Source organism: Phascolarctos cinereus, unplaced genomic scaffold (assembly GCF_003287225.1).
Source record: "Phascolarctos cinereus isolate Bilbo 61053 unplaced genomic scaffold, phaCin_HiC Scaffold_5;HRSCAF=322, whole genome shotgun sequence".
In the NCBI taxonomy this organism is placed as follows: Eukaryota; Metazoa; Chordata; class Mammalia; order Diprotodontia; family Phascolarctidae; genus Phascolarctos; species Phascolarctos cinereus.
Window position 1 is genome coordinate 292,004,681 of NW_027555958.1, and position 72,089 is coordinate 292,076,769.

At 40.3% G+C, this 72,089-nt stretch overlaps 2 protein-coding genes across 6 annotated transcripts in view; one reads left to right on the top strand and one right to left on the bottom strand.

The window, feature by feature from the left end:
• Positions 1–434: 434 nt before the first annotated feature.
• On the bottom strand, positions 435–26,142 carry MYL4 (myosin light chain 4). Of its 2 annotated transcripts, none has more exons than XM_020997589.2 (8): positions 25,983–26,142; positions 17,391–17,562; positions 12,550–12,577; positions 3,648–3,797; positions 2,310–2,483; positions 1,526–1,603; positions 1,072–1,115; positions 435–606 (listed from the first exon to the last, which is right to left on the bottom strand). In XM_020997589.2, the coding sequence occupies exons 1-7, from the start codon at positions 26,006–26,008 to the stop codon at positions 1,087–1,089; spliced, it is 657 nt and encodes a 218-aa protein (XP_020853248.1). In that variant the 5' UTR covers positions 26,009–26,142; the 3' UTR covers positions 435–606; positions 1,072–1,086. The 2 variants fall into 2 exon arrangements, with proteins under 2 accessions (XP_020853248.1, XP_020853246.1); XM_020997587.2 differs by having other exon boundaries at positions 17,391–17,583.
• Positions 26,143–65,932: 39,790 nt separating this feature from the next.
• CDC27 (cell division cycle 27) overlaps positions 65,933–72,089 on the top strand; it is a 105,799-nt gene continuing 99,642 nt past the window's right edge. For 2 of the 4 annotated variants that reach the window (XM_020997532.2, XM_020997533.2), the window contains exon 1: positions 65,939–66,229. In XM_020997532.2, coding sequence (XP_020853191.1) covers positions 66,203–66,229 — 27 coding nt within the window. In that variant the 5' untranslated portion in view covers positions 65,939–66,202. Of the gene's footprint in view, positions 66,230–72,089 lie in introns of all 4 variants that reach the window. The other 2 variants (XM_020997535.2, XM_020997534.2) reach the window with 2 other exon arrangements.

Below are 72,089 nucleotides of genomic sequence, written 5' to 3' on the forward strand. Positions count from 1 at the left end.
ATGATCTTTTGTTTCATGGGAATGGGAACCCAAACATCCCATACCAGGGACAGGGACCACTTGGGAGAGTCCTGAGTCTAGACTCAGTCCTTGCCACCACCACCACCACCACCCCCATACACCCAATCATTTACTTCCTGTCAATTAGACTTGACCTAAGGAGGGATGAAGCAACAATGAGTCAATAGAATATTACTGTGAATAAGAACAGAATTCTGATTCCCATAAATATTTCTGATCCCTAAAACCCTTCCCTTCTAAATTTCTGAACCCACCACTATCCTTTGAGCTATCAGCCAGGCCTCTCCCCTCACCTGGCCAGGTCCCCAGCTACAAACCCTATTGTTCTAATTGATAAACATGAAGGGGAGACCTGAAGTGAGAGACTTCATTCAGGGATGGGAGGAATATCACAGAAAACAGACTCCAAGCTGTTATGTACGATAGTGCCTGGTTGTTTATTTACAGAGGTGTCTGGGAAGCTGAGGAGCTTCTCATAACTGTAACAGGGTGACAGGCCTGGGTCCCTCTGACTCCAGTTCCACAGCTCTTCTGAGGATTCACTCACTCCTGATGCAGCGTCGGCAATAAAAGGCCACCTTGTACCTGAAAAGGCAATCACAGAGGAAAGTGAGTGACTGCCTTATCAAGTTCCCAAGCATTACACCTTAGAGCTGGGAGGACGCTAGAGAGGGAGGGTCAAGGGTAAGGAAAAACCAAGGGTAGATACAAGGGCTTCCCCAGTCCATTGGCCCTGCTTTCGCTTTGCTATCGACATAGCCAGAAAAGACCAAGCCTGGAGGAATGTGTGTGAATTGAGAGGGGCTAAGATTGTCAACCATGTGTAGATGGTGAGCAGCAGAATGAGTAGGGGCAAAGGAAAGAGGAAAGGAGTCTAGAAAGGGGAGCCATGAAGGAGGAGTGAGGAATATGGGGAGGTACAGTAAGAGTAGAAGGGCACCATGCCAGTGGGGCATTATGGCTACAAGAGGCTTCCTGGACCCCCAGTGCTCCTGAAACCTTGGGAATGGCCCTGTCCCCAGTAGGGACTATGGGGGAGTTCATACTCACCCTGAAGGCCCCAATTCATCCAGACATGATATGTTTGACAAAGGCTGAAAGAAAAGGTGGGAGTTAGGACCCTGACCAAGTTCCTCTTGCCCCTACCCCCTTTCTTGCCCCTCCCAGATCCTTGACTCTAAACTTTTCCTCTGTCTGCTCCTTTCTCCATCCTAACCCTCTTCTCCTGCCTGGGAAGGAATATCTCATGCACCCAGGGATTTCTTCCTCACCTCATGGACTCTACTAGCTAGATGACCTCCCACCCAATTACCAGAACTACATCACCAAACCTATCCCTTTCCTCCAAATGATACCAAGAGAAGAGACGAGGCCACCTTGCCCCCATTGGGTCTCGGTTTCAATTTTCCAGTAGCATAGATAGAAGGGCCTAGGAATGATGGGTCTGGGGAGGGGGGGGAAGGGATTGAGAGGAGCTAAATTGCTCCTGTCCTACTCCCCCGACCTTCATAGTTAATGCAGCCATTTGCATCCTCCTGTCCAGCCATCAGCTGTTCCACTTCTGATTCGGTCATCTTCTCACCTGGAGCAAGACGGCATTGATGGCAGAGGGTAGATAGTAACCCACCTCCCCCTACTTCCCACTATTCAGTAGCTTCCCTAGTCCACAGATCTATAGCCTAACATAACAGCAGAGCTTCCCCAAATCTCTCATAAGGATTTTGAAAGAAAAGTACTGAGAGCAGAGTCAAAGACTGGACATTTCCTAATCCTGCGGCTCCAGCCCACCTTGCCTTAGATACAACCAACGGATGAATAGGATTTAAAGGATGAGAGCCCCAGAAATCAGAGAGCCTCTCTCTCAGCTTACACCAGTAACTATCACCTTCTTTTCATCCCTACAGGCTCACAGACTTAAATATGGTCAGAGGACATTATAGACCGTAAAAGCCCAACCTTTCATTTTACAGGTGGAGAAACATTAGCTGGTGACTGGCTCCTGGTCATAGAATGGATTAGTAGCAGATTAAGGGACTAGAAACCTGGTGTCCTGACTCCCAATCCACTGTTCTACTATACCTCCTCTCCCTGCCCCCCTCTTTCTCCCCTCAATGCTTAAAGACCTTATATTGAAGAAAAGACTATGGGGAGGGGTCAGGCCATGGAGCTGAGCTCCAACTTTGACTTAGACCTTCCCCCTTTGCCGCAACCCTTCTTCCTCTTCTCCCCTTGCTGTCTCCTCATCCCATCCCACCACAACTGTCTTTCCTTTCCTCCAGTGCCCATACCCAGTGTGGCAAGGACGTGGCGCAGCTCAGCACCCATGACAGTGCCATTACTCTCCTTGTCAAAGACTCGAAGTCCCTCCACAAAGTCTTCATAGGTCCCCTGGTCCTTGTTGCGGGAGATATGCTGCAGCATGGGCAGGAACGTCTCAAAGTCCAGCATTTTGGAGTTCATCTCTTCAGGGACAGAGATAAGGGGTGGAGAGAGGGGAGATGTTAAGACCTGGCAGCCCACTGCAGAGGGAGACTTTATCCTCATTCCACCTAAGAGCCAATCCTAGACAAATGACAGGGCCACACCTACTTCTAGGATCAAGGCATAGACACAGTAACCCTACAGAATAGACTAAAGGTAAGTAAGAAAAATGGGAATGGGAATTACTGACAAATGGGAATATGGAAGAGGGATTCAATCTAGATTCCAATAGGGCCCTGTGCTCCCATTCCCATAACAATGAGCACTCCCAGGCTCACTAGAGATGGCTACTAGAGGTGACATCATACATGGATAAACTACCAGTCCCCCAGCCCCCTGCTCCCTGCTCCCTATAGTTCCTCATTCTTTATTCAGCTCCCATGAATGAAGAGCCAATTGGTTCTAAAGCCAGAACCAAGGAGGAAGGCAATGAGAGGGAGCAAAAAAGGGAAATGGAGGAGGGTCTGGAAAAAGCCACCCTGACTCTCAGGGTAAAGGTGGCAATGAAGTCAGCTTTACCCTGACTTTGTTGGATACTGGCATTCCAAGATGAGTGTCTGCCTCCTTCTAGTACCTGAGAACAAAGTAAAAATTGTCTTGGAGAGGAAATAAGGTATGCAGGAATGGTTAATTATTTAACAAACATACACTATGTTCACAGTCCTTCACTAAGCCTCTATTTCAAAGAGGTCACAGAGAATAAACTCTGACTTCAAGAAACTTTTAACTGGAGAGCCAAACCCATAAAAATGATTTGAGAAGAATTCAAGCAAATTATTAAGTGGGATATCATAGGGCCTATATTAGAGAAGTATTTATGCCTTAGGGAGACGCACAGATCTTTAGACTTGGGGAATATCCAGTAATATGCTTAGCACAGTGCTTGGCACATAAAAGTGCTTAATAATTGTTTATTGACTAATTGACTAACAGAAGGACAAAAATGAGATAGGTCAGGGAAGGCTTTTTAAAGAAGATGAGTGATGATGGAGGAAAGGGAGATGTAAGAAAGCAGAGAAAGAGGACAGCTGAGATGGGGAGATTGGTTTGTACAAGGAAGCAGCAACTCGAGTCCTGGTGTGGCCCTGGATGTTGGAAGGCAGAAAGAGAGCTGGGGTTTTGATACTCTTGGCCCTGCCCCTGACCTTCAGGCTTGGGCTTGCCCAGCACCCGGAGGACCTCAGCATTGGTGGGGTTCTGGCCCAGGGCACGTAGCACATCCCCGCATTGTCCATATGTAATCTTCATCTCTCCAGTTGGTGTCCGATCAAACAGCGAGAAAGCCTCCTTGAACTCTGCAGAAGAGAGATTATGGCTAGAACCACTCTTGTTCCAAATAGAGGATCATAGATCTCGTAGATTCTTGGAGTTGGAAAGGACCCCAAAGAACTCCTAATCCAACTCCCTAATTTTACAGATAAGGAAACTGAGACCCAGGTAAGGTAAATGATTGGTTCTAGGCCCCCTAGGGAATTGTGAGAGTTGGGATTTGAGCACATTGGACAGGCGAACCAGTGTTCTTTCCACTGTACCACAATAGTCAGGGACTAGGTACCAGACTACGGGCAAATAGGTGATGCAATGGATAGAGTGCTGGTCTGGAGTCAGTGAGATGCGAGTTCAAATCTTGCCTCAGACAATTAGTAGCTCTGTGACCCTTAGCAAGTCACTTAACCTTCTTTCCCTCAGTTTCCTCCTCTGTAAAATGAGCTAGAGAAGGAAATGGCAAACCACTTCAGTATCTGTGCCAAGAAAACTCCAGATGGAGTCACAGTCAAACACAACTGAACAACAAGAAGAAGAAGCTAGGGGCAACTAGGTGGCGCAGTAAATAGAGCTCTGTCCTTGGAGGCAGGAGGACCTGAGTTCAAATCTGACCTCAGACACTTGACATTTACTAGCTGTGTGACCCTGGGCAAGTCACTTAACTCCAATTACCTCACCAAAAAGCAAAAAAAAAAAAAAAAAGAAGCTAGTCAGCGGGCAATCTTACAATTCCTATACATCTCTCACCTGAGTTTGATTATATATGATTCAAAATTAGGAAATTTTGCACCTGGGGTAAAGAGGCAGGGCAGGGGAATGGAGTGGATGGACTCACCTAGGGTGCAGCCGCTGAGGGACAGAAAAGATGAAAAGATGTCTTTGAACACCACAATATTTCTACGCTACTAAAGGACTGGCTGCTCCTGGGGAAGTTGGGGGACGGGGACAAGGGGTATAACCACTTTGAAAAATGACTGAGCTGACGCTACTAAGGGTACAACCAGGCAGGGAAAAGCTTATTTCTCCCCAACTAGGAGGGGAAAAAAGTGCTGCAGAAAGTTGCTGTCAGAATCCTTTAAATTTTATCACTCTCGAACAAAGTCCTAGTCACCCTGCCCTAGTTACAGCTCTAGACTATAGTCATGGCTGTTCTCAAAACTTTGAGTATCCAGGAAGGATCAGTAGTATGATCCTAGGACAAAGTCCTCAAGGTCACAGAGAAGGTGCTTGGATGTCTAAGGAACAAGAATGGGGTCAAATCAATGCAATGTTGGGTCCGTTGCAAAATGCTGATCTACCTCATTACTTTAAATTCCAATTCAAAATTTGTGCTAATCCCCATGAACTGAATAGCTGAAATATACAGTATGCAGGAAGGACTCACTAAATTTATTAATATTGTAAAAACCCAGTATGCAGGGAGAATATTCAAAACCACTGGAGAACAAACTGTTTTTTAAATTCTATCAAGTACTTCAGAAGCACTCACTGATTTACAAGAATTGACAAATTATAGGTATTAAAGCAGATCCCTCAGAGTCATGTACCTGACATTTTACCATCTCTTCCTAGGTATTACTATTTGAAATGAATGTGCATGCTGTCCTTTGGAAGTAATGACATTGCTTTTTTTTTTTTCAGACTGTTCTCTGACTCAGACTCTTCTCTGGTCCAACCTGATCATCCTCCAATCCCTCCTCCTTAGTTCAGTTAGTGAGATGTAACTGAATAAACTAATAGATAGACCAATATGGAGAGGTAGCATGACATGGCAGCCTTAGACTCAGCAAGATGTGAGTTCAAGACCTGCCTCTGACACATAATAGATGCGTGACCCTGAGCAAATCTTTCCATGGTAGGCAACTCTCAGCGACCTTAAATTGCAGAGAAGTTTCCTTATAGAAGAAGTTTCTCACCTACAACCCTACAACTGATGAAATCATAGCTCTAGTTTTAAAAATAAACATACATACACACACACATTGGTATACTTACCCATATTTATTGAGACCATTACTAAAAAAATTTTGGACCCAGATGGTAGAACCCTCCAAGGCTACCTTATCAGTGAGAGACAGGTGAGAGCTAGGGGTGTATTCGGGTACTGGTACAGTGGAAAGGATATTAGAAAACCTGAGTTCAAATTTACTACCCATATGATCCTGCTTCTCCCTGGGCCTCAGTGTCCTTCCTTGGTTTCAGAAAACCAACTGCACAAGTATAAGCTAGAGGAAGGTATGGCTAGACAGAAGTTTGTCTAAAAAAGATCTAGAGGGGGTTAGTCAACTGCAGTCAAAATGAGTCAACAGTGTTCAAAATGGCAGCCTCAAAAGATAATGAAATCTTAAGCTTCGTTAGAAGTTTAGGGTCCAGGAAGAGAATGGTTGTCTTGGGTGTTATTGGCTTTGCCTAGGTCTTAGACCCTAAGTAACTGATTCGACTATACTGGCTAATATTTTAAAGAATATGAGTAGCTTTTAGTCATGGAGACACAGAACAGGGATAAGCTAAATATACAAAGGCTTGCTTTTTGGTAGAATTTTATATAAAACATTTTTAAGATAGGAAGATAGCTCTTCAGATGTGACGAACTGTTTATTCCCAGCTGTTGCTATTGACCTGAGTGTATCCCCATTGGAACCTAGAAAATTATACCAGTATATCCTTGCTGAAAGTTTGCTTAAATTTCTTTGCCTATAGTTGGTTTATATGGGGGAAGGAGAAAAAGCATTTCAGGGGAGCTTGTGTTGGGTTTCCCTGGCAGCTTCTGGAAGGACCTGCACATTAAGATGTCTAAGCAAAATAAATAAATAAATAAATAAATAAATAAATAAATAAATAAATAAATAAATAAATTTTAAAAATTAAAAAAAAAAAAGATGTCTAAGCAATCTCCTTGTTGGCCACTAAGTAGAAATAGCTGCTGATTCAGTAGACTTTAAAAAGGGAGCAACCCTGCCTTCAACTGACAGTGTGGGAAGCCTAATTCCTGGGTTTCTCACAAAATGTGGGGAAGGTAAAGCTCTTCTCCAACTTAGGCAAAAATGCAAAACTGTGAACTCATGGCCAAAAAACATATATGTTTGCCAGGACAGACAGAAGGTATATACCCAGAGGGAATTATTTGGACAGGGCAGAGCCAAGATGAAAGGGCAAACCCCCAAATACTTCATATTTTGGTATTTTAAGTATCACTCTTCTGGAAGAATATAACAGTAGTTTTAAGTTATTATTTCCATTTGTTTAAGCCTTTGTTCAGGTGCATTTGTGAGTTTCTAGTATTGGACATTTCTTTTGTACAGAGGAAATAAATAGTTGTTCTATACTTGATTTTACATTGTATAATGAGTAATTTTGAATTCCACATTTTGGGTTGATACCCTAGTCATAAGCCAGCCTAAGATCTAAGTAATATTTTCCCCAGGGATGAAGAGTGTAAAGAGAAAAAGAGCTTGACTCCTTTCTTTGGAGGTCAAGTTCCCCCAACATCAAACCTGGATCCTGTGTGCTTAGAGTCAAGCATGAAATGAGTCTCTCTCTGGGAGAGAGAAAGGGTGAGCACTCCCAGCCCCACTGGACCCAGTACCAATTGTTATTGTTACTCTCGAGGGATTATCTGAGATTTGAGGGTCTAATTCTAATCAAATCCAAGTCCTCAATCCCTTTTTTGGAGCCCTACACATCTTCAGGGATCATCTGTTTTCTAATTTTTTTCCCTAAACTTGCTCGTCCTATCATTAGGTGAGTTTGTACCTCCAGTTGAATGACACTTTGTTTTGCAGGGGTCAACAAGGAAAATTTTGGGTGCCCTGTGTGTTGCAGGGACCAAAAAAAAGTTTTCACCAAGGACGATTTAGTTTGTTGACTGAGAGTAAGAGGGTAACTTCCAGTCAACCCTTAATCCTCTTTAGAAGAACCCCTAAATGTGTTCTGGGAGCTCATTTGGGTCTAGAATTTCTCTGTAAGAGATGAAGCTTGATTTTTCGTTTCCTTTTTTCTATTTCTCATTCTTGTTAGTTATTCAATTTTCAATTAAAAAAATATTGTGTTGGGATCTTATAAGTAATAAATAAGCACTAACCTATGATAAGCTTTGTAAAATTGAATTTGTGCATCTAGTATTGAGAGGTACTTGGCTGAGCCTACAGCGTCAGGCACTTACTCCATGGTATTTGTCCCTTCCTGTCCTGAACACAGACATTTTGGGTTTGGGATCAGGTTCAGTCCTGGGCAGCCTGCCTCTGATGAGGGGTTCCCTTTTCTTTCCACTCACTGGTTCATTAATAAATTCCCAGGGATAGGTAATTATAGTAAAAGTTATAGCTCAGAAGTCTAGGGTTTCCCCAAATAGGGGGAAGCAAAAAAGCCATTCCATGTATAAATACAAATTGGGTATGGAACAGCATAATCAATTGCCACACAGCAAGAAATACTTAGCATGGAAGAATTGTAGCTTGCATTAACAGAAACACCAGGATTTAGTAACCTAACTTATACCTCTTACCACACTCGTCTAGGAGGCTAATATTTAAGCCTCATAAGGACATAGAACAGTTTTGCAAGAACACTAGTCAAGCAATCTATATTTCACCTCAGCATTGCACTGTCCAACCACTCCCAAGAGCTGTCTGCTTGTTAAACAGACCATGCTTAGACTAGTCCTCCTGTCAGTGGCCATTACTCCATCATGCAGAAGCTCCTCCTGTCAAACACTGCCACTCTGGGGATATCTCTGCCACTGAACTCAAAGGTCTCCAGGATTTTCAGACATCTAGAACACCCAAGATATCAGAAAGGATATATGAAAGAGACAGAGGCTGCCAGAGAACAACACATAAGTTCACCTAGTTGTGGCCCCTGGCGCTAGCTGCCTATGTCTGAAACAGTCTTCCTCCTTACCTTAACTTAGTGTAATTCCCAGTGCCCGCTGAGGTCCAGCCTCTTAAAGAGGTTTTTCTTAATTCTTCCAGATATTAGTACTTTACCTGCCACACACGAAGTTATTTATTTTGTATACATGTCACCTTTACTCATGTTTATATATTGTTTTTGTGAAGCAGACTATAAGGTATCACTGAGCAGAATTTCTTCATTTTTATCTTTGTGGTCTGGCACCTAACAGTACCTAACATACTTAGGTGACTCTGCAATTTAAAAAAAAAGTATTTTGTGATTGAATTCTATTTCTAAGATTCTGTGATTCATCTGGAAGATAGGAGGGATGAGGCTTAAGGGTAAGATTTATGATTTCATTGGTATAGGGAACACCTGGAGGATGAAATGCTCTGCTTAGAGAGTTGCCCAGTACACTGAGAAGTTAAGTGACTTGCCCAGGGTTACACAGCCAATATATATCAGAGGCAAAACTTGAACTCAGGGCTTTCTGGCTCTATAACCTGCTGTGTCCACTATGCTGCCTCTCTAAAGCAGGGATTCTTAATCTTTTTTGTGACATAAAAATTTCTTTGGCAGTCTGGTGGAACCTATGGACCCCTTCTCATAAGTGCTTCTATGTGCATTAAGCAAGATACGTGATGGCAGCCAAGTGGCACAGAGGTTAGAGCATCAGGAAAACCTAAGTTCAAATCCAGCCTCAGACACTAACTAGCTGTGTGACCCTTGGCAAGTCACTTAACCCCATTTGCTTCAGTTTCCTCATCTGTAAAGTGAGCTGGAGAAGGAAATGGCAAACCACTCTACTATCTTTGTCAAGAAAACCCCAAAGGTGGTCACAGAGTCAGAAATGACTGAAAAAAGACTAAAAAACAACAAAGAAGATATATAGGCTCACAAAGGAAATCAATTATGTAAATATACAGTTATCAAAGCATTTTTTTCATGGACCTAAGGTTAAGAACCTCTGCCTTAAGCAATCCCTTGAAAAATTCTTCTAATTCTAAAATCCCATGACTCTATGCACATGTGACACCCCTCAACTCTGGTGGACCCCCTACACAATTATTAATGAAATTCTGTTGAGGAAATTTAGAAAGGAGAGGGGGAAATCAACTATGTCCTACTAATGAACCCGTTTCTCCCTACATTCCCTCCTGGCTTAATGGGCAGACTGGTAAGTGCCCAGATTGATTGTGAGTCAGCCTGTGTGGCTGTGCTATGAAAAATTCAGCCTAGTCCTGGGGTTTATTTAAAGAAGCGTGACAAACACCCATGAGCCAAGTACTAATCCCTCCTGGGTACTCTGCATTAGTCAGACTTTGATAGGAGTGCTCTGCTCCATCCACTTTTGGTCCCCATACTTTAAAAGGTTCAGGGAACAGGGATAGGCCCAGAGAGGGAAAGCGTCTCAGATGAGGAAAGGCTATTAAAAAGATCACATCGCTTAGCTTAGAGAAGAGGTTAAGAGGTCATTTAGTAACTCTCTTCTTCCATTTGAAGGGTTTTCAGAGGAGGATTTTAAGAATGTCAGAGCTAAAAGGGAACCCAGGGATCATCTAGCCCTACTTTCTTATTTTACAGGTAAAGAAATGGAGGCCCAGACTGGTTGAGTGACTGGCTCACAGTCACACAGCCAAATGGGTGGCAAAGCTTGGGATTAGGATCCATCTGTTGACTCCCAGGCTACAGTTCTCTCTACAAAGCCACATGCAGACAGTTCTTTGTGTCCAAAGAAGATGAAACGAATGGCAGTGAGTCAAAATTGAGTCAGAAGGGATTCCAGCTGGATACAAGAAAGACATTTTCATGGTCAGTGATAATCCACTGTCATGGGCTAGTGAGTCATAAACCCTGAGGAGAATCAAACAGGGGTAGCTTGCTATAGTAGAAAGAACACTAGAGCCAGAGACAGAAGACCTGGGTTTGAATCCCATTTTGCTCCTTGTTAGCTGCACTGCTGTAGTTATCGCTGTTGAGTCATTTCAATCGTGTCTGACTTTCTGAGCCTCTATCTGGGGTTTTCTTGGCAAAGATACAGGAGTGGTTTGCTCTATCCTTCTCTAGCTCATTTTACAGATGAGGAAACTGAGGCAAACAGGGTTAAGTGACTTGTCCAGGGTCACACAACTAGTGTCTGAGGCCAAATTTACTCATGAAGATGATTCCAAGCCCAGTACTCTATCCACTGCACCACCTAGCTGCCCCTGTTAACTGAGTGGCCTTGAGTAAATCACTTAACCTCTCTGGGGTTCAGTTCCCTCATTTGCAAAATGAAACACAGCCTTAGGCTTTGATCTCTAAGGTTCCCCTCCATGTCTGAATCCTCTGAATCCTTTGCAGTGGCCAGTTCAAAGTTCTGAACATTTTAAAGATGTAGCATCCTACCACAGTCTCTGTAACCTTCTCTCACATACAGGTGAATTTTTAAAAAAATTTAGGTTTTAGCTTTAGAATTTCCCAGTACCCCATGGAGAAACGTTGGGATATCACAAAATCAGAGCTAGAATCACTCCTTTAAAAATGGGCATAAGAACCTTCTATTGTATATTTTGAATAGTTCAATCTATTGTATTGAATCAAACATCAGCCCCTGACTCCAAAGCCAATGTTTGTTTGTTTTTCTTCCTTTTTCTTTTTTCTAAAGGTAATCGGAGTTAAGTGCCTTGCCTAGAGTCATACTGCTAGTAAGTATCTGAGGTCACATTTGAACTCAGGTGCTCCTAACTCCAGGTCCAGTGCTCTATCCATTGTACCATCTAGCTGCCCCTTTTTGTTTGTTTTTCCATTTTACCTTGATGCTTCTCTTACCTACCTGAAAGCCAGAACCCTCTTCGTTTTCCTCACCTTTCCTCCCTGGCTTCCTTCAAGGCCTTAGATGAAACTCTACCTTCTACAAGAAGCCTTTTCCAATCCCCCTTAATGCTACTGCCTTCCTTCTGTTGAATATCCTCAATTTATTCTCTATGTCTTGTTTGCACATAGTTCACCTGTTTGCACATTGTCTCCCCCATTAGCAAGTCCCTTGAGGGCAGAGACTGTCTCTTGTCCTTCTTTATATCCACAGCACTTGGCCCAGTGCCTGGCACAGAGGAACCACTTAATAGATGTGTATTAACGGACTTGTTGACAAACTGGACCATATGGTCCCTCAAGGTTCTTTCCAGCTACAAGAGTATAAGATCCTCTGTCTTTAAGTCATTTATGTAGCCGAAGGGGGTCCCTGAAATCACAGATAACCATGACAGAGGCCCCCCCTTATCTCTGAACCAATGTGTTGGCACCAGGAGATGGGTGATATCATTCTTCACAGTTTTAAAGTTGCATTGTCTCCTGGTCCCTAGAGACTTCACTGTGGAAGGGGGCCCTGAAGTTGGGATGTACTGAAGCCCAAAAAGGAAAGAAAGAGAATATAAGACAAGTGAGTCATTTACATGGCATGATGGGAGGGTTAAGGAGAGTTCAGTATTAAATTTGCTAACCTAGTACAAGCCCATCCTGGAAGACTTTGTAGTGGGAGTTTGGGGAAGGTGGTAATGATATCAGAATTGCCTTGGGCAGGATGAGGTGAGGGTAAAGGCAAACGAAAAACAAACAAACAAACAAAAAGGCTCCTCTACTCCAAGAATCAGATGGGCAAAACTTTCTCCCAGGACACTGAACCCCTGACAAGACACAGCTCATCAGCTTGGCTGGAAGAAGATCACAGCACTGGCCATGGCCATTTCTTAAGGTTTCAAAATAACTTGGCTAGAGGAATGAGCAACTGTCAGAGGTTCTGGAGGCTCTTGGAAGATCCAGACAGGCCCTCCCTAGGGAGGTGTTAGTTCTCATCGAGTAAGGGGACAGAGGCCACCGCAATAGCAAGGAAGGAGGGGTAGTACTCACCTTCTATCTGGTCAGCGGTGAAATCAATCTGTGAGGAGGGAGAGAACAGAGTGGTGAAGGCTACTGACGGGAAGGAAACTCCAATTATTGTATTATAAAAGGTATAATGGATGTGAACCTGGACCTGTCTAGATGCTGGCTAGCTGAGAAGCAAGCTTATAGTATATTCCGTGGAAAAGAATGGAATGGGAGAGGAAAGGAAAATGGAGGGGCAGGGAGGGGACCAGTGAAGGGGAGGGGTATAGATAAGGGAGAAGGAGGAGTCAAGAATGAGGGAGAGATTACAAACCTCAGTGATTGGAAGGATGGTAGCATTCTCACACAAATAAATAAGTTCATAAGAAGGGTGGATTTGAGGATAAAGAAAATTAATCCTGTTTTGGACATTCTGAACTTGAGAATATCTCTTTCATCCACTTCTCTCCACTCACTTAGCCACCACCTGATTTTTGAACCCCATCACTCTTGTCTAGACTTCTCCAATAACCTAATTGGTTTCCCTGCCTCAAGGCTCTCCCTATTTCAATGTATAATTCACTGCCAAAGTGATTTTACTAAAACAGAAGTCTGACCATGTCATTCTACTACTCGATAAACTCCAGTGGCTCTCTGTCAGCTTAAGAATTAAACATAAGATCCTCAGTTTGGCATTTAAAGCTTCATAACCCGACTCCAACTTACCTTTCTGGCTTTAGTATACATTATTGCCATTCATACACACTATAGTCCAGCCAAACCGGCTTCCTTACTGTCTGTCATACCACATATTTCATCTCCCAACTCAACGTCTTTGCAAAGGCTGTTCCCTACTCCTGAAACACACTGTCTTATCACCTCTACATCTTAGAATCCCTAGTTTCCTTCAAGACCCACCTCAAGCCCCTCATCCTATATTAGGTCTTTTCTGACTTCCCCCAGTCTCCTAGCACCTCTCTGAAAGAAAGAAAGAAAGAAAGAAAGAAAGAAAGAAAGAAAGAAAGAAAGAAAGAAAGAAAGAAAGAAAGAAAGAAAGAAAGAAAAAGAAGAAGAAGAAGAAGAAAAAGAAAGAAAGAAAGAAAGAAAGAAAGAAAGAAAGAAAGAAAGAAAGAAAGAAGGAAGAAGGAAAGAAAGAAAGAAAGAAAGAAAGAAGAAAGAAGGAAGAAGAAAGAAAGAAAGAAAGAAAGAAAGAAAGAAAGAAAGAAAGAAAGAAAGAAAGAAAGAAAGAAAGAAAGAGAAAGAAAGAAAAAAGGAAAGAAGAAGGAAAGAAAGAAAAAAGGAATTACTTTGTGTTTATTTTGCTTATACCTATATAAGTACACAGGCAGCTAGGTGGCTTAGTGGATAGAGCACTGGATCTGGAGTCAGGAAGACCCAAGTTCAAATCCAGCCTTAGATATTTATTAGTTCTGTGACCCTGGGCACTTAACTTCTGTTTGCTTTAATTTACTAGAGAAGGAAATGGCAAACCACTCCATTATCTTTGCCAAGAAAACCCCATGTATAGTATTGGTGTGCTATGGTCCACAGGGTCATGAAGAGTCAGATGCAACTGAAAAACAAATATAGGTACACATTTGACTCCTCTACTGTAATTTAAGCTCCTTGAGGTCAGAGACTGCTTCATTTTTGTTATTGTATCCCCAGTATTTATTATTTATATTTATATATATATATTATAATATATTTATTTATTATTTATACCTAGCACAAGGCTTGACACAATGAAGGTGCTTAATAAATGCTTATTAATTAAGGACTGAATAGAGATAGGGACTGGACAGAACCTGGACCTATGATTTTATTGGTAAAGAAAACTCCCATGTGAGAATACTCCATCTACCAACGAAAGTCAACATCTTCTCTGCAAGTATGAATCTCAGAGAGTTGACTATAGATAGCACTAAGAGATTAATGACTTGTCTAAGGTAATGCAGCCAGTGTGTGTCAGAAGTAGGACTTGAACCCAGATCCTCTTGGCTTCAAGGCCGGTTCTCTATTTACACTATGCTGACCTCTATTGATTGACTTGACTAATTATTATCCCTTTTTTAGATAATCCTCATAAAAGTTCATCGGATAATATGATTAGGTATTGAGATGGAAGGGACCTTAGAGATCTTTATAGTCCAACCCTTTCATACTATAAATGAAGGTACTTATTATGTAGAGGTAAAGTGACTTGTCCAAAGTCGCACACATAGATAGTAAGTGGCAGAGCTGGGTTTCCTGATCACCTGACTCCAAGTCCAGATCTTTTTTCCATTATACCACACAGGAGGAATAGAGGATGGCTTAGAGGCAGGGAGGAGGTTGGTGCTTAGTGTAATTAGTGTTAATTATAGATTCTTTGCTTCTCCCTTCCCACGCTCCCTAAGCTTAGCTTAGGGCCCCTGACTTCAAATCTGTCAGAATTCAGACAGATTGTTGGGCTGACATTTTACCATTTCACAATATGTGAAAGAAGAGGTTTGCTATACCTAAGAACAATGTTTGCAGGGGGCACATCTAAAACAAACCAGTTTCTTAGCACCTTTAAAAAATGCCAGCAGCATGGAGTATAGGAAGGAGGATCACAAGATGATGTGCAGAGGACCAAGACAATGTGGAGAGCATTAGGTAGGCAAAGCATTCCATAACCATCTCTGAACCTGGGGTCTGTGAACTTATTTTTAAAATCTTTTGATAATTATACTTTAATATAATTGGTTTCCTTTGTAACTCATATATTTTATGCATTTAAAAACATTATTCTGACAGGGCATCCATAGGCTTCACCAGACTGCCGAAAGTCTTTTGCAACATGGAATATTTTGTGGAATGGGATGGGAGAGGAGCGGACAGGGAAAGAGAGGGAAGAAGAGGGTAGGGTAGGGGAGAGATGAATTCAGTGGGGAGGGGGAAGTGTAAGGGAGAGGGAGGAGTCAAGGAAGAAGGCTGAGAGATTTCAAACCTCAGTGACACATGAGGTTTGACATTTAAAAACAAAACAAAAAAATGGTTAAGAGCACCTGGTACAGAGGAAAGGTCCAGAGAGAGGTAGCGGGCAGTTCGCTGGTTTCACTGACTCATATGCTGAAACAGTTGCCAGGGTCAAAGGAGGCACCACTGCATGGCTAGCGAGCCTAGCTTGGCAGTGGCTGTCCAAATGGAGTGGTGCTTAATCCCAACATGATAAAGATAATAGCAAAGGGCTGTCATGATGAGTGGATTTGTACCTGCCAGGCTCTGCCCATAAAGGGAGAGAGACACACAGCATGCAAAAGACCCCTTTAGGACTGAGTCCAGACTAATCCTGGCTCTACCTACCTTCCTTCCATCCCTGTCTGTCCCCAGCTCTGTCCTGAGGGCTGGGCTCCCCTGTCTCCTGCCCCACCCCTTGCAGCCCCAACCCAGTTATAAATAGCTCTCCCTACCAGTGACTGCACGACCTCCCTCATTTTGGTGTGGAGGCTTAAAATCATTCCATTCCCCAGAGGAGCCTCTTGGCCACCTCTACCCTCACTCCTCACTCCTTTTTCTAGCTTCCCCTCCCAAACTAATTCCTTCCACAGCCTGGCCTGTGAGCTTGGAATACTCAGCTAAGCAGCCAGGTTGGTGGAGGCCACACCTATTCTGAGGAAAGGAACATTCCCCTGTGGGGGCTGAAGGCAAGAGAAACAAAAGGTAAAGAGATTCCCCTTTTCTAGTTCAACCCTAGGAGCAGCCATACCCTGCCATACGCTCACTCTTGTGGGGTCTGGATGGAAGTTCCTCAAATGAAGAAAGAAGAGAAGAAACAAGGTAGAAAAATTTTAGCTTGATATGGGGGCAGTACCATCAACAGGCTGAGCATAGCCAAAGTACTGATGTTAGCCTCAGCTACAACTGTCCTAGCATTGACATTGGAAGGCATTAGAAATGTAAAAAGAAAATGTAACAGAAAATAGGGAGAGATTGCTTAAATGCTATTCCCCCTTTAAGACCCAACTCTCCCTACTCCACTAAGTCTTCCCTGACCGCTTGTAAGGATCTCTCCTCTCCTCTGAGCCCCTCTAGCTCTTATTACCTAAGAGACATGGTATAGTTGAGAGAGCACCAGATGTAGAGTCTGAAGACCTGGGTTCAAATCCTGACTCTATAACTTGCTAGCCTGCATGACCTTAGGTGAGTAATTGCCCTCTCTGATGCTCAATTTTCTCAGCCATAAAACAAATACGTCTGTAAAGACAGACCTTCCATACCTAAATCCCATGAACTATTATTCACTTGGCACTTATCATATACTGGTTTGTAGGATAAGTTATCTTTTTATGTCTATGTATGTCTATTCCCCCCAACTAAATCAGTAGCTTCTCAAAAGCAGGAACTATCTTTAAAAAAAAAAAGTCTTTGTATCTCCCAAAATCCCTAACACAGTGCTTTGAACATAACAAGCACTCAATAAATGCTTCTTGAGTAACTGATTAAAGCCTAGGGTCATTGTACAGTGATACTTCTTTCCCTTCCTTAGCTTCCAGCTCCTCTATATCAATGGTTCTTAACCTAGGGTCTAGTGAACGTCTTCTTGTGGTTTTTACATTTTTTGGATAACTGTATTTTAATATAATTGATTTCCTTCATAATCTAATGTATTTTACTTTATGCACTTAAAAACATTCTTCTAAGAAGGAATCCTAGGCTTCAGCAGACTGCCAGAGAGGTCCAAGACATAAAGAAGATTAAACACACAATGTGTCTATTCCCTACGGCAGGTGTACTATAGTATTCTGTCCCAGTAAGGGGTTAATTAAGCCCAGAAACGTTCTTCCCCAACATGTACAGCCTACCCTCCCACCGTGGGAAAAGGTCCTTGATCCCCCTACTCTCAATTAGATGCATCTCACCTTCACACTCTTTGGATCAAAGGCAGGTTCCTTAGGGGTTTCTGGAGCAGGAGCAGTAGCTGGGGCAGGGGCAGGGGCTGGGGCTGCGGCTGGACCTGGCTTGGCTGCCTCCTTCTTGGGCTCAGGCTTCTTGGGAGGCATGGCGCTGGGATCCCTGATGGAACTGGAAACCCTAAGAGGAAGCAAGAAGAGACTGGAAGACAGAGAGACAGAAGCCTTGAGTTTCTCTGCCCCTTATATCACTGACCTGAGCCCCCCCTCTCTTCCCTCCACCCCGGGGTTGGGCCAGAGCAAGAGCAACTGTCACTGACTATAAAAGGAAGAAACACCCACAGGGTCCAGCTGACAACTGTCCATTGTCACCAGATTTGGGTCCACCAACCCCCACCTTCTCCTTCCACCATATCCCTGGCATCCAGGCCAAGAAAAGTCTGCCCTCTTCCTGTTGCCTGGGTGACACACAGAGGGGATAGGGGACCAGGGCCCCCTTAAAAATGTCAGAGTCTGACCACAGTGATGAGCCAACACATAGCAGCTGATAACCCCACACACAAAGCTCACGGGAGTGCGGGGCTTTTTTTAGCCCCTCCTGGGCGGGGGCTGCCTGATGCACATTCCTTTTAGGCAGAGATCTGCTCTGTACCCTCCGCTCTCAACACTATCCAGGGGGCTCAGCTTTCGTGCCCAGAACCCCACAGTGAAAGTACATGGATTGAAGGAAAATGAATCCATTCTGGGGACTGTCCCCTTACTCACTAGCTCCATGACCTCCAGGTTCCCCAAATTATGAGCCTCCACAAACTCAAGTCATTGAACTTCTCTCACATTCATTCATTCAAAAAAATGCTTGTCAAGTGTCCTCTTTATACAAGTCCTCAGGCCCTGACACTGGAGCCATAACCAGTGTTAGGGGAAAGGGACTTTGCCCCAGAATGCTGACATGGTATGGGGAGGGGAGCAGGGTGGAAGGAGTGCTTCTTCTCTATGCCTCACATTGTGGTCTTCTGCTGGCCCACACCACCCAAGGCCACTGCTCTGTGGCCTATTGACCCACAACTATTTTTGCCCCCAATAAAAGAATTCCTAATTAAGACTCTACATGAAAATTGCCTATATACCCTATAGGCAATAAGGCACCATACTGCCAAGTCCTTCATCACAGACCCATAGAATTTTTAAGGCTGTAAGGAGCCTGAGAGATCTTGGTCCTGAGCAGCACAGCACAAGATCCTTTCAGAGGGTGACCAAATCTAAACATGAAGGACTGAGCAGGGGGCTGGACACTGGGTCCTGGTCCCTAAAGAGGCAGAAGAGACATGAGAGCTGGCAAAAAAATCCTCCCTGAAGCCTGTGCCCCTTTTCAAGTTGGCAAAGTGGCATAGGCCCACACGGATTCTATTACTCTCACATCTCAAGAGTACTCTTGGTATATCCTAACCATGGGTGGGGAGAGCAAAGCACTTAACTTGGCCCGCAAGCACAATGCCTAGAGTAATAATAATAATAAATACATTACGGTTTACAAAGCACTTCACATATATCATCACACTTGATCTTCACAACCCTGGGAGGTAAGTACTATTCTTATCTCTACTTTGTAGATGAAGAAACTGAGAGAGAAAGAGAGAGAGAGAGAGAGAGAGAGAGAGAGAGAGAGAGAGAGAGAGAGAGAGATTAAGCAACTTATACCTAAGGTCACATAGCTAAATGTCTGAGACAAGATTTGAACTCAGGTCTTTCTGACTCCATAGGGCAGCTAGGTGGCGCCGTGGATAGATGGGGTTTCCTCATCTATAAAATGAGCTGGAGAAGGAGATGGCAAACCACTCCAGGATCTTTGCCAAGAAAACCCCAAATGGGGTCATGAAGAGTTGAACATAACTAAACAAAAACAACCTTCTGACTCCAAGTCCAGAGCTCTCTCTCCACTGTACTACCTAGCTGCCTCAAGGAACTGGAGAACTGTAGAGTACCATACAGTCTTAGAGCTGGAAGGAACCTTAGAAATTATTTAGTCCAATCACCTCACATTATAGAGCACAATGTATTGAGCAGAAGGCTAAACCCAAAGTCAAAAGATCCGAGCTTAACTTCCAGCTTGGAGACATAATAGCTATGTCACGATGAACAAGTTTCAGTTTCATCATCTGTAAAATGGGATTAATCATACTCACTTTCACCTACCCAGAAATGCTGCTGCAAGGAAAGCATTTTGTAAACTTTCACATGACATATGTGTGTATATACATATCCATATATAAACATACATAAACATACATATACATACATGTGAGTTTTATATGTATACATATGTGTGTGTGTGTATATATATATATATCAACAAACATCAACTAAGTGCCTATGTGTTGAGAACTGTTCTAGGTTCTGGAAACACAAATATAAAATCAGATGTTTTTTCTGCCCTCAAATATCTTATAATTTAGTAGAGAGGAGGAGACCCATGCATACAATTGCAATTCAAATTAGAAAATTAGTACAAAGCAGAGGTTGATTTTAAAAAAAAGACAATGATTCTCAAGAATAAAAAGACAATAATCAGTTCCATCTAGAGGAAATCAGTAAGGAAACTGAGACTCAAAGAGGTGACTAAAATTTTTTTTAAAAAGGCACCTGAAATTGCTAGTTCTCTAGGCAGCCCTCTATTCCCCTCTGCTGCAAATACTCATTCTTTACTCTCCTTCTCTCACCTCTGTTCCTTTATCTTTCTTACCTGTTTCCTATCTTGCTTTCTCCAATCACTTCTTAATCTACTTACTTCCTTTTTCATTCTTTATCTTCTTCTCAGCTTAGTTCACTCCATGTCATCTGTAGTTCCCAGATAGTTGAGGGGCTTAGAATAGAAATGGGGAAAGGAAAGAAGGAGATAACATTTAGCCTCTCCTCAAACCTCATGCTCCATCCCATTTCCATCATTTAGGTCTCAGGACTGAGTTTGGGGCCCTGCCAAGGAGTTAAAAACTGATACAAAATCTGAGAGCCAGTGAGGTATATTGGAAAGAATGCAGGCCTGGAAGTCAGGAAACCTAGATGCTAATCCTGGTTCTCCCAATGACTATAACTGTGACCTTGGATATGTCTAGAACTCAGTTTACTCATCTGTAAAATGAGGGGGTTGGAATACCACAGACCTTTCCAGTAAGAACAGGAGCAAAGCAAGGATATCCATTGTCATACATATTATGTGACAGAATTCTAGAAATGGCAGGCAGCGGCAATAAAACAAGAAAAAGAAATTGAGAGAACACAGACAAAGAAGAAACAAAATTACAGCTTTTGCAGATGATATATTTTACTCAGAGAACTCAATTAAAAAGTTAATTGAAATAATAACTTTAATAAATAACAGGTTATAAGGATATATAAGATTATAAGGATACCAGTTAGTGGGGTAAAAATTCATAATTATACAAAAACTATTGTGAAAATTCTAAAAGCAGATTCGTAGATATCAGGTTTGCAACAACATCTCACACCATATAGCATAATAAGCTCCAAATAAATATGTAACATAGTTATAAAAAGTCATATCATAAACAAATTAGAGGAGCAGGGAAGAGGGTACCTTTCATAATTGTGGATGGAATAGAGTTCTTGACCAAACAAATGATATGGATAATCATAAAAGATCAAAAGAATAATTCAAATTACTTCAAATTGAAAAGGGTTTGCACAAATAAAATCAATAGAAACAGAATTAGAATAGAAATAATAACTCAGTTTTAAAAAATCTTTGTAGCAAATTTCTCTGACAGAGATCTGATATCTAAGAAATATAAGGAATTGACTCAAATAGATAAATCATAAAAGGATGTGATTAGGCGGTTTGAACCCTGAGGTTTCCCTTCAAATCCATCAGATTGGTAAAGACGACAAAAAAGGAAAATGACAGTGTTAGGCTGCAGGAGGACAGATGCACTGTTAATGCATCTGTAACATGGTCCAGCTATTTTCGAAAGCAATTTGGAACTATGTACTGTGCATACCCTTTGACGTAGAGATACCGCTACTAGGGATATACCTCCCAAAGAAATCAAAGAAAGATGGAAAGGACCCATGTATACAAAAATACTTCTATAACCCAGCGCCAAAACCTGTTGGTATGGGAATCTCTCCTCAACGGTGTGGAGCAAGCCTAAGAGTGAGGCAAGGTGGAGTTGGTGAGAGAGAAAGAAAAGACAGATTAGGTCTCTTCAATCTCTTTGAGCTCTTCTGGTTTCTAACTATGAGACAGAAGATGTATAATGCTACCCTTTCTTTCAGGTTGCTGAAGTGAGAAAAACTCTGTGGAGAAGCTAAGATGAGAGGGGCTGGAATCTTCATCATGTCCCTCTCATCAACTTACAGAGACTTCAGGAATTTCCCTTTGGGTCAGATCTGGGATGTTTTCTCTTTTGGTTGAGCTGACTTAGCTCGCTTCCAATGGGAGTGCTTCTTCACTCTGTATTGTCTGGTATATATTTTCATATGCATACTTTCTCTGATTTCTGTTTTGCTATCAACTTGGAAAAACGAGTTTCTTTGCTATTTGCTATGTGCATTCATTGTGAAATTGGCATCTGGTGGGAAGGACGCCAAACCTTGGATATAAAGTTGGGGGTCCCCCTCCCCATTAAAGAACAGTGATCAGAAGTTTAGCTTGAACTTAAAAATCACATGCCCTAGATTAATAATATTTAAGGGAGAAGATGGATATAAGCCCAGTACCCACCCTACTTCTCTGAGGAGATCTGAGTGGCAGCCATCCTTTAGTCCCCAGCCTCCTGCTTCCCTTCTTGGCAGGAATTAAAGACTCCCTTGGAGAGGGGTGAGGGGAAGATATGCTAGAAATGTATCTATTCCAGCCTTCCTATAAGCCACACACACAGCACCCCATATTACACCTGAGAGAGAGCTCACCATTTGTAAAAATCACTTCTTGTTACAGCTAAGAACTGGAAACAAAGTGGGTGCCCATCAGTTGGGGAATGGCTGAACAAATAAATTATAGTATATGAATGTAACAGAATATTGTTTACATAAGAAATAATAAAAGGAATGGACTCAGAGAAACCTATAAATTCTTACTTATATGAACTGATGCTGAATGAAATGAACAGAGCCCAGAGAACAATATATACAATGATGGGGGATGACAGAATTTAAGGGTCTACTATGTGCCAGGCACTAAGAGCTTTACAAATATCTCATTTGACCCTCACAACAACCCTGTGAGATAGGTGTGGCTATTATCCCCATTTTACAGTTGAGGAAAGTGAGGCAGAGAGTAATTAAGTGACTTGCCCTGGGTCAAACTGCTAATAAATATCTGAGACAGGATTTGAACTCAGGTCTTCCTGACTTCAGGCTCTGTTCACTATGCAACCTAGCTGCCTCAACAACATAATATAAAGGAAAACAACTTTGAAAGACACAGACACTCACACACACAGACACACATGCAAACAAATTCAACAACTGATAAATTACCAATATGACTCTAGAAGTCTAAGAATGAAGAATCTAAGTCTAAGAATGAAGAATCATCTCTTGGCCAAGAGATGATAAACCATAGGTGCAGAATGAGACATAAATTTTTAGATAAGACTAATGGGTGAATTTGTTTTGTATGGATATACTTATTTGGCATAGGAAGAGGAGTTAAGTGGAGAAGAGAAGAGAATACTGCAGGACGTTTTGGGGAATGATAGAGAAGAAAAGAAGGAGAAAATGAACAAAGAGAAAGAAGGAGGAGGAGGAGGAGGAGGAAGAAAGAAGGAAAGAAAGAAAGAAAGAAAGAAAGAAAGAAAGAAAGAAAGAAAGAAAGAAAGAAAGAAAGAAAGAAAGAAAGAAAGAAGGAAAGAGAAGAACAAGAAAGAACAAGAACAAGAAGAACAAGAAGAAGAAAGAGGATTTATGAAACATTTCTTTTAAATACATGGAAAACAGCAGAAGGAAGTTCAGAAGGGGACACACAATCAGACAGTATTGGTACTGTTGTGTTAAATATAATATGAGCTTTTAAAATAAAATAATCTGTAGACTCATAATTTTATATAAAATCCTCTTTTTTCTGTTTTTTGCATGTGGAAATGGTCCTGTTTGTCAAGTTCACAATAAAAAAGAAAAGAAAATCCCCCAATAAATCAATCAATAAACAAATAAATAGAGTGGATAGAGAGAAGGATGAATGAATAAATGAAATGAAGAGGTTGAGCCAGATGATCCATACGGCCCTTCCCAGCTCTAATGTTCTGTGGTTTTGGTAAAGGAAAACATCACCTCCTCTCATTCCCCTCCTCTCTCAAAGCAGAGGAGCAGAACATCTTTTTGCCATCTATTTGATTTCTAAGGGGAAATATAATAACAATTTCTATAAACATAGGTTCGTGGGGATAAGAATCCAAAGGGTATGGTGTGTCCAAGACGTCAGACAGCCCTAGAACATGGTTCTACAAAAAAGCCTGGGGTGGGAAGGGGGAGAGGGGAGAGTGGAGAGGAAATAATTGTAGGGAAGCAAGGAGCTGGAGGTGGAGCTAGGGGCTGGAGTAGAAGGGATCTGAAGGGTTGGTTAACAGAGATGGAGGGAGGATAGGGATGGTGGAAAGGGGGAGACAAGAATGAAGATAGAGGAGGCAGAGATGGACAGAGGAGGGGGAAGGGCAGCAGCTGGGAACCCAAAGTGTGAAATAGCTTGCATCTTGGGAAGCATGTGGCAAGTCCCTGGGGTCAGGCTGCCTGCCTGTCAAGATACTCTCAGACAGAAGCCATGCAGGCTGAAACCTTAGAGCTTTTACTGAGGTAGTGAGGGCTCTCTCAAATCAGTCTATGATTCTTAAGTGAGGCCAGCTAAAAAAGTATCCGGGCACTTAGTTCAGACAGATACGCTGACTATGTGAGATATGAAGATTCCTGGATTAAGACTGTGGATACCTGAATTCTGCTCTTGGCTCTGCCTTTACAATTAATTCTACAGATCACCGAGTTAAGGTATGAGGCTACTGTCACCAGAAACAAGGGGTTGATCTCTTTGTGGTATTTTGTCTTTTCCCTTAACCTCAAACCACAATGCATGTTTTAAGGATGGCTGTACCTTGTAATTCAATTCAACTCAACAAGAATTTATTAATTTATTTATTAATTATTAATTAATTATTTATTATTTATTTATTTATTAGCTAAATGTTGAGGACTAGAATATAAACATAAAAATGGAAAAGGCTCTGCCTTTGAAGAACTTACATTCTATTTGGAAAAGATAGTATATATACAGATAAGTAAACACAAAATACACTAAAATTAGATGTCATTTCCCCCAAAGAATGTAATCTTCTCGAGGGGAAACGCCGGTTTCTTTTCTTTCTTTTCTTTTTTTTTTCCTTTGTATTCTTGGTGTCTAGCAGTGCCTGGCACATAATTGGTGCATAATAAATATTTGTTAATTGATTGATGGTGTGAAAAAATAATTTTCTGTATGGCTTCATGACTGCCATTCCCTTAAAACAGTGGGTGATTAATGATGGGAGAATTTCTGGCTCAGCTTTATTACCTCTGTTTACTTAAGATGAACATGTCAAGTAACCAGCTAATGTTCCAGTGTTAATGGATAGTCCACAAATTCCAACTTTATCCCTAGTGTTTACTGACTTGTTTATAATTTTTCCTGATGTGATCTTCCCCTTCTGCTAGCTATTCTACGATGTGTAAATCTTTACCTTCCCCTTATGCCTATGTAAAATTCCACTGCGTCTGTTCTGGTTTGCTGAAACTGCTTCTTGGGGCTCACTGGGTGGGCCTGTTCTCTAAGCATATAATAAACAAGTTGTTATCTATGAGGATGACTGGCATCAGTATCTATCGACAGAATCATTGGACAAATTTTATGACAATAGTCTACCTGTGTCTCATTTTGTTCTAATCCCAAACCTGAACCACATCAGGCCTGGCCCAGAGCACTGAGCATAACCAGGATTAGACAGGGTGTGTAGCTGTCTTTGTGTTTGAAGTGAAGGGTAACTGTGAAAAGGACACTTTAGTGATCAAATGGCCAGATACAGGTGTCTACAAAATATCCACTGATCACCTCTTGAAATAAACCCCAAACTAAAAGTACCCAGGTATTTCATAGTCACAATCCGGAGCTTCCAAGTTAAAAAATAATAATAATAAAAATAATGATGCAAACATACAGAAAGTGTTCAAGCACTAAAGAGACACAGTCAGAACTACACAAGATGTGACATCAACTACCATAAAGGAAGGAAAAATTTCATAATACAATATTCCCAAAGGAAAAAGAAAAAGGCTTACAACCAAAAATAATTTATCCCGGGAAACTGAATATCATCCATAAGAGGAAAAGTAGATCTTCAGTAAAACAGAGGAATCAAGTATTTTTGATAAAAAAGACTAGAGTCTAGAAGAAACTTTTAAATGCAAACAAAGCTGTCGAGAGAAATTAGAAAGGTAAATACCTTTGAACACTTAGAAGAGGCTAAAAGGTGATAAGGCAGCTCCCAGGATGCAATGGAGCTGAGATTGGAGGCAGGAAGACTCATCTTTCTGAGTTCAAATCTGGCCTCAGACACTACTTACCAGCTCTGTGACCCTTGGCAAGTCATTTAACTGTTTGCCTCAGTTTCTTCATCTGTAAAATGAGCTGGAGAAGGAAATGACAAACCAGTCCAGTATCTCTGCCAAGAAAACCCCTAATGGAGTCAGTAAAAGTCAACAAATTGAACAACAACAACTAATGTTGATAAAGTACTTACATTCAAATAGGGGAAGGAAAGACAAACACCACAAAGCCTGGGTGTGGTATTGTTCCGTAGCTTGGCTTTTAAGAGAGGGAAAAGGGGCATTAGGGGAAAAATGAGGAAGAAGGAGGAGGAACTTATTTTTTCCATAATTTGGATATAAAGGAGTATAAAAACAGGCAGAAAGGAGATCAAGGAACCGACCACTTAAGAACCTCCCTCATCTGAACCAGAAAAAGGAAGGTTGAATACACATTTACTAAGTGCTTCCTATATGTCAAGCACCTTGGATTCAAAGATAAGAACAAAGACAGTCCTTGACCTCAAGGGACTTACGAATGTAATTAATTCTAATTAATTCCCATTAGAATTAATGGGAAAGACAACACACATAGTGGAGGGACACTTTCATTGGAAGGCTACTGAGAAGGTGAATGGGGTTACCCCATTCAGTTAGTAAGTGAATAAACACTTATTAAGCATGCCAGGTATTGTGCTAAGGAATTCCGGTAGAGAGGCAAAAGATTGTCTCTGCCCTCAAAGAGTTTACAATCTAAGGTGGGATGGGGGACAAGAAAAAAAAAAAAAGACCGTTCTCGATTTATGAAAGTGGATCCTTCAGTAGACCTTAATGTAAAGCAATTTTTACAATGTAAATTTGCCCCAGATGTGGGGAAGGCAGGGAGAGAGGGAAGCAGGAAAGGCACACCCATGGAGGAAGAGGACTGAAGGGGGCCGGCAGATAGTTCAAGGACATGGTGGTGGGGACAGAGAAGTGAGAGCAAGAGAAGGAACAGGTTCAATCACACAGGGGCCTGGCCAGAACTGAGAGGAAGAATAGTCAGGGAAACAGACCCATGGAGGCTGCACATGGACACAGAGCTAGACAGCAGAGGATGGATGACGGTGGCAGAGTCTGGGGACAGACACAAGATACCCAGGAGTGGGCAGACAGAAGACAAACACGGAGGGGTCATTCGCACGGGGCAAGTGGGCAGAGCAGGGTAAAGGTCTCCTCTCTTGGTACCAGAGGTCTCAAGCCAAGCAGCTGATGTCTCTCTCAGTATGTTGATCATTCTTCTTTCACTCAGAGGGGGTTTTTAAGAAGGTTTTTTTGTTTGTTTGTTTGTTTTTGGTGGTTTTTCTGCAAGGAGTGAATGAAGGCTTGGGTCTTCGTTATGTCACCTCAGCATAGTATTCCTTCAGGGAGCCATACATTACTTGTTGTCTTTTCTGCTGTCCTGGTTTGTTTGTTGTTGTTTTTCTCTTTTACCTGCACTAAACTCTTCCTCCAGGGCTGTGTGTGCCACTCGTCTTGGATCCCCAAGGTCAGAGCAGTCAAATAATGGCCCTACGGCCATTCAAGCGGAGGAAGATCTTCTAAAAGGCCTATACAGAACATTGTCATCAAGGGGTGGAATGTGGTAGGAGCATCTACTAAGACTAGAAAGTATGTGCCCCACAGGCTAGGCTAGTTTTTCCCCTGAAAAGATAATTGAGAACTAATCAATCTAAAGCAGCACTTCTTAAACTGTGGGTCACACAGGGGGTTGCAAAAAATTTGGCAATAGTAAAAAGTTTTTAAGGGGCAGCCAGGTGGTGCAGTGGATAGAACACCCGCCCAAAGTCAGGAGGACCTGAGTTCAAATCCGGTCTCACACCAAATACTTGACCTTTACTAGTTGTGTAACCTTAGGCAAGTCACTTAACCCCAATTGCTTAAAAAAAAAAGAAAAGAAAAGAAAAATAGTAAAAGGTTTCTGAATGCACAATGACTAAAAATTAATCCAAAATCAAATGCATAATGAATCCAAGGTGTTTCTGACAATGCTTATGGGTGTTGCATCACTGGCAATTTCACTGCAGCCTTGGTTCTGAACACAAAGTGCGCACTTAAGAAGCCCTGGTCTAGAGGACCAAAACTTGAACCACTGAAGTCGCTTACTAGTCATGTAAGACATTAAAAAAAAAAAGCCCAGTGCTCAAGAAGTCAATATCCCTTAAACCTGACAGTCTTTCCTCTATTATATGAGACAATACATTCTTCCTACCAGGCATACCACTATGGTAAACATGGTGGCCAGGGGAGCTATGTCCACCAGAACCAGTGCTCTATCCTTACTGAATGTCATCTCTAGACTACTGTTAAGCAAACCTGTTACTGTCAAGAACTCACTAGGAATAAAACCTCTGGAATAACCTTCCTTCTTCCCTTCCGAAATGGCCCTCTGCCATCCCAGAACTGTCAAGTATGGAAGCTCTAGTCTATATTCCCATCCTCCGACTAACAAACTTCCCTCTGGGGCAGATAGGTGGTACAGTGAATAAAGCAATGGCCTGGAGTTGAGAAAATCTGAGTTCAAAGCCTCCCTCAGACACTTTCTAGCTGTGTGACCCTGGGCAAGTCACTAACCTCTCTTTGCCTTAGTCTCCTCATCTGTAAAATGGGGATAATAATAGCACCTACCTCCCAGGGTTGTTGCAAGGATTGAATAATGCATTGTAAGGCATTTAGTACAGTGCCTGGCACATAGTAAGCCCTTTGTAAATGTTAACTACTATCATTAATATCTCTTTCCCTTAATCCTGGTGATATAAGATTCCTGGCTGCTTAAGCCTTCCTTGGCAAGAAAAGTCAGGTTGGTAAGACCAGAAAACTCCAGAATTCAGACAGGGAGGAAAGTAACAGTGTCCAGGCAAAAGGTTTTCCCATTTCCGGAGTCCTGATTTTTCCCGTGTAAGTGAAAGTTTGAACAGAGTCTTCCTTGAGGTAGAGAACAGAAATCTAGTCTCATTGTAATGAGAAGGAAACTATTTAGTTTTCTTTAGAGGCTTTGAATCTTTTCCCCACCCTGTACACACCTTCCCTGTAGCCAGTAGTAAATTAGTTAGAAAGACCCAAGCTGATTCCGAGTATGTTTCTAGGGAAGTTGAGAGAGTGGGAATATTGACATGGACGGGGAAGGGGAGAGAATGTCTAGATTTGGCAATCTACTTTTGCACCATGGCAGAGTAGACTTGGACCTAGAGTTAGGAAACATGAGTTCAAATTGTATGGGATGCCACTTAAATTAAAAAAAACACAGAGGTATCCAAGGAGAAACAGAAAGTTAATTTATTTGCTATTCTCGAGAATAGGGTGTCCCTCCACCAGGATGCTCTGATGAGGCGAGACAGAGTACAGGGGCTAAGAACTAGATTAAATAGCCCTAACGGGTAAATCCCCTCTCCCACCAACTGGCCAATTGGCTCACAATCTATGGAAATCGAAAATAAAACAAAGAGAACAATATACATGTCTCTATTTTAGCCCCTTAGTTTGCTGAGGTAATACCAAAGAAACAATTAAAGATGTGCAGTCAGGCTAGACACTGTACTGTATAGCCAGGTCACCATGACCGAAATATAGCAACAGGTACAAGAAGATTGGGGGGAGGGAGCATAGGGGAAAGAACGGGGGGGGGGGGAGGAAGTTTCTTCAGGAGTTTCAGGCTTGGCATACTTTAACTATTGAACAATGGCATGGGGCAGGGCAGTACTTAGGGTTAAATTCCCGTAAATCAGGTGATTTCTAGTAAATCGAAACTTAGGCCTATCAGGCTGCTATGCCTGACTTGAATCTAATACAATTTCTATTTATTCTTCTAAGTAGTCTTCACAGGACCCCTTATTCCACTCAGCCTTATCCCAAACCTTAATTACATTGAGGAGTCTTCACTGGGACATCCCATTCAAAATCCTGCCTCCAACCTTACTAGCTATGTGACCACAGGCAAGCTCCCAACCTCTCTAGACCTCAGTTTCCTCATCTGTAAAATAAGAGGTTTGATTACATCACCAATTTCAGTTGTAGAATCCTATGATCCATCCTGAGTCAGATGAGGTTCAAGTCTTTGTTCTTCTACTTGCTAGCTTTTTGTGACCTTCCCTAAGTCACTCCCCTTTCTCTGAGACTCAGTTTCCTCATGTATAAAATGAGTGGGTAAGATTTGATGATTGCTAAGGGCCCTTCCACACCAAACATACTATAAATTTTTATATTGCAAGCTGACCGTAAATGTAAAGTCAGAGGATGTTCTTAGTAGCAAAAGACAATAGATTTTCCTGGGTTAATGAAGACACCATAGAGGCTACAAGAAATTCTGATACTAGCAAGACCTGAGTGGAAAGGATTTCCTTACTGCCCACAATAACCCTGCTCAAAAATATCTCCCACACACATTCCACCAATTAAATATTTATTTTCGCTTAACCAGTACTTAGTGAGTGCTCAAGTGAGATTATTTGTAAAGTACTCAGCATAGTTCATTCCTTCCCTCCCTCCCTCCCTCTGCTTCTTTGCTGTGCTAAGAGATAGGGAAGGTACAAATGTGTATAAGACACAGTCTCTGCCTTCACGAAGATTATAATCTAAAAGATTTTGACACATTAACCAACAAATAATTTAAATGACACTCAAATACATGAGGGCTGTAAACCAAGTGCTACGTAAGATGGAGGGAAAGGGGAGCATGAAACACTGTCATTGACTGGAAGATCAGGAAAGGTAGCATTTGAGCTATATCTGAAAGGATGGACAGAGTTTTAGCAGGTGGAAATTGGAGATCTCAGAAATGCATGGAAGGACTTGCATGAAATGGTGAAGAGTGAAGCGAGCAGAACCAAGAGAACATTGTATACAGTAATAGCAATATTATTTTAAGAACAACTTTGAGTGATTAAGTCATTCTGACTATTATAAATACAGAAATTAAAAATAAAGGACATATGAAGAGAGATGCTATCTGTATCCAGAGAAAGAAATGATAAATAGAAGTATGTATAGAATAATTTTACACATATATATCTATTTGTATCTAACGGTAGCCATGGGGGGGAGGGAAGAGGGAGTGAAGGAAAAAAGGGAAAAAAAAGAAATTTACATAATAACTTTATTATATATTTTAGAAGAATAGCAAGTTGTACATAATAGAGTTGTAGTTTCATGTATAATCATCTTTTTTATTATATTTTGTTACAAAAATGTTTGTTTTATTCCATAAATCAAAAAGAAAAAAAGAAATCAAACTGGGGATAATCCAGATTACTGGATTGTTATTTTTCTGGTTTAAGGATGTTTAGGTATATGTGTGCGTGTGTGTGTGTGTGTGTGTGTGTGTGTGTGTGTATGCATATGCATATATGCATAATAAATAAAATTTTCCAATTATAAAAAAAAAAGAAATGGAGAAAAGTACATTTTAGGGGGCAGCTAAGTGGCACAGTGGATAGAGTGATGGGCCTGGAGTCAGACCTGAGTTCAAATCTGGCCTTCAATACTTTACTAGCTGTATGACCTTGGGCAAGTCATTTAACCCTGTTTACCTCAGTTTCCTCATCTGTAAAACGAGTTGGAAAAGGAAATGGCAAACTACTCCAGTATCTTTGCCAAGAAGGACATGAGTGAACAATAGCAAATATTTTAGGTATGGGGAACAGTATGAACAAAAGTAAGGAAATAGGATACTGTGGGATAAATTTTCCTCATATTGAACTAACCTTGCATTCCTGGCATAACTCCAACCTGGTCACAAAGTATAATCTTTATAATATGTTTTAATAATATATTTGCTATTTGTGATCCAAAACTAAAAATGAGATTTTATTAATAATTTATTTTACTAGTTCTATCATAAAATTGAAATGAAAAGAGAGTAGCTAATGTATGACCTAAGTTCTGGTCTATAGTGCCTTTTAAAGGCACCAAGTTCTGGCTACACAGCCAATCAAAAAGAATTCTCCTCATTATAAATACTCAACACTGTAAAAGCAGTAACTTTGAAAGCTGTAAGCCATGATCAATACAATGACCATTCATGATTCCAGAAGAAGAATGATAAAATATGCTATTTATTACAAAGAGGTGATGGATTTAGAGTATAGAATTATATATATATATACACACACACATACATACATATGTACATTTTTCCACGTATTGCAATTGGGAGACTTTGTTTGGCTTAACTATGCATATTTGGTAAAAGACTTTTGCTTTTTCTCTCTTTCCTTTTTTCAATGAAGAGGGGTGGGAAAGAAAGAAAATGAATTTCTGTTAATTAAAAAATAGATCGGGGGCTACTACAGATGTAAAATTTTGCATGAATTTTCAGACTAGGTCACTGTATTATTAATTTTACTTAACTTTTTTACTTTATTACAAGAGACTTCCCATAAAGTGGGAGTAATCTATAAATGTTTGTAAATGTAATAAACAAAACACAGGGAAGAAAAAGACTCCTCCTAACCAGATCAGAACCAGTCACAGAATGTCTCTCCAAGGCACTTCCTTTATTTGTCACCATGACTCTCCCAGAAGTAGGCTCCCTACACTTTTCCACATGGCAAGTAGCATCCAAAAACTCTGTGAAGGTGTCACACCCCAATTACACTCTCCCCTTTCCCTATTTGAAAAATCTTTCATCCTCAGTGAATCAATAAGGGTGTTTTGAACACATTGTCCATGCCCCTCATTTAGAACAGATCTCTGGGATCTCAGGAAGGCACAAGCAATGTCTTTTCACTTGCTTCACCAGTGATACATAGGAATGTATTTTTATATTTTTTCATATTTGAGACTCAGGAAAAAGTCTCAAAATAGTCAATATGACACAATCTTATAAAGTCCCACATGTATAAGAGAAAACCATAATTGTCCACAAATACAAAGTTATGCAGACTTAGCAAAGAACATCTCACAAAGTTTACGAAAGATTGCTATTTACTTAGAATTCAATTAGTGCCTGATTTAGGGCTGAAAATGGCCTTCCCCAACCAGAGGCATTAAGGAAAAGAAATAAACCAAAGATAACCAGCTTCCTGCCTTAGAAGGAAATCTGGTCCCTATGGAGCTTCCCAGATTATTTGCATATGGAGCTGTCCCCAAAGGGATTTAGGACCTGGGGCTTTCTGAAAGTCTCCTCCACTCTCAGGGGAGAATCCAAACTGACTTGTGTCAGTGCCTCCCTTTTCCACTAGGGCCCCCAACCCCAAGCCCATGCTCACAGAATAGATTTATTCACTGAGTAACTACAAAGAAAAATAAAATCAAGCTTTTCATCTATGAGAAGCTGAATCTCCACTGAATCCCAGAGAACATGAGGCTCCCCACACAGAGAATGGAGTTGAATGCAAGTATTCTCTTTGCTTTGTGGTAAGAAACCAATTATCCTGGGTGAAAACTACCGGGATTCCTATAGCACATAAGACCATGCAACTGGGGTCTAGAAAAAGTTCTTGAAGAGTCCCTTTCAATATAAAACTCACTAAAATTTATCTCTTAGCATCCTACTCCCATAGGCATTCCCTTTAGAGGTCCAGACAAATTTTCTCTGAATTCCTATTCCAAAAGGGCATCTGAAACTTCCCTCCCCCAATAGATCTGCTACTGCAAGTATAATCCTACTGGAATTCCAAACTCATCCAATAACAGAACGAGTAGGTTCAGTTACAGATATAGTAAACAAGGTCAAAGAAGCCCAGAAGATGAGTGAGGCTCCCCCTATAAAGGAATTAAGTTCACTGCGTTAATTATTTGGCATTTCTAGGTCATACATACATATACATATGTGTGCAGACATTTCTCAACTAGGTGCCAGAATTTCAATGATACACTGTCCATACTTCTCTTATCAGTCTCAATATCAATATGTATACAGGATTTAGTAATATAGCGAGTGACAGCACTTAAACATCCCAAGAACCCAACAAATGCAAAAGTTCTAGCCTCACTTTCCTCAACTACAAAATAAGTGGGTTGCACTAAATGAAGCTTAAAGCTTAACTGCAGCTATAAATCTATGATCCCACGATTCTAAGAAATTCGTTTACCATTTATAAAGAGTGTTGTAATTTTTAAAAAAAGTTTCACAGTATAATTCCACAGTGGGGGCAGGGGGGCATTTAAAAACCAACAAAATATTACAAAGTATGAGGGAAAGTCCCTAAAGTCTTGGTAAGTAGAGATCCAAAGAGGTCTTCATATAATGCTAGAATAGACATAAATTCCAGGACGGGTTGGGGCTTTTGGAGAAGTAGTGGTCAACATGAGAACACTGAGAGTTAGGGCATAGGAGAGATAGCTTAGAGAGCACCACCTGGTGGCCTGTATCAGAACTGGACCAGGAAATCCATAGAGGAACCCAGTGACAGGTGGGTTTGGTTGCTTTTACTGAGAGGGGAGAGGTGATGACAGCTAGCGTCTGGCCAGGACATCCACTGAGGAAAAGCAGTAAGTAACTAGTTGAGACTCCTCCCTCTGCCATTCTCCAGCTGCATTCCCCCAAGGATTCCACTCTAAGATGCCAATGAGAAAGACAGCTGGAGGAGCAGATGTCCCTTTCTTGTCACAGAGGAGAGTCACAGCTGTCTCCCAGGGGTTAGGGCTTTCCAAAGAAAGAAAGGTGACATCAACACAATAACAGCTATGGCATGCAGAGCTCTAAGCCCTCAGTAAGAAAGAAAAATGCAAAGTGGTGAAGTGAGCTACCTGACCTTGGCAAGGTTCTTCCCTCCCCTGAGCTTCCATTTTCTCATCCATAAAATGAGGTAGCTGAACTATTTGATTTTTAAGAGCCCACCCAGCTCAATGCTATCTATAGCATCAAATCTGACTTCAGACAGCTCTGTGACCCTAAGCAAGTCATTTAACCCTGTTTTCCTCAGTTTCCCCATCTGTAAAATGAGCTAGAGAGGGAAATGACAAACCATTCCAGTATCTTTGCCAAGAAAACCTCTAGGGACACAAAGAGTTGGATGCAACTGAAATGACTGAACAACAACAATCCATGGGCAGCCAGGTTGCTCAGTGGATAGAGTATTCCTCTTGGAATCAGGAAAATTCATCTTCATGAGTTCAAATCTGGTCTCAGACATACTTACTAACTGTGTGCCCCTGGGCAAGCCAGTTAACCCCATTTGCTTCAGTTCCTCATTTGTAAAACTCAGGGTTAGTTCAATATAAGGAAAACTTACATCATTGGTAAGATGAGGGACATCTGGAGAAGGAAATAGCAAACCACTCCAGTATCTCTGCCAAGAAGACCCCAAATGGGGTCACCTGAAATGACTGAACAACAACAACATAGTATTAAAAGCTCTATAGAATAGAGATGTGTTAAGGCTATAACTTCATTGATGTAGAGAACTTCCAAAGGAGAAAAATGCAGGTTAGCACCTTCTCTGCAACTTATAGTATTAATGAGTTGCCTAGGGAAACATACAGATACATAGATGTACACACATACATATAGTATACATATGTGCATGTGTGTGCATATGCAAGGCATATATAGTATATATGTGCATGTGTCTATACATACATATAGTATACAGATATACATACATAACAGACACATGTGCATATACACATATGCATAATATAGCATGCACATACGTGTATACATATGCACGTATATAGTATACATATAGTATATTGTGCATGTATGCACATGTGTACATATATGAATGTATGTAATATGACATATACACATGTGTGCATGCATCGGTATATGCATAAACATATATATTCATGTATGTTTACAAAGCTGTTTCCAAATTTCTTTATCTACATCCATAATAATTCACCTTTATATGGCACTTTAAGAGTTAAAAAATGTTTACTTCACAAAAACCTCTGCGATACAGATAATTCAATACAGGGCTCCATTGTTTACTTTTATTAGGTTCTTTATTACTTTTATTAGGTGGAATTACTTTTAAGTGGGTGGAATAATCAATGGAGGCTCCTTTACACAAGTACTATACCCACTTTATAGATGGGAAGACTGTGGCTCAGAAATGGAATTGACTAGCCTAGGGTCACATTGCTAGTAAGTGCCAGAGCAAGGCTTCAAACCCAGGTCACCTGGCTCTTTCTACTACAACATACAGCTTCTTTTGAGCCTAATCCAAATCTTGCAAAGTAGGTTGTATAAGAAACCCCAAATCATTCACTTAATTAATTGCATTTGTGGGCCTGGTCTCACGGCTTCATCATATCCATTAACCCCCATCTATAGAAAGGGTTATGAAAAACTGGACTGATTCCTTTACACTCAAGGGCTTAATATATGCTTTTCTATTATAAAAATGATCTTTGTTTTACAATCAACTCCTTTTGCTCCCTGTAGTGTGGGGTCATCTTTATTTTCCCCCAAAACTACTCTTGCCAAAGCCTCCAATTTCTTCTTGCCAAATCCACTGGGTTCTTCTCAGTTCTCAAGCTACCTGACCTCTCTGGAGTAACTGACAATATTTAACTTTCTCTCCTTGGCTCCTATCTCCTCTCGCTTTTAATGATGATCTAATCCATTCCTATGGCTTTTAACTGTAACACTGAGGAGCTCCTGCCTTATACTAACTTCACATCTATGGTGTCTCCACAAAACAGTATCTCCATTTTGAACCCGTCATGCAGAATCTAATCCCAGACCACAGTTCAATGGAAACTGCCCTTGCTCTGGAATCAGAGGAACTGGGTTTGAATCCTAACTGTGCCACCTGTGACCTTGGGTAAATCATTTTACCTGTCTGGACCTCATTTTTCTCATCTGTAAAATGAAGGGATTAGAGATAAGAGACTATTGGCAAGAAACACTTCATATACTGTCAGATTCTGCTGATTACTTTTGCTGAACTACTTTTTTTGCTTTTTTTATTCTTTGTCATGAAAAATTGCTTACTAGGTACAGGAGGAGGGGAAGAGATATATTTTGAAATGAAGGTAATACAAACAATTATCACTTTAAGCAAATTCGACTTTAGCTAAAGAATTCTGAAAGAAATCATCATCCCCCCCAAAAAAAAAAATCTGTTCACTTTATCGTACAGTACTGTCCTCTCTCTCTCCACTCTGCCCCTTGACTTGGCGCTCAGCGGTCTTCAACCCCACCTACCAAAAAAAAACCCAAAAACCTCCAAATGAAAGCAGAAGAACGGACTTGCGGGGAGACCTCCACCGCCGGATTGGAGGTTTGGTTTGAGACCTCCTGCGCTGCCCTGGTACTGCCCGGTGTGTCTATCTTCCGTTGGTCTGCGGATGGGTATCACGTGTCTGTCCTCTACCCCGCCTGTGGCCGGTCCTCACCTGCCTGTGGCCGGCCCCCAGGTGTCTGTGCCTGGCCGCACCCCGGTGTCTGTGCCCTCCCTTCTAACTCTCAGCGTGGACCAAGCCCCTAGGTGGCTGCCCCGCCCCCCTCCCTCCTCCAGCACTAGTTTCTTTGTCCTGGGACCCAAAGCGTCCTTGAACAGTGTGCTGGCCCCTCCGACAGCATCGGCCAGCCCCCTTTTCTGTATCCCTCCTTCCCCCTTCCCTTCCCGCAAATTCTCAATATGTAAAAGAAAAAAGCATTATGTAGAGGTCGACAGACCTGTGTACTTACATAAAGCGAGGACTGTCTGTATAAAAATAAAATACACCAATAAACATTTTAAATGAAGGGCTTGACTTCATTAGTCTTAAACCATTTCATTTCAAACTATTTGTTTTAAACGCAATAGTCTTTAACTATGTCAAATGACCGCTAAAGTCCCTTCCGGAGATCCAGAGATCTCTAAATCTAAGATCCTGTGATCTTCTGATTTACTTTACTTTCTGATTCAGCCTCTTGAACATTTCTACCTAAATGACCTACCCATACTTAAGCCTCAATTTGCATAAAGCAAAGAGCCAGCGTGGTATAGCAGAAAGAAGGCTAGTCCTGGAAATGGAAAGGCTTGAGTTCAAATCCTGACTATGACATTTAATAGATATGTGACCTTGGACAAATCATTCAAATCACAAACTTCCATTGAAATCCCTCAAATGTATTTCTTATTTGTAAAATAAGGATAATAATGTACCCCTGTGCCCTATAGGTTCACACATCACTTTGGGGCCCCTTGCTACTTCTCAGCTTTCATGTGCTGTTTTACATTATCTACCATCCAAACCACAGGCTAAGCTCCTACATGCTATTTTTTTAAAAGCCCAGACCATATAAAAGCAGAAGAATCCAAGAGCTAAAAGGTTTTTAATCAAGATTAAATGGGAAAGTAAGTCCCAGGGAAGTGAATCAGATAGTAAATATTTTCTGTAATTAATCTAGTAAATGTTGAATTTAATTTAATTGACTTGAAAATGGTTGCCATTTGACACACCTCCAGGGGGAGTAGTGATCAAATTCCCCTTTAATCCTCCTGTAGCAGTGCACCCAAAACCTGTGGTGGTGATGGAGTGCTCAGGCCCCAGCCCTCAGATCATGTCTCTGGAAGCCTCCCAATTTCTCAGGAGGCCTCTGTCCTGTGAGAAAATTTTCTCTTATTGCAGAACACATTATCTTATCAGAACAGACAGAGGGGTTCCTGGCCCAAGGATTTTTGTCCCTGGCTGACCCAAGGACTCTCCCTTCTGTCAGATCCCTAAAGTCCATGCCTCTGACAACTCCCTCAATGGCTGGTATACTCCCTACACTCTCCCATCCATAGCTCCCAAAGATACCTGGACCCCTACATTACCTAATTAGCATCCCTGGCATTCCTTTTCCATGCCCCTTGTCTATATAAGCTCCAGCACCATTCTCATTCTCTCAAAAGTTCCCTAAGGACCATTGCCTGCTTTTGCTAAAGAGTTACAATAAACTTTTTGCCAAGTACCTAAATGAAGGCTTGAGTGTGTGAATTCATTCAGGCAACTCTGCCTTGGAGTTTTCAGGGTCCCAGCACCCCCAAACTTCGTCAGTGGTAAGGTCAATGCCACATACATCTTCAGTTTCTTTCTGTCTTGTTTCAGAGAGGAAGGCTGAGGCACACTAATGCATAAGGGCTAGTGAATAGATGTTAAAACCCATTTCCCTACAGCTCTGGAATCATCACACCATACCAGGTCACATTAAGCTATTACCCCATGTTCTCTATAGCTCCCTAGCCATACTGCTGGTTTCTTCAATTTGGTACTATCCACCACCCTCATGCCCCTCAGCTCGGTTCTCTCCACTTTCTCCCTCCCTCCCATACTTTCCCTTACCCCACCATCTACTGTCTTCCAAGTTCATTCACTTGATCTTCTAACAGATTGCAATAAGCAGGGAGGGGATTTCTCTTTCCTTTCCTCCAGTTCCAATGAACATGTAGTCTTGTGGCAGAAACAAATAGCACTGGAGACAAATGTTTACATGCCACTTGGGAAGAGATTTTAAAGACATTACTTTCTGAATTCTGTCTTTTTATGGTGAAGAGGTTCTAAGAGAGAGAGAGAGAGCTTGGCATAGGAACTGATGATCTTGTTGTCCAGGCAATGTAGTTCTCTGCTATTCTATACAGCCCAATGTTCTTTCCAAAGTCGCTGCGCTGTCTATTTGGCAGATGCCTACTTGGTTGATATCTTGTTCTTTTCTCCAGTTTTGCATCTGCTGCCCTGACTGGCTTCAACTCCATGCCTTTCCCAGGATAAGTTCCTCATTTCTAATCTCACCACCATGCTGCCATCTCAAGCCTTGGTGGACATCGACCCCCTCAGCCTCCTCTCCCCTCTAGTTGTAGGACTGGAGGTCAGAGAACAAAACTCCTCCCAATGCCTTCCTTTATAGAGGGTAGATACTGAACTCAGAACTCAGATCACTACACTTTGCATCTGCTGCTCTGGCTGATTTCGACTCCACAGAAAAGGATGCAGCCCCTCGCTATCACCCCATCTCACCTTCCCCTTGCATGGCTGTCCTGGCTCACTCCTCCCTCTCGTGCCTCCTTTTGTATATTGTCTCCCCTCATTAGATTGTAAACTCCTTGAGGACAGGGGCTGTCTTTCTTTTTATTAATTGTATCCCCAGCATTTAGACCAGTGCCTGGCACATAGTCGATGCTTATTGCATTGGACTGGATTTTAGCAAAGGTCATCTGCATCTGCCTTTGTTACCATTCAAAAAAACGTTTTATAATCTGTCCCCAAAATACCTTTCCAGTCTTAATATATAGTATTCCCCTCTTCAAACTCTTTGATCCAGCCAAACTGGCCTTGCTGTTCCTTGCACAGACACTCAACTCCCATCTTCATGCCTTTGCATAGGCTATCTCCCACGCCTAGAATCTAATTTCTATGCAGACTCCTTAGTTTCCTTCAAAACTCAGCTCAAGGACCACTTTCCATGTTAAGTCTTTCCTCTACTCCTCAGCTCCTAGGGCCCTCCCTCCCCCAAATTATCTTGTACTCATTTCCTATATTCTAGATCTACATTTGTATCAGTATCTTGTTTCCAAATTGCCTAAATTTTTCCTTGTATCCCTCCTCCTCCCCACTCCCAGAGAGTCAGCCCATAAAACAAAGAATGTTTTTTAAAGAAAAAGAGGAAGAAGAGGGGAGAAATCAACAAAACATGTCAATGAATCAAAAAAAAATCACGAAAATACATGCAATCTTGATTGAACATATATAATCTATATCAAATTCCTTATTGTCTCAGGGAAGGGGGAGATGAGAGAGAGAGAAAATTTGAAACTCAATTTTTTAAATGAATGTTTAAAATTGTCTTTACATGGGAAACAAAATATTATTTAAAAAAAAGAAAATACATGCAATTTTCTACATACATGGACTTCCTACTTCTTCAAAGGAGTTGGGGTAGGGTCTTCTCATATCTCCTTTTTTGGGAATATGCATATTCTTTGTAATTTTGAAACATTTACTTTTGATTGTTTTGTGGATGAAGTTCTAACAATGTTCTAATGTTGCTGCAGTCTCTACCAAAGAATTACTCTATAGAACTAGAAAAAATAATAACAAAATTCATCTGGAGGAACAAAAGGTCAAGACTATCAAGGGAATCAATGAAACAAAACAAGAAGGAAAGGGGCCTAGAAGGACCAGATCTCAAACTATATTACAAAATGGTAATCATCAAAACAATTTGGTACTGGAAAAGAAATACAGGAGTTAATGAGGGGAATAAATTAGGTACACTCTATACAGAAGTAAATGAGCACAAAAATCTGGTGTTTGATAAACCCAAAGATCCAAACTGTTAGAACAAGAACTCACTATTTGACAAAAATTTCTGGGAAAACTGGAAAGTAGCCTGGCAGAAACTGGACATAGATTAGCATCTCACACCATATACCAAGATAAACTCCAAATGAGTACATAATTGAACCATAAAAGGTGGTATCATAAACAAACTAAAAGAACATGAAAGGGGCAGCTAGATGGCACAGTGGACAGAGCACTGACCCTGGAGTCAGGAGGACCTGAGTTCAAGCGTGGCCTTAGACGCTTGACACTTCTTAGCTGTGTGATCCTGCACAAGTCACTTAACCCCATTGCCTAGCAAAAAAAAAAACAAAAAAAGAACATGAAAGAAATTACTTGTCAGATCTGTGGAATGGGGAAGAACTCATGACCAAAGAAGAGATAGAGAGGTTCATGGGAAATAAAATGGATAATGTTGATTACATGAAATTGAATTGAAATTGAATTGAAAGTTTTTACACAAATATGACCAATGCATGCAAAATTAGAAGAAAAGCAGGAAATTGGGGGGTGAGGGCAGGATTGTAGCAAGTTGCTCTGGTAAAGGTTACATTTCTCAAACATATAGAGAACTGAGCCAAATTTATAAAAATAGGAGCCATTCCTCAACTGATTAAATCAGACCTGCACAATATATGACCTGTGGGCTGCTTGCAGCCCTCCAAAAGATTTCAGGCAGCCTGTGAAAAATGTAGAGGATGTAAAAGAAAGTAAAAATATAGCAAGTGCTTTGTCCATGCCCTGCTTAACCCACCTTCTACTAGTCACTATTGTGCCCATCATGTAACCTGGCAAGTGGATCGCCACCGAGTACTTGCTCCTGTTTGTCATGTGGCCCATGGCAACCAACCATCATCAATCTGTCTGAAAGGAGCGAGAGTTTTATCTTTTCACTGTGTTTTCAATGGTTATTGGTGTTGAACAGGGACAAAGTGAGTGTAGCCACATGACAACAGAGCTGATGCCCGCTACCTAATGAGAGACAACAACATGAGGGGCTTCTTCCCCTCCTTTGTTGTGTGGCCACCCTCCAAGATACATGAGTGTCTGGCACTCTCTCCAAGGTCAGACACTCAGTTCAGTATTTCTTTGTATGTGAGCAGCTGCTGTGGAAATTTTTTGGTTTTGACATTAAAATTTTTGGGGTGACTTTGTAAAATGGGTGATAAAAAGAAAATGAAGATCGAATCAGAGCATAGAATGTTTAATCTGGAGTGGATAAATACTTGTTTACTTACACAGGAGACAAAATATTGTGCCTTGCTTGCTGAGAAGTAGCCGTTCTGAAAGAATACAGTCTTCGTCACCATTTGGAATCAAAACATCCTGACTTAAGCAAATTGGAAACTGATAAAAACAAATTAAATGATCTGAATTGTTGAAAAATCCCCAGTGGGGAACAAGGGTTTTTCAAGAAAGTGAACTCAGAAAATGAAGCAGCTACTAAGGTTAGCTTTCAGATTTCTAAAGAAATCTATTTCAAACATGATTCTGGATAAACTGATTGCTGACAAGCGTAATATGTCCCATTAACCAAATGTAAACAGTAGGAAAACCTGAAAAATGTATTAAAACTTAGACCGCTTAGCAAAGTAATTTTTTAAACATTAATATAATTTCGTGATAAATAAAAATCTCAAGTAATAAGTGTAATTAATTGATGTTAATTGAAATTTCCCCCTTTTTAATATGGGTTATTTGCAAAATAGTTTACTCATCAATTATTACTTGGAAAGTTAGCAGCTAAAAACCTGTCTGTGGCCCAAAGAAGTTTAGCCTATTTTAATTTTGGCCCCTACCTACTACCAAGCTATGCAGGTCAGGATTAAATGGTCAAAGGATAAGAATAGGCACTTTTCATAGGAAGAAATAAAAGCTATACTAGTCACATTTAAAAAATGCTCTAAATAACTAATAATTAGAGAAACGCAAATTAAAATAACTCTGAAGTACTACCTCATATCTATCAAATAGGGTAAGATGACAGAAAAGGAAAATGACAAATGCTGCAGAGGATGTGGGAAAATAGGTTCACTGTTGAACTATTGGTGGAATTGTGAACTAGTCTAACTATTCTGGAGAACAACTTGGAACTATGCCCAAAGGGCTATTAAACTGTACATATCCTTTGACCCAGAAATACTGCTACTAGTTCTATATCCCAAGGAGATCAAAGATAAAGGAAAAAGGCCCATATGTACAAGAATATTTAGAGCAGCTCTTTTTGTGGTGACAAAGGGTTGGAAGCTGAGGTGATGCCTATCAATTGGAGGATGGCTGAATGCATTATGGCATATGAATGTGATAGAATACTATTGTACTGTAAGAGATTATAAAGAGGATGGTTTCGGAAAGTGAATCGAGAACAATCTATACAGTAACAATAATATTATGAAGAAAAACTGTGAAAGATTTAGTAACTCTGATCAATACAATGATCCATGACAATTCCAGAAGATTCATAATGTAAAATGATATCCACCTCCAGATAAGACAACTGATAGTCTCAGAGTACAGATTGAAGCATTTCCCCCCTTTTAAAATTTTCCTTGATTTTTTAGGGGGGACATGGTTAATTCAGAAATATGTTTTGCATAACTTCATATCATAATGGGTATCATATTTCTTGCTTTCTCAATGAGTGTGGGAGGAAGTAGAGGGGAGGGAGAAAACTTGGAACTGGAAATAAAAAGAAAATATTTTGTAAAAAAATTGCTGTAGTCATTGTGTGTATTTTTGGGGGGCTCTGCCTATTTCACTTTGTATCAGATCATATAAGTCTTTCCATGCTTCTCTGTATTCACCATATTCATCATTGTTTATGGCACAGTAATATTCTATTACATCTCATGGACCACAGTTTGTTTAGCCATTTCCCAATCAAAGAGTATCTACATTTTTTCCAGTTCTTTGCTACCACAAAAAAGTGCTGCTATAAACATTTTAGTGTACGTGGGAATTTTCTTCTCATCAATGATCTCCTCAAGATATATGTCAAACTATATGCCTAGTAGCAGAATCTCTGGGTTAAATGATATACGCATTTTTGTCACCTTTTTGCATAATTCCAAATTGTTTTCCAAAATAGTTGCACTAATTCACAGCTCCACTAGGATTGCACAGATATGCTAATCTTCCCACAACTCCTCTAACATTTCCTATTCCAATATTTTGTCATCTTTGCTCATTGGAAGGGTGTGATGCGAAGTGAAACCTCATTATATTCATGAATTTCTCTTAGTATTAGTTATTTGGAACATTCTTTCATATGATTGTTAAGAGTTGGCAATACTTCGAGTCATCCTTTGAGCACTTTCGTATTGGGGAATGGCTAATATATCATATGCATGATACATTACAGACAGACATTCAGACAACAGATGGACAGAAAGATAGATAGATAAATTATCTTTATATTGAATACCAAATACTTATCTGAGAAATTTGATATGAAATTACTTTGCATTTGTTATATCTTTTATGGGGCAGCTAGGTGGCACAGTGAATAGAGCACCAGCCCTGGATTCAGGAGGACCTGAGTTCAAATCCAGTCTCAGACATATAACGCTTACTAGCTGTGTGATCCTAGGCAAGTCACTTAATCCCATTGCCTAGCCAAAAAAAAAATTTATTATCTAATTTTCTCCCTATCTTTTCCACATTTAACCACTTCCCTTCTTAACTTAAATGCATTAATTTTGTTCGTGCAGCTTTTCAATTTCATGTAATTAAAATTTTCTTTTTTATTTTTTGTAATTGCCTCTATCCTTCAATACATCTTAAATATCTCTTCTACCTATGAGAGGCATATATTCTGTGTTTTTATGATCTGATCTATAATATGGAGATCACATATCCATTTTGTTTTTATGCTTTAATGGTCTGAACTATAATGTGGAGACCACATGTCCATTTTGTATTTGTAATGGAATATTGTATAAGATGTTGATCTAAACTCAATTCCTGCTAGATTGTTTTCTAGTTTTCACAATAGTTCTCATCAAATAAGGAGCTCTTTTCCTAAGTAATTGAGTTCCATTGTTTCTGATTCTCGCTTGTCTAATCCATTCCATTGATCTACTCCACTCTATTTTTTTTACCTACTGTATTTTTTAATCTACTCTATTTTTTATTAAATCAATACCAAATGGTGTTGGTTACTACTGCTTTATAATATAGGTTGAGGTCTGGAAATGCTATTTCTTCTTCATTATTTCCTCTTCATTCACAATTTTTGTTATTTCCCTTAATAGTCTAGATCTTTTGTTTTTCCAAATGAATTTTGTTATTATTTTATTAAGTTTTGTAAAATATTCCTCTGATAGCCTAATTGGTACAACATTAAAACCAAAAAAATGCTTTGGTAGCAATGTCTTTTTTGTTATATTAGCAGGGCCCAGCCATGAGCACTGGACATCCTTCAGCTATTTAGCCTGCCATTTTTTTAAGGAACACTTTGTAGTTGAATCTATAAAAGTGCTTTTGTGTGCTTTAATAAAATGATCTCCACATATTTTATGCACTATAGTTTTTTGGACTTTTATTTCCCTTTTTATTATTGACTCTTGGGTTTTGTTAGTAGTGTTAATACTAAATATATTAATTTCATTTGACATAGAAGTGCTGATGACTTGGGAGGGAGTCGCCTACAATTTTTCTAAGTTATTACTTTTTCAATTGATACCTTTACTAATTTCCTATGTAAACTATTGTCATCAGCAATAGGCATAGTTTTATGTTGTCTATGTCTATATTTATGCTTTTAATTTCTTTCTCTTGAATTACTGCTACTGATAGCATTTCTAGAATTATATCGAATAATAGCTCTAGTTTCTTCAGCAATTTGTGTAATTATATATCTTCCCTTTTGCTTATCTCTCTGTTTGATTTGTCCATATTTGACAGAGGGATATTAAAGTATACAAGTATATTATGTTATTGTCTATTTCTTCTTGTAATTCAGCTAATTTTTCCTTTATGAATTTAGATACTGTGATATTTGAAGCATAAAAGTATAGTATTGATGTTGGTTTATTGTTTATAGATCTTTTTAGCATAATGCAATTTCCCTGTTTATCTCTATTTTGTGAATTTTTGTTTGTACTTTGTCAGATAGTATGATTGCAAATCCTCATTTGATGGATTCACCAGATGCATGGTAAACTTTGTTCCAGTACTTCTTTTTCATTCTATTTACATCTTTGCTTTTTAGTGTGTGTTTCTTGCAAGTAACTGATTGTGGGGTTTATTGTGTCTTATTGGGGGTTGGGGTGGAAGGTACCTAAGTGACACAATGGATAGAACACTGGGCCTGGAATTAGGAAGATCTAAATTCAAATCTGACCCCAGGCCAGATTACTATAAGCTATGTAACCATAAGAAAGTCACTTAATCTCTCTTTGCCTCAGTTTCTCCAATATAAAATGGGCATAATAATAGCACCTACCAGGGTCATTGTGATGTTCAAATGAGATATTTGTACAGCACTAAGCACAATCCCTGGTATGTAGCAGGTATAATCTGTCATTCTTTTTTGTTTTATTGAATTTTTTCATTCACATTTCAAGTTATGAGTAAAGCTTAAACTTTCCTCCATTTGTCTCTAATCTTGCTTTTTTTTGGGGGGCGGCGGCTAGGCAATGGGGTTAAGTGACTTGCCCAGGGTCACACAGCTAATAAGTATTGTGTCTGAAGCCAGATTTGAACTCAGGTCCTCCTGAGTCTAGGGCCAGCACTCTGTCCACTGTATTACCTAGCTGCCCTAATCTTGTTTTTTTTTCCTGAATTATGATTTTTTAGCATTTGCCTTTTTAAAGGCAGTACTTTAAGAGGGTATAATATGTATAATGAGTTACTGTTTCATATTCTTTTTTTTTTTGTCTAGGCAATGGGGTTAAGTGACTTGCCTAGGATCACACAGCTAGTAAGTGTTATGTGTCTGAGGCTGGATTTGAACTCAGGTCCTCCTGAATCCAGGACTGGTGATCTATCCACTGTGCCACCTAGCTGCCCCTTGTTTCATATTCTTCAGAATGTATAGTAACATATTCTTTATGACTCTATGTGTTTAATGAGTCTGTTACATTTTAAGCATTTGTTTTGGGATGGAAAAAAAATAGCTGTCTCATACTGCTATAATTACTTATATCTTTCCTGGAAAGAACTCTGGTGATGCTATTTAGGAGAAAACCATAGAAATAAGCCATGTTTAAAAGACCTTTCCCCATCTCCCCCAGGACTCTGGGGTGGGAGAAAGGAGCCAAAGAGTGTAAGAGAAAGAAGTCTGATTCCCTCTCTAAATTATCAGGCTCCCCCAGAGATGAATCTAGATCAGTTTGAAGCATCAAGGGACAAGAAGTCCCTTGTGAGAGGGAGACATAGTGGGCTGGAGATAGCAGTTGAATTGAACTAAACTTTTGCTGAAAAGGAAAGATGGGTTTCTTTGAATGAACAGGAAAGCCCATCTTGGGAGAAAAACTCGGTTAAAAATAAAACAACTATTCTAAAGACACCTGGAGATCATTTATCCTGGTGGAAGAAAAATACTGGTGAATTATTTTTTAAAGCAAAATAATTTTTCATCATGAACTTCTTTAATTCCTCAGGATTTTCTCTGGTTTTCTCCTTTCATAAAGCTTCATATTCTGAGGTACTAACAAAATTGGTTATTGGAATTATTCAAATATGAATAATGCTATAACTTAATTCCGTTATTTAGAGAGAGGAATAAAAAAAGGCTTAGGCGATTTTAAAGGTCTTGTGAAAAGGGGATTTTTTGGAAAAGTTTCCAAACACTAGGATTTGCTTCATTCTGTGTATTTATATCACCTGTGCCTAGCTCAATACCTGGAATACAGTGAGCCCTAAATTAGTATTTCTGAGGATCCTGCTAAATGAGAGGCAGGGTAACCTGCTCCCCAACACCTACCCCAGCAAAACTCTGAAGTTGACATCAGACAGAATAATGAACAAGAAATCCACAATGACAAAACTCCTCGTTGCAAGTGACTTCTTCCACCACAGAATTGAACTGCACAAAAAAATCAGCAAAAAGTTCATGGTCAATAAGGAAGATCATAACAACAAAAAATTTTGCTCCCAAGCAAAGCAAAAGCCAGCACAACCACAGATAGAGCACATGCAGCCTACCAGGCTCTGTGACTAATGTCACCCCAGTGCAGTGCCACAGCTCTCAGACCATGACAGTCCAGGTCTAGGAGCTCTGAGGTTCCTGACATTCTGTCTGAGATGCCATTTAGGGCCCTGAAGATCTAGCACTCTGAACCTAAAAGATCTAGGGGGAATCTAACCCCAGGAGACAGAGTTCAGGAAAAAAAAAAACCCTGGGGAATGAAAGGCTAAGAATAAGACCAAGCAAGGCTAATAACGTCATCCAAAAATGCAGCAGGGGATGGAAACTACTACTAGCAGATAGTCAGGAGAGTTGAATAAATCAAAGAAAAGACACACACATACACTTTTTTTTTAATCAAATCTAACTCTACAACTGGAGAGTTGAATATATCAAAGAAAATACCAATCAATATTTAAAAAGTTTATTAAATCTAATTTTAAAACAATTGCAAACAGAGACTTAAAGGAAAAAATAGATTTTCCAAGTGGACAATATAAATAAAAATGAAATAAAAGTACTTGAGAAAGAATTGAAACAATAAGTAGCTTAGAAGAGAAAGTGGTAAACTTCACCCAGGAAATAGAATACCTCCTAAAAAAAATCCTCCTGAAAGGAACCCCAAAAGGAAAAGTTCCAGGAATGCCATCACCAAAGTTCTCTCATTAAAACCAAATAAACAAATACTGCAAGCATCCAGAAAGAAACAAATTTAAATATCAAGAAACCACAATTAGAATGTAGCACATGACCTGGCAACTTCTCCTGAAAATGAGAAATCTCAAAATACAATATGTCATAAGGCCAAAGACAAGCTTACAATGAAGGATAACTTACCCCCGCAAAGCAGAATATAATTCTATGGGGGGGGGGGGGAATGTACCTTTAATGAAAGAAATAACTTTCAAGCATTTGTGATGAAAAGATCAGAGCTGAGTAAGAACTTTGAAATAAAAACCATAAGAATCTAAAGAAATGTAGAAAGGAAAATTTATTGGAACACTTGGCAGGAGCTGTATGATAATGTAGGGCTCACATTTTAATGGAAAAGAGGAAACAAGTATCTCTTCAGAACCTTTATGTGTTATAAGGATATTAAGGGAGTTAAATAAGAAAAGTAGTTCTATTGAGTAGATTGGTTCTGTTCTGAGGGCTTTAAGAGGAGAAAGAAATGGGCAGTTAAAAGTAATAGTAGATTAGTGTTGTGTTCATCCTTCATTTTTGAAGAGGACCAATGATATCATGGGATGATGTCTTGACTCATGCATGAACTGGAATTAAGTGAGGCACAGGATTATCAGCCTCACCCTCTATTCCTGAGTCATAGAAGTCCAGTGGCAGGACAAAAGTCAAAACAACTTGTGATGGCCTGGGATGCAGTGGATGACCTTGGAATCTTTAGTGTCTGCCAAGCTCTAAGAGCTCCACAGCACCTGCTTCATGGCCATTGGAACAAAATGTTCTCATTGGCCAATTCTGCCAGAGGAAGTTTTCACATGCTTGAGGTAGACATCCCCTTAACTCACTGATAGGTTTGTGGCCTATGGGTTACCCTCAAACTTGTTTAGCCTGTCTGCTGAGACAGTTTATCAGGACATGGCCATGCCGCATATGCTACAGCTTCTTGGAGCCTCAGGTGAGAGTTGGGTGACAGGTGGACATCAAAGCTGCATTTTTGGATGGGGTTGTTAGCCCTGCTTGGTCTTACCCTTACCCTTGGATTCCCTGGGTTCTTGGTACATATGAATGTAATAGAATATTATTTTGTTCTAAGAACTGATCAAAGAGATGATTTAAGAGAATCCTGGGCAGTATGAATTGATGCAGAGTGAAGGGAGCAGAACTAGAAGACCAGTTTATTCAAGGACATTTACATCGTAAAGAAAAACAACTCTGAAAGATTTAAGAACTCTTATCAAAGTCAGCCATATCTCCATAAGACTGATGATAAAGCACACTATCTTCTGACAGAGAAATGTTAAACACAAGGTGCAGAGACATACAGTTTTGGATACAGCCACTGTTTAAACTCATTTTACTCTACTATGCTTATCTATTTGCAAGGGTTTTATTTCCTTTCTTTCTCTTGGTTAAGGAAGGGGGCAGGTAAGAGAGGAAGGAGTTAGCAATTAAAAAAAAAAGAACAAGTGCCATTTAAACACTCTTAAAAATCAAAGAAAAGAACATAAAAAAAAGTTTAGAAGAAAGAATATACAATTAGGACAGTTTTGAGATTAGTGTGTTTACAAGGAGAAAAATAGACCTTTAAGAAATAAAGGAGTTTTGGGGCAGCGAGGTGGTGCAATGGATAGAGTACCAGCCTGGAGTCAGAAAGACCTGAGTTCAAATCTGACCTCAGATACATAACACATACTAGCTGTGTGACTCTGGGCAAGTCACTTTAACCCCAATTGCCTCACAAGAAAAAAAAGAAAGAAAGAAAATATTTTCAAACATTCCTGATGAAAAGACCAAAACTGAATAAACATTTTGAAATAGAAATGCAGGCACCAAGAGAAAAATATGAAGGCATATACATTTGTTCAAATGGAAGGAACTATGTGATGATAATTTTTTTTACAAGCTGAGAAACAAATGTCTTCTTAAAACCTTGAAGGGCCATAAAGAAAGGTAAATATGACAACATCTGAAGGTTGTTTTGCTGTTTTGATGGTGTCATAAGATAGAAATGGGAGATGTGGCAGACAGTACTGGAGAAGAAAGGAGGTGGTGGGTGAGAAACATCATTGTCATTATGTAGGTGCATAAAATGAGGAGTATTTAAACATGGGACAAGGATTGGAGGGAATGAGAATCCCATGAACTTCACTTTCATCTGAACCAAACAAAAGAACATTGGATGCAAAGACACACATAAAGATCAGCAGATAGACATATATTAAACTCAGAAGGAAAACAGGAGATAGTGAGAGGAGAGAGAGGGTTTAAGAGGGAGATAAAGGAATAGGCGTAAGCAAAAGAAACTACAATTTTGGAAGACATGTTCCAGCTACAATATTGGAATGTATAATAGGGGAGATGTGTAAAAGAAAAGGAGGAACAAGCAAAAACCGAGGAATAGGAATGGGGTGAGAGGGGCAACAGGTTATTTCAGGCTGTTGTTCATCCTTTGTACTGGAAGAGAACTAATGACATCATGAAGTTAGGGTCAACGTACAGTATGTTTAACTGTGGCTATATAGATCAGGTATCAGGCAAACTTCCTCTGATTTACCACCTTCTTTTTTATAAAGAGGGAGGTAAGAGGAAAGAAAGAAAAAAGTGCGAGAACAGGATGGAGGGAGACATAATTAACAATCATAACTGGAATGTGAATGGGATTAACTCACCCATAAAACTGAAGAGGATAATAGACTAGAATACAAAATCCAACAATATGTTGTTTAGAAGAAATACTTGAAAGTTAAAGATTCACATGGACTTGAAATGAGAGGCTGAAGCAAAATCAGTGTTCCATTGAATTTTTTTAAGGCAATTGGGGCTGAGTGACTTGCCCAAAGTCACACAGCTAATGAGTATTAAGTGTTTGGTCTGAGGCTGATTTGAACTCAGGTCCTCCTGACGTGAGGACCAGTGCTCTATCCACTGCGCCACCAGCTGTCCCTTGAATTTTTTTTAAAAAGCAAAAATAGAAATGATGATGTCAAATAAGTCTACAGTAAAAATAGACATAATAAAAAAGAAATAAACAGGGAAACAACTTGTGCTTAAAGGAACCATAGGTAACAAATTAATATTAATAATTAATACATACAAATCAAGTAGCATAGTGTCTAAAAACATTAAAGAAAAAGTTAATCAAACTGAATGGAAAAATAGGTAGTAAAACCATAATAGTGGAGAAATTCAATGTATCTCTTTCAGATCTAGAAAAATATAACCAAAAGAGAAACAAAAAAGGAACTAAGGATCTGAAAAGAAATTAAAGATGATAAATCTTTGGTGATTCTTGAGTGAGAACGAAAAAGAATTTATATATTATCTTAGTTGTGTATGGCACTTTTACAAAATTTGACCCTGTATTGGGCAATAAATAAATCATCAAAAATTCAGAATAGCAGAAATGCTAACCATATTGTTTACTGATCACAATGCAATAAAAATGATACCCAACAAAATATATGTGATAAAATAATTTAAAATTAAATGAACTCAATAACTTTATTTGAAAGAATTGATAGGTCAAAGAACACATTACAGTAACCATAGAAATTTCATCAGATAAAATTATGATAATAAGACAACATACCAAAACTTAATGGATACAACTAAAGTAGTCTGGGGGGAACATTTATATCTCTGGAAGCTCTTATCAACAACAACAACAAAAAGAATAAATCAACAAATTGGACATACAACTAAAACAAAAAAGAATAACAAATCAAAAAGCCTCAACTAAATAGCAAAAGAGAAAATTTGAAAGTCAAAGAAAAGATTAATAGAATTAAAAGCAACAAAATCCATTGAATTAATAAATAAGTTCAGTGGGGTTTTTTTTTTAGAAAACTAATAAAATAAATAAATACAGGCATACCTCAGAGATATCACAGGTTGGTTTCCAGATCGCCTCAATAAAAGAAATATGGCAACAAATCTAACTACATGAATTTTTTTGTTTCCCAGTGCATATAAAAGTTATGTTTACACCACACTGTAGTCTATTAAGTGTGCAGTAGTATCATGTCTAAAAAAACAATGTTTTAAATTGAAAATTAAAAAAATACTTGATTGCTAAAAAAATAATGCTGGCCATCATCTGAACCTTCAGTGAGTAATCTTTTTGCTGGTGGTAAGTCTTGTCTCTATGTTGATGGCTTCTGACTTATCAGAGTGATGATTGCTAAAGGTCAGGGTGGCTGTGGCAATTTCTTAAAATAAGACAACAATGAAGTTTGCCACATCGATTGATTCTTTCTTTCACTTGAACACTTATAGGCCGTTGTAGGGTTATTAGTTGGCCTAATTTCAATATTGTTGTACATCAGGGAATAGAGAGGCGCAAGTAGAGGGAGAGAGATGGGAACAGGTGGAGCAATCAGAACACATACAACATTTATCAATTAAGTTCACAGTCTTACATGAGCAAGGTTTGTGGTATCCCAAAATAATTATACTGGTCACAGATCACCATAGCAGATGTAATAATAATGAAAAAATCTGAAATATTGAGAGAATTATCAAAATGTGACATAGCAACAAAACATGAGCACATGCTGTTGGAAAAATGGCATTGAGAGACTTGCTCAACATGCGGTTGACACAAACCTTCAGTTTGTAAAAAAAAAAAACGCAATACCTGCAAAGAGTAATAAAGTGCAATAAAATGAAGCATGCCTATAATTAGCAAATATGATTAAAAAAAGAAAACTAAATTGTTTATAACAAAAATGAAAAAGGAGAATTCATAAAAATTAAGGATGAAATAAAGGAAAGTATCAGAAACTATTCTGCTCAGTTGTATGCTAACAAAACTGATAACTTGGAGCAGCTAGGTGGTGTAGTGGCTAGAGCACTGACTGGAGTCAGGAGGACTTGAGTTCAACTCTGGCCTCAGACACAGCATTTACTAGCTGTGTGACCCTGGGCAAATCACTTAACCCCAATTGCCTTGCAAAACAACAGCAACAACAACAACAACAGCAACAACAATCACAACCACAACCAAAAACAAAAATTGATAACTTAGAGGAAATGGATAAATACTTAGAAAAAATGTAAAAAATAGGTCAACAAAGGAAGAAGTATTTAATCTAAATAATTCAATATCAGAAGAAAATTAACAAGCCAAAAATGTAATCCTAAATGAAAAAACTCTAGGACCAGATGGATTTACAAGTGAGCTTTATTAAACATTCAAAGAACAATTAATTTTGATATTACATAAACTATTTTTAAAAAATAGGAAATGAAGAGATCCTTCTAACCTCTTTCTATGACATAAACATAGCTGTGATACCTAAACTGGAAAGAGACAATGCAGAGAAAAAGCTGTAGACCAATATCCCTAGTGAACACTGACAGAAATTTTGGGGGGGGGCAGCTAGGTGGCGCAGTGGATAGAGCACTGGCCTTGAAATCAGTACCTGAGTTCGAATCTGGCCTCAGACCAAACACTTGACACATACTAGCTGTGTGATCCTGGGCAAGCCACTTAACCCCGATTGCCTGAAAAAAAGAAAAGAAAATTTTTAATAAAATGTTAGCAAATGAACAATAACAACATATTTAGAAAGTTTATGCATTATGACCAAGTTCAATATACCAAGAATGCACAGTTTGTTCAATATTTGTTGTGGTTATTCTGTTGTTTCTGTCACGTCTGACTCTTTGTGACCCCATTTAGGATTTTCTTGGCAAAGATGTTGAAGTGGTCTTCCTGACTCCAGGCCCATCGCTCTATCCGCGGTGCCACCTAGATTCCCCAAATTACAATTCCATTGAGCTAAATACTTCAAGAGTATACCCTCACAGCAGGATATACCCAAGCAACTGCTGTGTGGATCAACCAGGAAGAGAGAAGTGGGGGGGAGGTGGGAATGAGAATGATTTTTAAGACTTCAGAGATAGAAGTTCAAAGAAGGCAGTCTTATTCAATGACTGGTTGGGGAACTCCAGCTGCAGATAAATCATCTTGGTGTGCAACCATCTGGAATGGATGGACTCTGGGCCTAGCCCTCCTTCTAGGGCCTACTCCCCAACTCACACTGGAATTGGCAGGTTAGGTCCCCTGAGGGTTGATTACTACTATTCTCAGCATTCTCAAGTATTGCCCTGAGAGGCAGTACTTCCAGCTCTGTTGCTCAGGAGCCCCATAAACAACCAGCCACTAGAGTTAATTAGCTTTTGCAAAGGTGTTTATTAAGATTTATGGTAAGAATCATTGGTACAAAACATGACTCCCCAACTTGGAGTACACTGTCCCATAAATACACACAATATCCATCAGGAAAGCAGGCTCAAACTTCAAATACAATGGTAGTGAAGTATATGTGTAGAGAATCTGTATGTCAAAGGAGTACCTCTCAAATCTTGACTCTGGAAGCCCCTTACCCTGTGTATAAAATTTATGCAACTCTCTTTAGTTGTAGCTCTCTGCTGGGCTCCATGGGGAAGAAATTCTAGGTGTCTTCTAACCCATAGGTAATGCCTTGAAGGGTCATGCTGCAGCCATCCTCTAGTGATTATCTTTCCACATCCACTGGAGATACTTCTACCAACATTGACCACTACTGCCTCTGGTGGACACAGTCACTGCCATTGCTTTGACCTCTAATGAGATTTGTTTGTCTTGACCTCCTTAAATTGCCTGGACATTTCCGTCTCAGAATACATGTTCACCTAAGATGAGCAAAGAGCAGATACAAAGAGAGAGCAGTGACAATGTGTTCATTGCCACCATGGCCAGGTGGGAGATGAAGCAGCTGCCTTTCACCAGCTCTTGGGAAGGCAGGTCAAAGAAGTCTTCCCTCTTCATAGTCACAAAAGAATGAGAGTGACATGGTGGCAAACCGCCCCATTTTGTATAACTATTCAGTTCTGGATCAGCAACCATGAAGTCATCAGCTCTTCAGAATCTATAGACAATTAAAAGGCTTTTTGTCATTATTTAGAACAAGCCCTTCAGTCATTATGGCCAGAAATTGGTTCCCCAGAGTTACATGGGATAGACCTAAACCAAGGAGAGAATATCTGTATCTGCTTCGTATATACTACATTAGGAAGGGCAAGTCAGAGTCTGTTCCCTCTATTAAATGAGCCAGACACAAGGCTAAGGGGCCAGGATCACAGGGAGACAGTCTTCGATTTACAGGTGCAGTCACTAATATTTGACATAAAATCTTTATAATGATAATGCATGTACTCTGTTGTAAGCTCTCATACTTAGGTTCAAATAAGCACAATTGTACAACAACTGGATGGAGGAAAACCTGGTTTGATTTTGATCTGCAGGTCTTAGCTGACCACAATCTTAATCATCAGCACAATGTGGCTGCTAAAAATGCACAATATTAGGCTGCATGTATAGACTAGTATACAGATCAGAGGAAATACTTGTATTTGGCCACATCTAGAATACTGTGTTGACAATTTAATAACAGAAATATATGAATCAGAATGTGTTCAGAGTAGGTGACCAGAATGATAAGAGATCTACAAACTAAGAAAATTTTCATTTGTTTATTTCAAACATCTTTTAAAATTTTGAGTTCCAAACTCTCTCCCTCACTCCTGCCCCTCCCCCACCCATTGAGAAGGCAAACAATATGATACCAACTATACATATGAGAGCATACAAAACATGTTTCCATATTAGCCATGTTGCAAAAAAAAAATACACAAAAAAATAAAGTGAAACAACTATATTTCAATTTGCACTCAGAGTTCATCAGTTCTCTCTCTGGAGGTGGATAGTATTTTCATCATTAGTCCTTTGGAATTGTCTTGGATTATCATATTAAGCAGAGTAGCTAAATCTTTCACAGTTGGTTATCATTACAATATTGCTGTTACTGTATACAATGTTCTTCTAGTTCTGTTCACTTCACTTTGCGTCAGTTTATGTAAGTCTTCCCAGGTTTTTCTGAAACCACATGCTTATCATTTCTTATAGCAAACTGGTATTCCACTATAATCATTTACTATAACTTGTTTAGCCATTCCCCAATTGATGGGCATCCCCTCAATTTCCAATTCTTTGCCACCACAAAAAGAGCTGCTATAAATATTTTTGCACATATGGGTCCTTTCCCCTTTTCTTTGATCTCTTTGCAATACAGTCCTAAAAGCAGTATTGCTGGGTCAAAGAGTATGCACAGTTTTATAGTTCTTTGGGTATAATTCCAAATTGTTCTTCTGAATGGCTAAATCAGTTCACAACTCCACCAACAATGCATTAATATCCTTATTTTTCTATATCCTTTCCAACATTTGTCATTTCCCTTTTCTGTGATGTTAGTCAATCTGATCAATGTGAGGTTGTACCTCAGAGTTTATTTTGATTTGCATTTCTCTGACTAATAGTGATTTAGAGCATTTTTTCATATATAGATAGCCTTGATTTCTTTTGAAAACTGCCTGTTTATATCCTTGACCATTTATCAGTTGAGGAATGGCTCTTATTTTTATACATTTGACTCGTTCCTATATATTTGAGAAGTGAGGCCTTTACCAGGGAAACTTGCTATAATATTTTCCCCCAGTTCCTTGCTTTCCTTCTAATTTTGGCTATATTGGTCTTGTTTGTATAAAACCTTTTGCATTTTATATAATCAAAACTATCCATTATACTTCCCATGATCTTCTCTCTCTCTTAGTAGTCATAATCTCTTCCCTAAACTAAGAAATGTTTCCTACTTCCTTATGTGTGGGACAGAGACCACTTACTCAAAATAAAAAACAAAGACTTAGATACCTTGAAAGAAGAAAGGAGTTAATTGCTTTCTCACGAGAAAGGGCACTGCCTCTAGTCACCATTGCCGGCCAGGAAAGTTACAGAAATCAAAGCTTATTTATACCCTAACTCGAATTCCTCCTCCCTAAACCCCTTCCCCTTATCCCATTGGCTGGGCTTGGGGGCACACAATCTATTCACTGACATCTTCCCCAGCAACAAAGAATAAAGGCAGTTATACAAGTTTGCCCAGAGACAAGAAAAGGTGGGAAGTTTTGCAAGGTCAAGCAGTTCAGGTTGGGGGTAGGGCTATTCTTTTTGCTACATGCTTAACTGAGCAGGGGAGGGCTTTGAAAGCAACAATAAAGAGCAATTAACAGGAACTATTGACCCTTTGAGGAGGCTTCACTTCTGAGAGATCACCTCTCACACTTGGAAGGAACAGTTGAAGAAGCTGGAGATCTTTAGCCTAAAAAAGAGAAAGCTAAGGAGAGAAATCCTAGTTATCTTCAAATATTTGAAGGGTTTGTAATGTGGAAGATAGAGTATTATTAATAATTAGTAGTAATGGAAGTGGTAGTAGTAGTTGTTGTAGTTATAGTAGTTGTAGTAGTAATTTCCATTGTTGTCCTTCATATTTGAAAATCAAAATGATATTACAATGTCAGGGTCAGTGTACAGTGTGTCCAACTATGGCTGATCAAATCAATATGATCTCAGAAGGCTCTACCACAGGTCAGGCACATATGACTATTTGGGAAGGAGGTGTCTCTAAATTTGTATATGTCATGATTCTTTTGAGCTGCCAAATTCTACTTTACTCATTAAGCACAGTGCCTCGTTTGATGCAAGCACATCATGCTGGACTGTCCTGTGCCAGTGTCTCCCACGTCTTACAATCAATACCTAAGTTCTTGAGAGAACAGTGCCCTTGTATCACTTCTTCTGGCCTTCCATGAGCTCTCTGTGAAATTGTCTTTTAGGCAAATGTACATTCAGCATTCAAACAATGTGGCTAGCCCATTGGAGCTGCCTCTCTGAAGTAGAGTTTGAATGCTTGGCAGTTTAGCTTGAGAAAGGACCTCACTGTTCCGTACTTTATTTAGCTAGGTGATCTTTAGAATCTTCCTAAAACAAATCAGATGGAAGTGATTCAATTTTCTAGACTGTCCAGGTTTCATAGGCATACAACAATGAGTTCTGCACAATGGCTCAGTATTATTTAACTTGAAAAGGCTATAAGCCAAGACTAAATTTGTAACTTTTTGTTCTCAGATGATTATGCACTCGATACAACCTCTAAGGCTGAGATACAAGAGTATGGATTGATTCTCTGCCACTTGTACTAATTTTGGCCTGACAATACCAGGAAAACAGAGGTTTTCCACCAGCCAGTACCCCACCATCCACATGTGGAACCATTGGTCACAACAAATGGAGAAATTGTGAAAGCTGTGGGATAAGTTCACTTACCTTGTCAGTATACTTTCCAGGGACCTACACATAGATGATGAAGTTGATGCAAGCACTGCCAGAGCTAGCTCCAGTGTTTGGGAGGCTCAAAAAGAAAGTGTGGGAGAGAAGAGGTGTTAGGCTTCCTACCAAACTGAAGGTCTACAGAGCTTTTGTGTTGTCTTCATTGTAGTAGTAGTAGTAGTAGTAGTAGTAGTAGTAGTAGTAGTAGTAGTAGTAGTAGTAGTTGTAATAGATCATACTTATATAATGCTTTAAAGTTTAAACTCCCTTTACGCCATAACAAATCTGTGAGGTAGAAAGTGCAGATATTATTATCCTCATTTCTCAGGTGAGAAAACAAAAGCTTAGAAAGGAGGAATTTGTGATAAAAAAAAAATTAATAAGTATTAGAGGCAGGATTGGAACACAGAACTTCTGATTTTGGGTTCAATATTCTTTTGATGATGTTATGCTAATATATTCTGTGCAACTTCAGACGGCTAAACTAGTAACAGTAAGCATAAAACCAATTTCGGCTTAATATAATAAAGAAATTTCTAACAATTAGATCTGTCCAATAATATAGGTAAAGAATTCCCTGTCATTAGAGGATCCAAGCAGGGATGCTGATGAAGGATTCCTGAACTGGGCGGGAAGTTCCACTACATGCCCTCTAGAGAACTTTCTAACTTCAAGAGTTTATGTTTCCATGACTTTTCATTTCACATTGGTCTGTTTAGCCACACCCATAGACAAGGCAATTAATCGTAGGATCATGGATTTACACAGAGCTACAGGGACTTAAGGGACCATCTTGTCCAACTTTCTTATTTTATAGATGAGAAAATAAGGTTCAGAAAGAAGAGTCTTGCCCAAGATCACAGTAAGTAGCAGAGCGGGGATGAGGTAGAAGGGGGATTTGAATCTTAAGTCTTCAATCATCTGGGATTTCTACTTAGCCAAATTGCAAAGGAGCTAATGTGATGACAAGATCTTTCATCCCTCTATTATATGCAAATCACTTTGAGACCTGGAAGGGCTAGGTAGGATTGTTTGAGACAGATGTTACACTTCACCCTGCTTACCCTAACAATCAAACTGATGTCCTCCCTACACTGCCTATGTGTATACCTAGTCGGCTTCTCTGTAGACTTGGAAAACAATGAGAGTAGCAGTGGGAGAAGTTTATCAGCTATGAAAGGGGCTTTAAAAGAACCTGAAGAATGAGGCCAGATGAACAAGTTGGTGAGTAGTACCCTCTGCATCTACACTGGTCTCTTCAGACAAATTCCATTTTTCTTCCACATTGGAATCATTCCCTGTTATGAGTTCAGAATTTCATTCTTAAGTATATCTCAGATCTGGGCTGACTTCTTCTGAAGCATTTTATCCCATAGGATTCTACCTCTGTACCCTTTGAAATTTAATCTACCCACCCCCTCCCCAAAAGCAGTATGTCAGATTATGCCCAGAGTTCATCTCTGTTTTTAAAATTACAAGCTGTAGGATGGAATTGTCACTTTTCCTCCAGGGTTTTTATCATTTCTACCCCAGCAACCACTATTAATGAGGCTCAGATCCAAAACAGAATTCCCCCTTGTTGTCTGCTTTACCTTTCAGAGGATGAATTTATCAGTAAGGTAAGGAAGGAGAGACACACAGACTGAGACAGAGAGATAAGAGAGAGGGAGAGAAAGGAGGGAGAAAGGTTAGAAAAGAGAAACAGTGAGAAGAAAGAGGAGGGAGGGAAAGAGGAGGAAGATAGAGGTGGCAGAGGGAGGGGGGAAAGAGAGAAGGAGGGATAGAGAGAGGAGAGAAGGAAAGAGGGGGGAGAGAGAGAGAGGGAGAGAGAGAGAGAGAGAGAGAGAGAGAGAGAGAGAGAGAGAGAGAGCATATATCTGGATAATTAAAGTCTTTTATCACTACTATATCATGACTCTGTTTCAGATTTATGATCTATTTCTCAAACTCCCCATCTAATTTTCTCTTTCTGTCCAGGTGTTCTCTAATATACTCCAATGACAAAACCACTTGTTTCTCCTTTCTCCCTCCTTTGACCTTCACCTAAATACTCTCCGCCATGTTTCCTTTTTCTGTTTCCTGATTTGTCCCATATGATTTTCAACCTTCTTAATATACAGTGCTACCCAATCCACTCTATCCCCTATCCTGTTTTTTTTTTTAATAAAGATAAATCCAGAACCACAGTCCACTCACAGGTTTCATTCCATCAAGTCTCAGCGGCCTCTTAGCTTCTGTAAGAGCAAGTACCTGAGCTGAGTATTTAAGAAAGGCAAGAATTCTAGGAGAAGAGATGAAAGAATGCAGCTAGGATGCGGAAATCAAAGATCAGCAAGTACATCTACTTATTTTGAGATCAAAGTGGTTCGTGTTCAGCAGCCTCTAACATCTATAGGAAAATATTGGTGTGAAAAGGGTAGGCTTTTCTAGCAGTAAACCACTTGAGATCTTTGAAAGCCCAGTGCAATTTCCCACATGCAATGCTAGCTAGCCTTATCCTATTCAATTCATTGTCTATTTGTGGCATCTGTCCACAATACATGTACTAGCGAACTAACTTAACAGGCTGCCCATAGTAACTGGCATCTACATAGCACTCAAAAGTTTACTAAGTGCTTTATATACGCTATGTTATTTGAGCCTCCCAACAAGCCCATGTGGGGTAAGTACCAGAGGCATTATTGTCCTTATTTTAAATGAAGAAACTAAGGCTTGTTGAGGTGAAGCAGTTTGCTCCCAATTACACATGTGATACACACATCAAACTCACGTGTGCACATATACACAAACACACAAATGGCCGTGCACAGCTAGTAAATGTAAAAAGCAGGATTTGAGCCTAGATTGTCCTGGCTCTAGATCTAGCATTGTACTGTATCACACTGCTTCTCAGCATTCCCAGCCAATTCCATGCCCTAATCAATCAGTGAGTCAATGAGCACTTACTAAGTGCTGAACACTATGGCAAACACTGGGGACGCAAAGGCAAGCAGTTTCTTCCCTTAAAGAGCTCATATTTTTATGAGGAAGACAACATGTAAATAACTATTTGCATACAAGATCTATAAAATACAGAATCACAGCACTCTCCCTCCTGGAAACACAGTGATACATTGTTACTTTTTTTGCTCTCTGTGCCTGGAATGCCCCTTCCACCTCACCTTAAAACTATCCTAATATTTTCTCTCTCTCTCTCTCTCTCTCTCTCTCTCTCTCTCTCTCTCTCTCTCTCTCTCTCTCTCTCTCTCTCTCTCTCTCTCTCTCTCTCTTTCTCTCTCTCTCTCTCCCCCTATCTAATTATACTGGCTGTGTGACTTGGGCAAGTCACTTAACCTCTGTTTTCCCAAGTTTTCTCAACTGTAAAATACGGATAGTAATGGTTCCTAACTCACAGGTTGTGTTTGTCCTTCATTCTCGAAGAGGACCATGACATCAGGGAGATGACATGACTTGCAGCACACAGTCAGTGCTTAATAAATGCTCATTCATTTACCAGTAGAGATTATGCAGACCAACACTTTCTTATTTATGACAACTTTACCTTGGGCATGTTACATTAGGTAAATCATGACTCATCTTACCTTAGTGACATGAGAGGTAACATGGTATAGTGGAAAGACACCTGGGTTTGAATCTCAACTTTGATACTTACTAATTGTGTGACTATGGACTAATCACTTCAATTCTCTGAGCCTGAGTTGCTTCATCTGCAAAATACCTATAATGCTTGCCTCATAGGAAAGATGTGAGGATCAAATGATGTAAGACACTTTGCAAACCTGGAATACTATATGGACATCATTATCTACTTACCTATCTACCTGCCTGTTTATCTATCTTTCTGTCTGGCTATTGAGAGACAGAGTACCTAGAAGGTAATCTGAGAAGGGGGGAGGCACTAACAACAGGGGATCAGGAAAGGCTTTCTGCAAGTGCAATGAAACAGGAGACAAAAGAGTGTTGTGTGTGAAAAGCAGCAAGAATTTAAGGAAGCTAACAAGGTATAATAAGACTAGAAAGGCCAGAAGAAACTAGATTATAAAGTCAAATCAATTAACATTTATTAAGTACCTACTATGTGCCAGGCAGTGTGCTAAGATTAATTTGGAAGAGCTTTAAATGCCAGACAGAAGATTTTATATTTTATCCTGGAGACAGTGGGGAACCACTGGAGCTCACTAAGCAGAGGGATGACATGGTCAGATCTGTGCTTTAGAAAAAATCACCTTGGCAACAGAGTAGAGGATATGTTAAAGCAGGGAGAGATCTGAGGCAGGAAGAAGGTTATTGCAATGGTTCACAATGCAGAGTGATATGCATGTACAAATGCATTTTCTATCCAATTTGCTTTTCCACACAACTTAGAGTTTATATGCATCTTGTATTTTACATATAGCCAGTGCATGGGTTTAATGGAAGAACCAAATAAGGTATACCCCTAGAACTTCACGAGATTTTATATCACCCTTTGAGGCTGAAACCCAGAAGAATCAACACCAAATGATTTATAAGGTTAACCATCTATGGCAGAGGTGATTTGTAAAGGGTAAATTTGTAAAGGGTATCTCCTATGTCTCCCATCAAGGAGTCCAGGGTATCTTCCCAATCTCACTAAGGAGATTATATATAACTCTTATGCAAATCTTATATAAACAAAGATATAATTTATATACCTCATGTAGATACATATGTTATATATAGGTAAAACTTACCTATTTCACACATACATGTTATGTATAGCTAGAACATGTGTGTTCTATCTACATTTATAGGAAATATATCTGATGTCCACATAATATCTGAAGGTTTGCCAAGTGTCTTACATCATTTGATCTTCACATCTTTCCTGTAAGGTAATCATTATAGGTATTTTGCAGATGAAACAACTCAGGCTCAGAGAACTGACATGCCTAGTTCATGGTTACACAATTAGTAAGTATCAAAGTTGAGATTCAAACCCAGGTCTCTTTCCACTATACCACACTGTTTCTCTCTAACTAAGGTAAGATGATCTGGGATCTACCTAACATAACACGCCCAGGGTAAAGTTGTCGTAAATGAAAAGGTGTCGGTCTGCAAAATCTATTGGTAAATCAATGAGCATTTATAAATGCTGGGTAAGCTAAGCAATGGGAAAATAAACAAAAAAGCAAAAATTAGTCCATTCTAAGGGAAGAAGCAATATGCATTTAAATAGTTTGTGCAGCACTTTAAGGTTTGCAAAATACTTTTCAAATATTATCTCATTTGATCCTCACCATAGCTCCGGGAGATAGGGACTATTACTAACCCTATTTTGCAGTTGAGAAAACTTGGGCAAACAGAGGTGTGCCTTGGACTTGGACACACCTCTTCCTGACTCTGATGCCAATGCTCTATGCACTGTGCCACTTAGGTGGCTAGGTATAGAGGGAAGGTAACCTTAGGTAGACAACCTCAGGTTAGATAGAAGGAAGCAATGGACCTCCTGTAGAAGGTGGTGCTTGAGAGGAGTCTTGAAGGAAGCCAGGGATTCTGTGACCCAGGTGAGGTGGGAGGTGTATTCCAGGCACAGAGAACAAAAAAAGTAAGAATGTATCAGTGTGTTTCCAGGAGGGAAAGTGTTCTGACTCTAAAGACTAGAAACTCCTTATTCAAATACATCTATCCCACTACAGCTTGATGGAAATATCTCTTAAGAACACCCAACTTATTTTGCTCTCCTGCTCACTGAGCAGTGCTCCGATCTGTAATTTGGCCTTTGGAATAAATGACTGGAGTTACCTTGCCAGATAGATCTCCCAGTGCAAATCGATAATTTGGCATTCTAGTGGATAAATCTGTGGCTTGTAAGTTTGGTTAGTGTGAATTGATTCCCCAGGGCCTAAAAGCCTAGAGTGAACCTATAAAAAAAGAAAGGAAGTTTTTGCTGATTCCTCCATTTTGGGGGGTCCTTTCTCAAACTATCTCCTACTTATTTTTCTATGTAAATGTTGTATCCTCTCCCTTCTCCCCAAGTAAAATGCAAGCTTCTTGAAGGCAGGGATGGTTGACTCAGTTTGTGGAGACCCCTGGAAGACTAAGCCATAGATTAGGCCACATTGTGGGTGTTTAATAAATGCCTTGTTAAATCGAATTAAAGGGCTTGACTCAGTTTTCGGAAGTTCCCAAGGACTAAGCCATATTTGCACATCATAAGTGCTTAATAAATGCTTGTTAAATTCAATTAAACTTAAAGGCTTGACTCTGTGTGTGGAATTACCCAAGAACTAAACCATACTTGCACATTGTTAGTGCTGAACAGGTTCATAGATTTAGAACTGGAAGAGACCTCAGAAGCCATCTAACCCAATCCCCTTATTTTAACAGATGAAGACACCGAGGGCCAGGGAGTTGAAACGATTTGATCAAGGTCATACTGGTTACAAGGGGCAGAGGCATTCGAACTCGGGTGCTCCGATTCCAGCACTGTCCCCACTGAACCACAGTTTAAATTTTCCATTCCTGCCATAACCCGCGGTTCCATATCCAAGTACTGCGCGGAGCCACTGAGTTCCAGGTTCCAGTCCTAAAATGAAAGTGGCGAAGACGCCACAGACGGCTGAATTGATTAAACTCCGCAGGCGCCAGGAGCGCGCAGCGAAGCCCACCGCCACGCGACGTCACGGCTAGCCTGCTTGCGGCTGATTGGTCAAGGCGTGCGCGGGTAACCGAGCCCTAGAGGAGCGTGAGCTTCCTCCGTCTAAATCAGCCTCGGTTTTTCTTTGGCTAATCCTCCAGCATATCCGGCAACGCTCTGCCCCTCCGCCAGCCTTCGTGCTTTTCCGGCCGAGCTCGGGCATTTCCGGCCAGCCCTAGCTTCGGCGGTTTCCGTCGTGCACTCGGGTGTACTCGGCAGCCGTTCGGCCTCCCCCATCCCCCGGTAACGGTCGCTGCTGAGTTTAAATGAGCCGGGGCTGGGCCGGGCCGGAGCCGCTACGGGGGGGCCTGAGGCGCGACGGAGAGCGGGCCTGAGCCTTGAGAATGACGGTGCTGCAGGAACCCGTCCAGGTAACGAGGACCTCGCCCCCTTCGGCCCCAGGCAGCGGCGGCGGCGGCGGGGAGGCCACGCTCAGCCCCGGCCGGGCTGCGGCTCGGGCTCGGGCAGGGCCTGGCGCGGCCTAGGCCCCGGGACGTTGCTCCTCCTCCTCCACTGCGGACCGGTGCTGCCCGACCCTCAGGCCGCCGGATCCCGGGCCCACGCCCCCAGGGTCCCGAGCGCGCCCCCGCCCGCCCCTCCTGTCAGTCCCCGGGGCCCCCAGGGGAGAAGTACGCCTCGTGTACGCCCCCGGGGAGGGAGAGAGGGAGCCGGAGTCCCGCAGGCGGGAGGGTCGGGTTGGGCAGTGTCTGTAGTGGACGGGGAGGAGGATTGGCACCAGGCTGACTTGGCGTCCCCCAGGAACCCGAGAGTTTGGTGATGGTTTGCTTTTTTTTTTTGGCGCGGTTGCAGATTTGGGGCGGGGGGCAGGGAGCGTTCTGGTGTTTTAAACGAGAACTTGGCCTTTGGGTGACTTGGCCTTTCCCCAGCCTCTGTTGCTTTCTGATTTGAGTGTGAATTCACCTCTGGACATGTGGCTTAGCCTGGCCGGGTTCAGGTATAAGATACAGACACTTGCCTAACAGCCACAGTAGGGTAGGGCAGGGCAGGGTGGGGATGGTATCAATGCCAGGTTTTTCTATCACAGATAATAATGGGATCACGGGGTATTTTTTCCTCTTGCACATACATAAAGTGAAATTTTTAAAAAGAGAATGGCTTTCCCATCCTTTTTTTTTTTAAGCCCTCTTAAATCTTCACTGTCATTGCCAAATCAGGTATGTTTTTGATTTACACCATTCTACCTGGATGGAATAGAAGAGATCCTATTGGATTTTAAGAATGTGATGCAGTGCCAAATCATTTTTTGCTATGCTTTCTGAAGGAACTGAATCCTTTGTGCCTTGGTGATGTACCAGGTTTGGGGGGTGGGGGTTCTACATTATGTTAAATGAGTTGACCTCTGTCTTGGGTTTCTCTGTGGGTTTAAAGCAAATGATGATGATGACCAAGAAAGACTTGGTAGTATCCTTATGGTTTTGAGAAGTGCTCTACATTACCATTAATGTACCTGTTACTACCAACAAATTAATCTAACAGTAAACATTTAAATAATGTCATCCCCATTTGTTAGTTCCAGAACTATTAGTGTTTGAGTCAATATGATGTGGGGCTCTAATTCCCTAGGATTGCAATCGTATACAAGATATCCTAGTGTAATAAGTGAAAATCCAAAAATATTTCCTCATTTGTCCAAACAACCTTTCTCTTGTCAACAAATAAGCTTAAATTAGAAGTCCTGCCTTTTGGGGGCCTATATGAAATTGATAGGTACCTAATGCCCCATCTCAGTTTAGTGAGTATATGCTTGCTTCTATTACTCATTTGCATTTCAAATTAATTTCATACAAGACATTTTATGCTGATACTGAGTTGTAAATTTGCTTCTTCTAGCCTCAAAAGATTTCTCTTAAAAACCTGTCTCCCAAAAAAAACCCAAACCCTATCTCCCAGGGTTGTAAGGGTCAAATGAGATAATATTTGTAAATGTTTAGCATAGCTCCTGGCACGTACTAGGTACTATATAAATGTTAGTTATTATTATTATTAACTATTTTTTCCCCTAAAGTTATTGACTTGTATCATCATTGACTTGTATCATCACTGAAGTCCAGCCTCTGTAAAGAGCATCAGATGTAACAAAAAGGAAAGGAAATTTGTGGTCCAGAACCCCTGGATAATACGTACCAATTTTCCTTCCTTTCCATCCAAACATTCTTATCAATGATGCACTTCAGCCCTTCTTAAGCCTTAGAATATAGTAGCTTATTAAATTCACGTGGTTAAAAACAAAACCAAAAACCAACAAACACATCACTATCCTTTGCTTTAAGGGTCTTGTTCCAGGTGAGATTTTTTCAGGGTTTGACCTGTAGAGCAATATGAGTCCTCTACCAAGCTTTGATTAGGTGGCATGGTCAGGAGCATTGGATGGAGCAGACATCTTTGGCAACCCCCAATGAGGATCAGTCAAAATGAGATGGTGCTAGAGGTTGGGGCAGGGGCTGGGGCTGGGACTAGAACAGGGAAGAGGAGTTTCTAGTAGTGTAGCAGAAAGATAAATACCCATATGAAGCTACTGTCTGTAAAGATAGAGGAAGGCATGTATGGGAGTTTTGAGCAGGTCCACTACAAATTTCTTATGTAATCTCAACTGGCTCTTTGCTGCTGTATGGAAACCTTTTGTTTTTTCCTGACTAACTTGCTGTCCCACTCACCACAGTCTCTGTAACAGACCTCTTCTCTCTTCAAGCAAACTTTACCCCCACCCCCAAAACAGAGGATCCGACTTTATATTTTACTGAAATAAATAAGGCATCCTATCATGAGCTCCCCTGTTCTCCCCACTTCTACATACACATCAAGTCTCCAGCATTATCCCTAACTCTATCCTCCTTTGCTCCAGACTTGCCCTAGTACAAGTAGAGGGGTTAGCCTTGAGAAGGAAGAGGGCCGAGGGCCGTCCCTTGAGCTTGCCCCCACAATCATCTCTTCTCTATAATTTTCAAGCTTTCCTTCCTTACCTGCTGGATCTATCTTCACTGTCTTCAAACATGCCCTACTCTTCCCCATCCCTAAAAAAAACCCCCAAACTTTCACTTGATCCTATTATCCTTTAAAAAAAAAACCCAAAAATCTTTCCCTTTTGGAAAAATTGTCTAGACTCATTGCTTCTACTTCTCAACTCTTCGCAGTCTGTTTTCCATTCCCACCACTCAACTGAAATTGCTCTTTACAAACAGTCTCTTACTTGCTAAATTTAATGGCCTTTTCTTGATCCTCACCATTCTTAACCTCTCTGCAGCATTTGACAGCATTGACTATCCCATCCTCCCTGATAATCTTTCTCCTCTCCATGGAGAAAGGTTTCCATGACACTGTTCTTTACTGGTTCTCCAACCTTTCTTCTTTACTAATCACTATCCTTATTCAAACCCCTAACCCTGAGTGTCCTCTTTGTCCTGGGCCCCCTTTTCTCTCAACAATGTCTCTTGAATCTCATTGCTTCATATTGCTTTATCTTTTGCAGATGACTCTCAAACCTGTATATCCAGCTGTAGTCCTGAATAAACTACCTTTGGATATCTCTAACTGGATGCTTCCTGTATAACTTAAACCCGAAGTGTCTCAAGTGGAACTCATTATCTCCCCACCCAAACTCATCCTTCCCACAAATCTTCTCTTTTCTGTTAAAGCAACCATCATCTTTCCATTTATCCAGTTTTACTTTCATTCATCCTTCACTCTTCCCTCTCTTTTACCACCCATATTCAATTGTCAAGTTTTGTCAATTCTACCTTCATACTATCTCTTCCATCTATTCCCTTTTTTCCCACTCACATAGCCCTTTTCAGGTCCTCATTGTCTTTTGCTTGGACACTGCAACAGCTTCCATTTTGGGTTTTCAACTTCCAGTCTCTGAACTCTGAAATCCATCCTTCACACATTTGCTGAAATAATATTCTTAAAACAGAAGTCTATGCCACTCCCCCTGATTGAGTACCCTTGGTGGCTCCCAGTTGCCCCTAGAATAAAATAATAAGTCCTCTGTTTTGGCATTTAAAGATCTACTCAGACTCCAGCTTAACTTTACCAGGCTTATTTCACATTACTCTCCTTCACATAGTCAGTGTTCCAGCAAAACTGGCTTGCTTTGTGTTCCTGAATTTGGCATTCTGTCCCTTGCCTTCAAGCACAGGCTGTCTGTTTCCCTTCTCCCCTCCATCCTTGGAATTCATTCTGTCCTGACCTCCATCTCTTAGACTCCCAAGTTTCCCTCAAGAGACTCAGCTCAAGAGTCACCTCCTGTGGGAACTCTTTTCTGACCACCCAGTCATTAATACTCTCTCTTTCCTTCTCAAATTATCATCTCATTTATATATATATATATATATATATATGTATGTGTATGTCATGTATCTGTTTACACATTACATCCCCCCACCCCCTGTAGAATAGAAATTCCTTTAGGACAGAGACTCTCTTAAAATTAATTTTGTCTTTATTCCCAGAACCTACCACAGTGTCTTATATGTAGTAGGTGCTTAATAAGTGTTTGATAGATTAGATTGGATAGCTCAGGAAAGTTAAGTCCTTGGGTTGACAGCTGACCACATAAATGGTATGCTTTCTTCCTTCTTCCCAGCATTGTGAGCAATCCTCCAAGCAGAGTGCACTCTGCTTTCTCATATACCTTTGGCCCACTGCCTCTGAAAAGTAAGTCTCTTTTTGCTGGGATCTGTGGTTTCTTCTCCCCAAAACTCCCAGTGATTGGCTAATCTTGAAAGGTTAAATGACTTGCCTGTGGTGACATAGCTTTTCTATATCAGAAGGAGCCCTTGAAACGTACTGGCTGCTTGGCCGACCTTCTGTCCACTACTACCATGCCACCTCTAATGTCTCTCTTTTCCAGTCAAGGTATACATTCCCTTTTCCTTGCAAGGGAATGAGAAGGGGTGGAAGAAGAGTTAAAAACTACATACATTCACCTGCTATGTTGATATGGACTAACAGAAAAGAAGAAGCCATTCCAAATGAGAGCACTTATACTATGTACAAAGGCTTACACTAGAGCATAGAGGCTGCTGTCATCTTTCCTCTTCCTTTGCCAATTTGAGGGACAAGAGAGAAAAAAAATTGCTTGAAATTACAGTGGGTGAAGGATGAGGCTAGTAACTAGTGGAAACTGGAGGTAGAGGAAGGAAAAAAATAGGAAAATGATAGTAACTGAGAAAAGGAAGAGGACTCTGAAAGCATTTCCCTTCTCTTCGGGAGAAAGATGAAACCTAGAGATTGTAGTGACCTTATTTTGCCTAAGAAATGGCATGGATTGTGGAGCTAGGTCTGAAGTTAAAGACTTCTGCTCATAGGGAAAGTTGGAGAAGACAGTTCTTATGGAAGCAAGAGGGAAGCAGGCTCTGCAAGAAATACTTGTAATTGGGAATGTGTCTGTATCCTTCTGTCTGTCTTTGAAACTAAAGGTGGCCTTTCAAGAATCTCTTATTTTCTTTTAATAAAACTTCTTTTTATGTCATAAACTGAGAACTTGCAGGGGGAATGTTGATCTCAATATACCATGTTTATATTTTCTGGGTAAGGAATATGGGAAGGGAAAAAAAATCTTCCAGAGTATACTGGGCCCTTCATGTCATGAAAATCTCTGACACAAGGATTCCCAGAGGTTTATGGAGTGTATAGTTCACTGTTTCCGTCTGCCCTACCCTTGGGGAAAGTGTACAAAGGACAAGCTACTCTCCTAGTAAACTCTTGGATTAGCTTGTTCTCTGGATTTATCCCATTGTTTATGTAGACTAGAGGTCATCACCTTTCAGAAGTAAGGTGCAAAAGTAGACCTGTAAATTAGCCATTTTTGCACTGAAGGCAGGTGGCACAAAATGTCACCAAACGCTGTTGTGGAGGTCATCAGGAGTGGAAGAGATGGGGAAATGGTGGGCTGGCAGGCTGGGTAAAAGGTTGCCCAGACTGTGGTCACCCACATCTGATAGCTTCCCGTTGTAACTAATTGGTCTTGCTAACTAGATGTTGTTTCTAGCTGCTGTTGGCACCCTCTCGATTTCCAAACACTGGGAAAAGGCAAGGTTGATCTGCCTTAGTTAAAGTTCTGATGCTAAGTGGCTGACCTCTGTTCTATAGATCCTAAGAGAAGGAAGAAGAGCCATTGATTTTGGGTGAGTAAGGAGAGAGGCTTCCATTTGTTTTCTAGATTAATGGACTGATTACTGAATTAAAGGGCTGTCTTTGAAACAAATATTG

What these genes read in the sequence shown, in the direction of transcription:
- MYL4 (XM_020997587.2), bottom strand. Translation starts at nt 26,008, where the DNA reads ATGACTTGCCAAGGGTCACAGAGCTG. An exon ending in TTGATCCAAAGAGTGTGAAG is followed by an intron (nt 12,578 to 17,390) that starts GTGAGATGCATC and finishes CCCTCCTCACAG; the next exon opens with ATTGATTTCACCGCTGACCA. An exon ending in CCACGTCCTTGCCACACTGG is followed by an intron (nt 1,604 to 2,309) that starts GTATGGGCACTG and finishes GTCTTGCTCCAG; the next exon opens with GTGAGAAGATGACCGAATCA.